The 67,098-nt window shown below is 44.9% G+C and overlaps 50 non-coding genes across 50 annotated transcripts; all 50 read right to left on the reverse strand.

Annotated features, from left to right (window-relative positions):
• Positions 1-11,700: 11,700 nt before the first annotated feature.
• TRNAE-CUC (transfer RNA glutamic acid (anticodon CUC)) lies at positions 11,701-11,772 on the reverse strand. Its single transcript has one exon. It is a non-coding gene; the product is annotated as a tRNA-Glu (tRNA).
• Positions 11,773-19,487: 7,715 nt separating this feature from the next.
• Positions 19,488-19,559, reverse strand: TRNAE-CUC (transfer RNA glutamic acid (anticodon CUC)). The gene has a single exon. It is a non-coding gene; the product is annotated as a tRNA-Glu (tRNA).
• A 94-nt stretch (positions 19,560-19,653) lies between these two features.
• Positions 19,654-19,725, reverse strand: TRNAE-CUC (transfer RNA glutamic acid (anticodon CUC)). The gene has a single exon. It is a non-coding gene; the product is annotated as a tRNA-Glu (tRNA).
• A 94-nt stretch (positions 19,726-19,819) lies between these two features.
• Positions 19,820-19,891, reverse strand: TRNAE-CUC (transfer RNA glutamic acid (anticodon CUC)). The gene has a single exon. It is a non-coding gene; the product is annotated as a tRNA-Glu (tRNA).
• Positions 19,892-20,152: 261 nt separating this feature from the next.
• On the reverse strand, positions 20,153-20,224 carry TRNAE-CUC (transfer RNA glutamic acid (anticodon CUC)). Its single transcript has one exon. It is a non-coding gene; the product is annotated as a tRNA-Glu (tRNA).
• Positions 20,225-20,318: 94 nt separating this feature from the next.
• On the reverse strand, positions 20,319-20,390 carry TRNAE-CUC (transfer RNA glutamic acid (anticodon CUC)). Its single transcript has one exon. It is a non-coding gene; the product is annotated as a tRNA-Glu (tRNA).
• Positions 20,391-20,485: 95 nt separating this feature from the next.
• Positions 20,486-20,557, reverse strand: TRNAE-CUC (transfer RNA glutamic acid (anticodon CUC)). The gene has a single exon. It is a non-coding gene; the product is annotated as a tRNA-Glu (tRNA).
• A 1,817-nt stretch (positions 20,558-22,374) lies between these two features.
• On the reverse strand, positions 22,375-22,446 carry TRNAE-CUC (transfer RNA glutamic acid (anticodon CUC)). Its single transcript has one exon. It is a non-coding gene; the product is annotated as a tRNA-Glu (tRNA).
• A 94-nt stretch (positions 22,447-22,540) lies between these two features.
• On the reverse strand, positions 22,541-22,612 carry TRNAE-CUC (transfer RNA glutamic acid (anticodon CUC)). Its single transcript has one exon. It is a non-coding gene; the product is annotated as a tRNA-Glu (tRNA).
• A 94-nt stretch (positions 22,613-22,706) lies between these two features.
• On the reverse strand, positions 22,707-22,778 carry TRNAE-CUC (transfer RNA glutamic acid (anticodon CUC)). Its single transcript has one exon. It is a non-coding gene; the product is annotated as a tRNA-Glu (tRNA).
• A 95-nt stretch (positions 22,779-22,873) lies between these two features.
• TRNAE-CUC (transfer RNA glutamic acid (anticodon CUC)) lies at positions 22,874-22,945 on the reverse strand. The gene has a single exon. It is a non-coding gene; the product is annotated as a tRNA-Glu (tRNA).
• A 95-nt stretch (positions 22,946-23,040) lies between these two features.
• TRNAE-UUC (transfer RNA glutamic acid (anticodon UUC)) lies at positions 23,041-23,112 on the reverse strand. The gene has a single exon. It is a non-coding gene; the product is annotated as a tRNA-Glu (tRNA).
• A 95-nt stretch (positions 23,113-23,207) lies between these two features.
• On the reverse strand, positions 23,208-23,279 carry TRNAE-CUC (transfer RNA glutamic acid (anticodon CUC)). The gene has a single exon. It is a non-coding gene; the product is annotated as a tRNA-Glu (tRNA).
• A 94-nt stretch (positions 23,280-23,373) lies between these two features.
• TRNAE-CUC (transfer RNA glutamic acid (anticodon CUC)) lies at positions 23,374-23,445 on the reverse strand. Its single transcript has one exon. It is a non-coding gene; the product is annotated as a tRNA-Glu (tRNA).
• Positions 23,446-23,539: 94 nt separating this feature from the next.
• Positions 23,540-23,611, reverse strand: TRNAE-CUC (transfer RNA glutamic acid (anticodon CUC)). Its single transcript has one exon. It is a non-coding gene; the product is annotated as a tRNA-Glu (tRNA).
• A 94-nt stretch (positions 23,612-23,705) lies between these two features.
• TRNAE-CUC (transfer RNA glutamine (anticodon CUG)) lies at positions 23,706-23,777 on the reverse strand. Its single transcript has one exon. It is a non-coding gene; the product is annotated as a tRNA-Glu (tRNA).
• A 95-nt stretch (positions 23,778-23,872) lies between these two features.
• TRNAE-CUC (transfer RNA glutamic acid (anticodon CUC)) lies at positions 23,873-23,944 on the reverse strand. The gene has a single exon. It is a non-coding gene; the product is annotated as a tRNA-Glu (tRNA).
• Positions 23,945-24,038: 94 nt separating this feature from the next.
• TRNAE-CUC (transfer RNA glutamic acid (anticodon CUC)) lies at positions 24,039-24,110 on the reverse strand. Its single transcript has one exon. It is a non-coding gene; the product is annotated as a tRNA-Glu (tRNA).
• A 2,930-nt stretch (positions 24,111-27,040) lies between these two features.
• TRNAQ-CUG (transfer RNA glutamic acid (anticodon CUC)) lies at positions 27,041-27,111 on the reverse strand. The gene has a single exon. It is a non-coding gene; the product is annotated as a tRNA-Gln (tRNA).
• A 93-nt stretch (positions 27,112-27,204) lies between these two features.
• On the reverse strand, positions 27,205-27,276 carry TRNAE-CUC (transfer RNA glutamic acid (anticodon CUC)). Its single transcript has one exon. It is a non-coding gene; the product is annotated as a tRNA-Glu (tRNA).
• Positions 27,277-27,369: 93 nt separating this feature from the next.
• On the reverse strand, positions 27,370-27,441 carry TRNAE-CUC (transfer RNA glutamic acid (anticodon CUC)). The gene has a single exon. It is a non-coding gene; the product is annotated as a tRNA-Glu (tRNA).
• Positions 27,442-27,536: 95 nt separating this feature from the next.
• On the reverse strand, positions 27,537-27,608 carry TRNAE-CUC (transfer RNA glutamic acid (anticodon CUC)). Its single transcript has one exon. It is a non-coding gene; the product is annotated as a tRNA-Glu (tRNA).
• A 262-nt stretch (positions 27,609-27,870) lies between these two features.
• Positions 27,871-27,942, reverse strand: TRNAE-CUC (transfer RNA glutamic acid (anticodon CUC)). Its single transcript has one exon. It is a non-coding gene; the product is annotated as a tRNA-Glu (tRNA).
• Positions 27,943-28,036: 94 nt separating this feature from the next.
• On the reverse strand, positions 28,037-28,108 carry TRNAE-CUC (transfer RNA glutamic acid (anticodon CUC)). Its single transcript has one exon. It is a non-coding gene; the product is annotated as a tRNA-Glu (tRNA).
• Positions 28,109-28,202: 94 nt separating this feature from the next.
• On the reverse strand, positions 28,203-28,274 carry TRNAE-CUC (transfer RNA glutamic acid (anticodon CUC)). Its single transcript has one exon. It is a non-coding gene; the product is annotated as a tRNA-Glu (tRNA).
• A 94-nt stretch (positions 28,275-28,368) lies between these two features.
• On the reverse strand, positions 28,369-28,440 carry TRNAE-CUC (transfer RNA glutamic acid (anticodon CUC)). Its single transcript has one exon. It is a non-coding gene; the product is annotated as a tRNA-Glu (tRNA).
• Positions 28,441-28,536: 96 nt separating this feature from the next.
• Positions 28,537-28,608, reverse strand: TRNAE-CUC (transfer RNA glutamic acid (anticodon CUC)). Its single transcript has one exon. It is a non-coding gene; the product is annotated as a tRNA-Glu (tRNA).
• A 97-nt stretch (positions 28,609-28,705) lies between these two features.
• TRNAE-CUC (transfer RNA glutamic acid (anticodon CUC)) lies at positions 28,706-28,777 on the reverse strand. The gene has a single exon. It is a non-coding gene; the product is annotated as a tRNA-Glu (tRNA).
• Positions 28,778-28,873: 96 nt separating this feature from the next.
• TRNAE-CUC (transfer RNA glutamic acid (anticodon CUC)) lies at positions 28,874-28,945 on the reverse strand. The gene has a single exon. It is a non-coding gene; the product is annotated as a tRNA-Glu (tRNA).
• Positions 28,946-29,039: 94 nt separating this feature from the next.
• Positions 29,040-29,111, reverse strand: TRNAE-CUC (transfer RNA glutamic acid (anticodon CUC)). The gene has a single exon. It is a non-coding gene; the product is annotated as a tRNA-Glu (tRNA).
• Positions 29,112-29,205: 94 nt separating this feature from the next.
• On the reverse strand, positions 29,206-29,277 carry TRNAE-CUC (transfer RNA glutamic acid (anticodon CUC)). Its single transcript has one exon. It is a non-coding gene; the product is annotated as a tRNA-Glu (tRNA).
• A 94-nt stretch (positions 29,278-29,371) lies between these two features.
• Positions 29,372-29,443, reverse strand: TRNAE-CUC (transfer RNA glutamic acid (anticodon CUC)). Its single transcript has one exon. It is a non-coding gene; the product is annotated as a tRNA-Glu (tRNA).
• Positions 29,444-29,537: 94 nt separating this feature from the next.
• TRNAE-CUC (transfer RNA glutamic acid (anticodon CUC)) lies at positions 29,538-29,609 on the reverse strand. Its single transcript has one exon. It is a non-coding gene; the product is annotated as a tRNA-Glu (tRNA).
• A 95-nt stretch (positions 29,610-29,704) lies between these two features.
• TRNAE-CUC (transfer RNA glutamic acid (anticodon CUC)) lies at positions 29,705-29,776 on the reverse strand. Its single transcript has one exon. It is a non-coding gene; the product is annotated as a tRNA-Glu (tRNA).
• Positions 29,777-29,871: 95 nt separating this feature from the next.
• Positions 29,872-29,943, reverse strand: TRNAE-CUC (transfer RNA glutamic acid (anticodon CUC)). Its single transcript has one exon. It is a non-coding gene; the product is annotated as a tRNA-Glu (tRNA).
• A 94-nt stretch (positions 29,944-30,037) lies between these two features.
• TRNAE-CUC (transfer RNA glutamic acid (anticodon CUC)) lies at positions 30,038-30,109 on the reverse strand. The gene has a single exon. It is a non-coding gene; the product is annotated as a tRNA-Glu (tRNA).
• Positions 30,110-30,204: 95 nt separating this feature from the next.
• On the reverse strand, positions 30,205-30,276 carry TRNAE-CUC (transfer RNA glutamic acid (anticodon CUC)). Its single transcript has one exon. It is a non-coding gene; the product is annotated as a tRNA-Glu (tRNA).
• Positions 30,277-30,372: 96 nt separating this feature from the next.
• On the reverse strand, positions 30,373-30,444 carry TRNAE-CUC (transfer RNA glutamic acid (anticodon CUC)). The gene has a single exon. It is a non-coding gene; the product is annotated as a tRNA-Glu (tRNA).
• Positions 30,445-30,540: 96 nt separating this feature from the next.
• TRNAE-CUC (transfer RNA glutamic acid (anticodon CUC)) lies at positions 30,541-30,612 on the reverse strand. The gene has a single exon. It is a non-coding gene; the product is annotated as a tRNA-Glu (tRNA).
• Positions 30,613-30,707: 95 nt separating this feature from the next.
• TRNAE-CUC (transfer RNA glutamic acid (anticodon CUC)) lies at positions 30,708-30,779 on the reverse strand. The gene has a single exon. It is a non-coding gene; the product is annotated as a tRNA-Glu (tRNA).
• A 95-nt stretch (positions 30,780-30,874) lies between these two features.
• On the reverse strand, positions 30,875-30,946 carry TRNAE-CUC (transfer RNA glutamic acid (anticodon CUC)). The gene has a single exon. It is a non-coding gene; the product is annotated as a tRNA-Glu (tRNA).
• Positions 30,947-31,040: 94 nt separating this feature from the next.
• Positions 31,041-31,112, reverse strand: TRNAE-CUC (transfer RNA glutamic acid (anticodon CUC)). The gene has a single exon. It is a non-coding gene; the product is annotated as a tRNA-Glu (tRNA).
• A 94-nt stretch (positions 31,113-31,206) lies between these two features.
• Positions 31,207-31,278, reverse strand: TRNAE-CUC (transfer RNA glutamic acid (anticodon CUC)). Its single transcript has one exon. It is a non-coding gene; the product is annotated as a tRNA-Glu (tRNA).
• Positions 31,279-31,373: 95 nt separating this feature from the next.
• On the reverse strand, positions 31,374-31,445 carry TRNAE-CUC (transfer RNA glutamic acid (anticodon CUC)). The gene has a single exon. It is a non-coding gene; the product is annotated as a tRNA-Glu (tRNA).
• A 95-nt stretch (positions 31,446-31,540) lies between these two features.
• TRNAE-CUC (transfer RNA glutamic acid (anticodon CUC)) lies at positions 31,541-31,612 on the reverse strand. The gene has a single exon. It is a non-coding gene; the product is annotated as a tRNA-Glu (tRNA).
• Positions 31,613-31,707: 95 nt separating this feature from the next.
• Positions 31,708-31,779, reverse strand: TRNAE-CUC (transfer RNA glutamic acid (anticodon CUC)). The gene has a single exon. It is a non-coding gene; the product is annotated as a tRNA-Glu (tRNA).
• Positions 31,780-31,874: 95 nt separating this feature from the next.
• Positions 31,875-31,946, reverse strand: TRNAE-CUC (transfer RNA glutamic acid (anticodon CUC)). Its single transcript has one exon. It is a non-coding gene; the product is annotated as a tRNA-Glu (tRNA).
• A 94-nt stretch (positions 31,947-32,040) lies between these two features.
• On the reverse strand, positions 32,041-32,112 carry TRNAE-CUC (transfer RNA glutamic acid (anticodon CUC)). Its single transcript has one exon. It is a non-coding gene; the product is annotated as a tRNA-Glu (tRNA).
• Positions 32,113-32,206: 94 nt separating this feature from the next.
• On the reverse strand, positions 32,207-32,278 carry TRNAE-CUC (transfer RNA glutamic acid (anticodon CUC)). Its single transcript has one exon. It is a non-coding gene; the product is annotated as a tRNA-Glu (tRNA).
• A 96-nt stretch (positions 32,279-32,374) lies between these two features.
• Positions 32,375-32,446, reverse strand: TRNAE-CUC (transfer RNA glutamic acid (anticodon CUC)). The gene has a single exon. It is a non-coding gene; the product is annotated as a tRNA-Glu (tRNA).
• Positions 32,447-67,098: the final 34,652 nt, after the last annotated feature.

Genomic DNA, 67,098 nt, shown 5'->3' on the forward strand with positions numbered 1-67,098 from the left:
CTCTGCCACCCCCGGTGAACTGGAGCCTCTGGTAGCGTCGTCCAAAATGGGAGAAAGGCACCCGCTCTGCTGGCCAACATTCCTTCTCGAAAGACAGCACCTGTGTCCACCACGCGAGAAACACAACCGCCAAGCAGGCAAGCGCCCATACTCTCTTCCTGAGACCCACCAGGCTTTTACTTCATCCAAAACGACCTGTTCTTCATTACAATAGCAGCAGCACTTCCAACAACCCAACCTGAAATAGGCTGCTCATATTCACAAACAAGTGTCGTGATAAAGCACACATACAAAAAAAGCAATTGTAAACCTGTCACACACAAAAAAATGGAACCTAAATACTCAAGCCAGATTACCTGACGCCATCAATATCCCTAAAAACAACGACTTAAGCCGTCAGCGTTGCCATTCAATTTGCCTCTCTTGTAACGAATTTCGAAAGAGTATTGTTGCAATAGCAAGCTCCAGCGAAGTAGCCGGCCGTTCTTAGGCGACATCGTTTGCAACCACGTGAGGGGACAGTGGTCCGTCTCGATAATAAACTCTGATCCCGCGAGATAGCATACGAGCTTCTGAACCGCCCATACAACACAGGCGCATTCTTTCTCTGAAGCGCTATAGGCTTCCTCCCTTACAGTTAGTTTGCGGCTTGCATATAGCACGGGATGTTCCTCTCCTGCGTCGTTTCTCTGACACAATACTACGCCCATGTCGCGGTCACTTGCAACGCACTGAACCACGAAGGGTCTAGCGTAGTCGGGGGCTTGAAGTACAGGTTGGCTCATGAGCGCATTTTTCAGCGCCTCTAAACACCGCAATACCTTGTCCATGAGAGCCGAGAAACAGTAGGGGGCATTCTTTAAGCCGAAGCTCAACACCTTAGGGCGGTATGTTCCTGTGGGAGAAATAAACGCCGCATATCTGCTGGCCCTTTCGGTCAAAGGCACCTGCCAATAACCCCGAACGAGGTCGAAGGTAGAGATGTACTTAGCACTGCTTACTGCCTCAATTCTTTCCTCTATATTTGGTATGGGGTAGGTCTGATCCTTCGTTATGCGATTTAACCTCCAGTAATCAACGCATGGTCGCAGATCTTTCCCAGGAACCTCCACTAATATAAGCGGAGAGGTATAATCGCTTTCACAAGCTTCAATCATATCGAGCTCGAGCATTCTTTTAATCTCGGTCTCAATAATGGCACGCTGACGCGGCGACACTCGATACGCCTTTGACCGCAGGGGCTGAGTGGCCGTAAGCTCTATGTCATGCACTATCAAATTTGTTCGGCCCGGTTTCTCCGAGAACATGTCCTCATATTCTATCAGGAGGCTTTCTAGGCCACGCTTCTCGTTAGCTGTGAGCTCAGCTACCTCAACCATGGCCTTGAGCGTTTGACCAGCGTTATCCTCCTTTCTTTCCGCTCCCGAAAAGGGGAAATCTAGTGGTGGCTCTTCAGGCACGTTTACCGCCATGTTTACGACAACCTCTCTCTCTCGATACGGTTTGAGCAGATTGCTGTGGTAGATCTGCTGCGTCTTACGTATACCTGGCATCCTTACCAGATAGTTTGTGTCGGACAGCCTTTGAACGACTTCCGCCGGACCTTCCCATTGGACATCTACCTTATTCATTGGTGAAGGTTTCAGCCGCATTACTTGATCTCCAGCTTCAAACCGGTGTCATCTTGCCGACCTGTCGTTGTAGCGTTTGGCCCGAGCCTGTGCCTTGCTCATCTCATCCCCTGCCAGATCCTGTGCTCTATGCAACCTTTCTAGCAGAGTTAGCACATATTCAACCACCGTAGGGTCCTTTGCTCGCCCTTCGCATGACTCCCGAAGAATACGGAGTGGGGATCGCAGAGAGCGACAGTAGACCAATTCTGCCGGGGTAAATCCAGTAGCTTCATGAGGTGCAGTCCTGAGCGCAAACATGGTTGCTGGCAAGCACACATCCCAGTCGACTTTGCGCTCGAAATAGAGTGCTCGAAGGACGCGTTTCATTACCGAGTGTAACTTTTCTACTGGGTTTGACTGGGGGTGATACACCGAGCTGTGGATTATTCGGATTTCACATTTCTCTAAGAAAGTTGTAGTCAGTGAACTCGTAAAAACGGTCCCTTGATCGGACTGTATCTCAGCGGAAAACCAACGCGTGCGAAAATAGACAACAGCGCGTTTACCACTTCTACCGAGCTCAGTTCCTTTAAAAGCACTGCCTCAGGAAACTTGGTCGCGGGACAAATTACTGTTAAGACATGACGGTAACCGGATGTTGTTGTTGGAAGAGGCCCTACTGTGTCGATCACGAGTCGTCGAAAAGGCTCAGTGATCACTGACACGAGCTTCATTGGGGCACGAACCTTATCCCCTGGTTTTCCTACACGCTGACAGGTGTCGCAGGTTCCGACAAAATTCTCTATTTCCCGGAAACAACCCGGCCAATATTATTCCTGCAGCAGGCGATCGTTCGTTTTTTTTGACCCCCAAGTGACCCGACCATGAGCTACCGTGAGCTAAGTGTAAAAGATCACGGCGGTAACATTCCGGTACCACTAACTGATCAAACTGCACCCGTCTGCGATCTAGATACTTACGATAAAGTATCCCGGCCCTGTTCTGATACATCACGTTTTTCTTTGAAATACCCTCATTACTCTGACTCCTTATATTTTGAAGAGTGGGGTCTGCCCTTTGCTGCGCTATAAGAGACGATCGATCCACTCCCAGCAAAGTCTGCAGGCTACTAGATGCATGAGTAATCATTTCCTCACACACACTTCCAGATTCAAGAGGGTCTTCCTCGTTTTCATCCGCGCCTTCATCGCTCACTTGATCAGTGCTTGGTGTGATCGTGTCTACCGTGTTCGTGGGCTCTCCATCTCCGGCTTTCTCGGTGATTCTCGAGGGAACATCGAGCGGTGCGGCTCTAGTTGCGAGTTCTCGCTCCTTTGAGCGAGCGAGCGCGCACACAACCCCATCCCCGTACGCTAGGCTCTTCTGTCCTAGTAACCAATCGGATCTGTTTGAAAACAAGTATGCATACTGCTTTGGCAAATAAGCAGATACTGCAGCCTCTGTGTGCAATGCGCCAAAGGGGCCCTCGATGCATACCTTAGCAATCGGAAGGCATACGCTTGATGGTTCCGCTGCTTGTTTAATCCAAGCGCACTCTCCTGTGAAATGTTCAGCTTCAACATACGAGGGATGGACCACGTCCATTGTCGCTGCCGAATCCCGCAGCACGCGACACTCTTTTCCATTTACTATCAGCTCTCTGATATATGGCACCAGCAGTCGCATGTTTACACCCTCGCTGTCGACTGAGAAGCAAACAACTTTTGGACTCTTGCAGACGGCCGCAATGTGACCTGGCTTGTGGCATTTATAGCACACAAGTGGTCGCCTCTTTTTAAACGCGCTGTTTTGGTGCCTTTCCTCAACCGTGGTCTCATTAATTACCTCCCGTTGCTTTTCGGGATCAGTGTTGCGCTCTCGATTCTCTTGGACTGAATGTCCTCTCCACCCAGTTGCCTTTTTGATCTGGCCCTCCCGCTGGGGAATTTCTCTTCTATCAAGCGCGCGGCGCGAAACAAAATCCTCCGCTAGCTCCGCGGCCCTCGACACAGTGGTTACGTCCACTGTCTCGCCTCCCTGTCTCCTCCCTGTCTCCTCCCTGTCTCCTCCCTGTCTTGCACCCAGAGCCTAACGTCCTGGGGCAAACGACGATAAAACTGCTCGAGCCCGAAACACTCCACAATTTTCTCTTTATGCTCGAACGCCTTAGCCTCTTTGAGCCACTCCCTCATATTAGACATTAATTTTTATGCGAAATCAGCATACGACTCGTCTTTCTGCTTTACGGCGTTCCGGAACTTCTGCCTGAATGCTTCTGCTGACAATCTATATTTCTTTAGCAGGCTCGACTTAACTTGGTCGTAATCATCTGCTTCCTCTTTTGTCAAGCGGGCAATTACCTCGGCAGCCTCACAGGGTAGTAGGGTAAGCAAGCAATGTGGCCTCATCGTTTTGGTAACACGCGACTTCTCGCATGTGCGCTCGAAATTTACCCAGAACAGACCCATGTCCTCTCCGGAGCGGTAAGGTTGCATTAGGTCTTTCATCCTGAACGACTTCCGTTCTACTCCGCTAGACACTTCGCTACCTTCACTACTACCTCGAGCCTTGAGCAGCTCGATTTCAAGGCGCTTCATCTCAAGATCCCTTTCTTCTGCTTCGCGTATGAGCTTCTCATTTCTCTCTTCAGCTTTGCGCCTTTCATGTTCGTCTATCAGCTCTAGACACTCTGAGAGCTCGTCGTCGTCTGCGTTAAGGTTCTCAATAGCCTCGATAATCTCTGGCTTTCTCATTTGTTCACGAACATCCTAACCTAAACTTTTAGCTAACTCTAGCAAAAGCGGTTTTTTCAGTGCCTTCAGATTCATGGTTGCTACAAGTGCTGCTAACTTCACTACTACTAGGACGCTACGTTCCCATGCACAGATCAACGTAGAGTAGTTATCCAAATTTACCACCTTTCCTACAAAACTCTAGATAAAGCCTGGTAAAATCTCAGTGAAGAAAAGTCAAGCACTCACCGCCCCCTGCAGCCATGATCTCAGCGGAGACGATCCCGATGCTGGCCCGAGCTTGTTGCGACTTGGCGTGAGCAGAATCCCGTCACTGCCATCCAGTTGTTACGAGCCGCGTCGGTGGCCGCAGCGGACCCAGTAGGTAGCATGGAGCTGGGCGGTGGTCGTCATTCCGCAGGCCACGGGGACGTTCAGAACTCTAGAGAGCTGAGGCAGAGGGACAGGCGTAAAGGAAAACTTAACAAGACGTTTATTTGCAACATGTTGGACAGTAACGTCCGAACGACGACTCTTCTCGCGACACTCTCCTGTTTCCTTCTGGCGGGCTGCTCGCGCTGCCTCGCCGTGCAGTTCCGAAGATAGGGGTGGAATGTCACTTCGGGGAACCAACCACTCATGGAGAGCACAACACAAGACAAGTATCTTTTCACGCACGTGGCAGACGCACGTGGCAGACGGACGTGTCACAGGTGCGGGGACCTGGAGGCGACCACGCTGGAGAAATTCACGGCAGTCGCTCCTGTAGCACACAACCGGCCTTCCGCACATTCCAGAGGGGCCCGCCCGTAGCCACTGCCCCGCAGGCGAAGCGCACAGCCGAGACAAATACAGCCGGTGCAGGTGACAACCCGCACCCCACAAAAGAATGCCCGAGATGACGGGAAGGCACGCTTGGGGGCAGCTGGCCCAAGGACTTCGTTACTGCTTTGTAACACACCCTGCATCGAGTGAAGCAGCGTTTTTACTGGCCCCGAATGCGAGATTTTACGAAACAATACGTCTCGAGCTGCGAGAATTGCCAGCGCTACAAACGACCTACCAGTGCACCGAAAGGCCTTCTTCATCCCGTAGAACCGCCTACTACGCCTCTCGAGCAAATGGGCATCGAACTACTGGGCCCGTTTCCGCGATCTTCGAACAACAACCGCTGGATAATAGTGTACGTCGACCACCTTACCAGATACGCCGAAACCGCTGCGATGCCATCTTCTACAGCTGATGGCGTCACTGCCTTTTTGTTACGTTCCGTTGTTCTTCGCCATGGTCGACCTCAAGTAATCATCAGTGACCGTGGTCGCCAATTCATCGCGGATGCTGTGGAAGAATTGCTTCGCTCTGCACTTCACAGTTCAGACATTCGACACCATATTATCCCCAGACAAATGGTCTTGTAGAACGTACCAATCGAACTCTTACTAACATGCTCGCAATGTACGTCGCGTCCAATCACAAAAACTGGGATGAGATCTTACGATTTCTTACTTATACATAAAATACAGCGAAGCACGAGACCACGGACTTCACGCCCTTCTACCTGCTCTACGCTCGATCACCACGCAGCTCCATTGATACAATCCTCCCATTTAAGCTCTATACCGATGAGTCCGTGGCCGAAACATTGTGCCGGGCTGAAGAAGCCCGCCAAATTGCTCGCTGGCGAACACTGGCATCACAAGATCGCTCCAACCAACGATACGATCAACGCCATGACGCCATTTCATTCCGCAAAGGTGAATTCGTGTGGTTGTAGACCCCCCAACGAAAACCTAGTTTATGTCAGAAGTTTTTACCGCAGTACACAGGCCCCTACGTCATTGTAGATTGCTTGACTGACTTGACGTACGTTGTTCGCCTCACACTGTGAAGAAGCAATACTATGAACATATCTTAGGGCACACCGCCTCCGTTTATGACAGGCAGAAAACGGATGCCATAAAGTGTAACTGGCAGGTCTTTCTTCAAAGTCTTTTGAAGGATGTCCCAGAGAAAGACTGCATCAGTACAGTCTAGAAATATGTGGTCAACTGTCTCACGTTTTCTGCAGATAATGCGATCCACTGAGGGGACGAACGTTCCTTTTTCTCGGAGCCAAGGATTTGTAGGGAGTGTGCCGCTGTGAAGTTTGAAAAAGAATGTCTTCATTGATGGCCTAATTGGCATCTTCTTCACTCTCTTCAAGGAGTTAACCCCGGGCACGTTAGGGTACAATGTTCTATACAGAAGCTCTGGCAACATGGTTTCTACAAGGTCCCTGTACAGTCTCTTTCGCGAAACCCCAGAGATATACTCCATCGAAAATCACACTCTCAATATTTCCAAAGCAGCAATCACTTCTTTCATGTACCCCTCAGGTCTTCTTGTGACCCCATTGACTGTGGTTGCAATAAAATCAGGCAAAAAATGGGACAGCCGCGCATGTATCAACGTTCTCAAAAAACGATAATCTTGATCTCGTAAAAAACAAACCTAGCTACTATCTACCTCGAGGAATAAGTGTACAAGACCAAGCCCCCACCTTTCCCAGAACGGAACAGATTTGTTCGGCTTGTCCTTTCCCACGTGGACGCCCAGATAAACACTGCGATCACTCTGTGTATATAGCTTGTGCACAGCCACACGCGACATGAATAGCACTTGTAAATCATACCATAGTCGTGAAAAAAGAAATATGTTGCTTACTGTTGACCTCGTGAACACTGAAAAATCACGCCCACATCCCTTTTCTTTTGTTTTGTCTCTTAGTTGCTCCGTTTCTTCTTTGCAATACTCTGTCATGTCCCTGTAGTGTTGGAGAGGTACCCCTAAGTACTTGTCAGGTATAACCTTCCATGTAACGCTTTCAAATGTTGATTGTGTGTTTTGCGAGTTTTCGTGCCATATTACAAGACATTTACTGCAGTTGACTCTACTATCGGTGCAATCCACAGAAGAACTTCACATCATTTAGTGCTTCTTTGATACTCTCCCTGTCTTGGCAGAACACACCAATATCGTCGGCGTAACTAAGCATTTCGACCTCTGCAGACATCAAGTGAAACCCCCGCACCTGATCATTCTGTAGCACTTTCGGGCATAGAGGTTCTAAATAGATAGCAAAAAGCAGTGCTGATGCATGACATTCTTGTTTTGTATATGTATGTTACTTATGTATATGTATGTTTTGTATATGTATGTCACTTATTTGTATATGTATGTTACTGATGTGTGAATATGTGTAATATGGCACTGATGCAGACTGTATCAGGAGGTCAAGACCTCGTCAGGCTATTTAGCCTTTAGTCTTTGCCTCCCGCAGGGAAGTTTTTGTATTTTTTTTTCTTTCCTGCAAATAAACTTTGAAACTTTGAAACTTTGTTTTACGCTCGATAAGACTTGTATATTATCACTAAGCTGTTTGTTTATTACAATTCTCGTAGTGCATTCCGTGTACGCCATTCGGACCCCTTCCAACACCACAGACCTTATGTTGACATAGTCAAGAATGCTGATAAGTACATCATGGTTCACGCGGTCAAATGCCTTCTCGAGATCGATTTGTAGCATAGCTACTTTGCAGTCAAACTCATCGCAGTATTCTAACATATTTCGGGCAATATGAATGTTCGTCATAATTGTTCTGCCTTTTATGCCACAGGTTTGATGTCGTCCGACTATTTCTTTATTCACGGTTTGGATTCGCCTGGCCAAAACACCCATGGATATTTTGTAGTCAACATTCGCTAGGGTTATTGGTCTGAAGGATGTGACGGACAGCTGTTTCCTATGATCTTCAGTTTTCGGGATTAACACGATGTGTGTTCTTCGAAAAGATATTGGTAACTCTTTCTTTTCGTATGCCTCGTCTAACACATGCCACAAAGCTTCTGCCACAAGATTATTAAATTTATTATAGAATGCTACACCTAGTCCATCTGGACCAGGTGTTTTACCGTTCTTCATTTTTTCAATCGTAATTTCGATTTCTCTGACCGATATGGGTGCTTCTAATCTCGCTTTTAGGTCATCTTCAAGCTTCCGCATAAGTGACAAGGAATGCCGACTATACGTACTTGTGTCCCATCTGACACCCCCCAACAGCTCTTGAAAATATTCCACAAACACGTGCTCAATCTCTGATTTATCTGTGGCGACTTCATTTTTGTATTCTATCGCCCTTATTTCGTTTCTTGTCGTGTAGCTCTTTTCATCTGTCACTGCACGTTTTGTAGGAACCTCGCTACATCAGTCTTTCTGCATATGCGCGTACCACCGCTCCTTCGTTGAATATAACTTCGTTGAATATACGCTTCATTGAATATAACTGTCAAAAGAGGACCGATTGCGTCTTTAAACTCTTTGTAAAATGCAGCAGTGAAGCCGTCTGGTCTTGGTGACTTTCCCGGATTTAATTTGTTTATAGCTTCCTCTACCTCGGCAACTGTTATTTTACTTTCCAAATTCTTTCTTCTGTCATCGTCAAGACGGGTAAGACAGGCAAAACTTTTTCCTTGAAGGTATCACAGTCGGTCGCGTGCAACGCGAACACCTTACGATAGTGTTCCGTAAAGGCTGTCGCGATACCGTCAGTGTCAGTTGCTACGGAACCACCCCACTCTATCTCCCGTATCTGGTTCTTTTCGGCGCGCGATTTTTCCAGTCCAAGTGCGCGTTTGGACGGTGTTTCGCCTGCCGTGGCATCTTCCGCCCTTGCTCTCACGAGCGCACCCCGATAACGCTGTTCGTCCATCAGTTCTAACTTTTGCTTTATTTTTCTGATGTCTTCATTCCATTTACCGGGGGCTCGGCATTCTTGCTTTATTAACTGCTGGAGAAGCGCTTTCAATTCTGTCTCTTTTCTTTTCTCGTCAAAGCGAATGCGCGTGGCCCAGTCAATGGCTTTCAATTTTAAAGTTGTTTTTCAGATTTCCCACTGCTGCCAGATATGCAGGCTTTTGCTGGCGTCTATATTACTAATTGCCTCCGTTACATAACAATTAAATTCTGCGTCTTTGATTAGTTTACTCTTTAATTTCCAGGCGTCCCACGAGAAAGAATTGGTTCGCTTAACAGTTCCAACAGAGCACTGGACTAAGCAGTGGTCCGAAAATGACACCGGTACTTCTTCATAACTGGAACAGTGTGGAAGTATGTCGATCGTTACGTAAATGCGATCGAGTCTCGCATAGCATGAGCCCTACAATCGCGTGTACTTCAGGGCACTTTTACATTTAACACATTCGGCAACGTCCTCAAGGTCCAAGTTCTCGACGACCCGCGACAACACAACCATGCTCTTGTCTCTGAAACTTCGAGTGCTCGTCTTGTCGTATTTGCTGAGAACACAGTTAAAATCACCCAGTAATATTAACTGCTTTCCTTCACTTAGCTGCTGTTCCAGGCCGTGAAAGAAGAAGGCCCTTTCTTCCACCTTGTTGGGTGCGTACACGCACACGACCCGCCCCTTGGAGTTGTTCAGAGAAAAGTCGAGCGAAGCACATCGGCCAGCCGAACAAGAAAAATGGGCATTCACCTGAAGCCCCAACAGCCTCTTAACAAAAAGTATGCAGCCAGCCGATGTGCCCACTGCGTGGCTAACAACTATAAAAAACCTAAACGCGAAACGTTGCACCATGCTGCCGGTTTCTTCATCGCCGTCAACTTTCGTTTCTTGCACCGCCAGAATGTCTATGTCTTTTTCCGTTACTTGTCTGTAAAGCTGGCTTTGCTTCCTTTTCGCTGCCAGACCCCTAACATTAATGGTAGCGACTTTGAATGGAAAGACAGGCGTCATTTTAACGAAAAGCAGAGAGACCTGCAGCATGGCGCTTACCTCTCGCGTGTAGCACAAGGTTAGACGGCGCCATCGCTGGCATTGCCATCCGGTGGAACTGCGGGTACTTGTCCCCCGTTCTCCACATTGCCGACTCGCTTGTCGGCGGTCAGGTTCGGGCGTGGCCGAAGAGAAGGTCGCCGTCCTTGGGCAGTTTTGGCGGGAGGTTCCTCGGCACCCGACACTGTCGTCTCAGCACCACCATCGCTCGCCTGGGGGTGGGGCCACTTCGGAGCGGCCACGCTGGTTGATGAAGGTGCGCCGCTCTTCTCGTGCTGTTGCTCGTTCAGACTTCTAAGCTCATCGACCTTGTGGGCTGCTGAGCTCTCCGTGGCCTCCCCCGTCACCTCGGGAGTCGCAGTGGAGTCGCCCGACGCTCTTACGGGTGTTCCTAGAGGCAACCTTCCTGGTGTCCCCTCCCTAAACTAAAGGTAGAGCTTGCTTTGCTGCCGGTCTTTTCCTTGTCCGGGACAATTCACTGTGAGCTGGACTGGCCCCCGGAACCCCCACACTCGAAGAGTCACGGCCGGCAAGCGATGACGACGCTGGTGATACCTCCTGTTCGGTCGTCTCGCCAGTTCCCTGAGCAGCCTCTTCAGCCTCGACGACGTCCATAAACTCGTCGTGCTCGTCTGCCCTAAGGAGCCCGGTAGCCGACGCGTAAGTGCGAACGCATTCCGCGTCCGCGTGTCCTTAACGCCTGCACTTCGAGCACCGGGGCACCCTGCAATCTCGACGTACATGGCCCGTGCCGTGGCAACGCAAACACTGCATCGCCCACCCGGGAACGACAACGAGGGCGAATTCGCCGGCGACACGCGCCTGGTGGGGCATGTCATCCACCTTTGTTCCCGGTTTTAGCTTTAGGAAGACGCTTCTCGTGGTCGAGCCCTTCTCCCTCATGACTAGAACACGCCAACGTTCTCGCGTGACTTCAATGATGTTGCCGAACGCGGCGAAGGCTGTCCTAATGTCTTCATCCTGGACGCCGTAGAGCATTCAATGCAGGCGGAGCTGGACTTATTGATCCTCGGGATCAAAAAATATGCACCGGCGGCCCTTTACCTTTTATTCTTTCAGCGCGGCCAGTTTCTTGGTCACTTATCCGCTGGTGAGAGTGACGGCCCAGACGTGATTTATCTAGTATGCCCCTAAGACGACGACGTTGGGTAGCACACCAACCGTCGCGAGGGCGTCTATGAAGTCCTCAACCCTGTAGGGACGTTCACGCACGTCACCGTGCAAAAACTTGTTCAATAAAACACGGCCAGTGGGCAACGTAGGCAGCACGATCTCGTTGTCTTTATCTTCAGTGCCATCAAACCTGTTTCCGCGGCCGGCACGGGCCGCTAACGCCGCTCCGTTGGAGCACATGATTCTGCGACCGTTCGCTGCGCTGCCAGAAGAAGAATCACTAGACCATGCCGAAGAGCTGGGAGCAGCAATGCACCACCCCAACTTATTTATTATATCACACGAGATACAGAAATAAAAATTATAAGTGAGAAAAATCAAAAAGTACTTCCGACACCGGGAATCGAACCCGGGCCTCCTGGGTGAGAGCCAGGTATCCTAGCCACTAGACCATGCCGGATTTTTTTTCTTTATTACCTGTTTTTCTGTACAGGTGTTCACACAGAAACCTGAATGATAAAATACACTTGGACCAATATTTGATCCAAAGTGCTCACATTAAAATTTTTTCAGGTTGCACAACTCCTCTAGCATTGTTAGCCAGCTGGGAGGTTCTTCTTCTTGTTTATACACCTGGGTGATATACCGCATATTTGCAACGAAGTTGTCCCGGACAGGACGTATGTTCTGGTCAAGATGTCTGTAAGCCATTGTTGTCTGCCAGATGCTGTGAAGGCTAATTAACATAACCATGTCGTATGGTATGCCGTCGTCCTCATCCACACAGAGAAAACGAATGTCATGGCTTGTAATGGAGAGATCTTTTTTCAATGTTCTTTGAAGGATGTCCCAATGAAAGACAGCGTCCCAGCAATGAATAAACACATGGTCTATTGTCTCAGGTGTTCTACAAAGTAAACAATTGGTTGTCCATGGTACATATATTCCCTTGTCCACTAGCCACTGCTTTACGGGGAGAGTCCCGTAATGCAATTTAAAAAAGAAAGTTTTTGCCCCTGCTTTTACTTTCATCCTTTTGACCCTTTACAAAACGTCCTGTCCGGGTCCTCTATTGAACATAGATCTGTACAAAGGTGTTGGGAACAAGACATAACGGAGATCCCTGTACAGATTTTTTCACTTAACAGTGGCAAGATATTCCAGCGAAAAGCGCACTTTCAAAAACTCAAAAGACTGTTTAACTTCTCTCAAAAAACCAGTCACATATCGGCACATATCACTGTTTGTAGACACAACAAAATCTGGGATGCGTGATGACAGCCTTACTTTTATCACTGTTTGCAAAATTTTGTTTCTCTGATCGCGAAGGAAAATAAACCGAGAGACATTTTGTCTATTAAATAAATGACATAAACCAAGTCCGCCATTGCTAACGGACTGGAATAAATTAGACCAGCTTGTACGTTCCCACGGCGATTTCCACACAAACACAGCAAAAATCCTGGAAAGCTTCTGTACACTGACGCGTGACATACACATAACTTGCATGACATACCAGATTTTCGATATCAAAAACATGCTGCATACAGTCGCACGTGCGAATATAGACAGATCCCGACCACCCCAGGCATTTGTTTTTTGCCTTAGGGTTTCTGCTTCACCTTTCCAGTAATCCGCGTTGTCGCGATAGCTGTCCAAGGGTACACCGAGGTAATTTAGGTGTTTGCTTTCCCACTTTACGTTAAGGTATACCTCGGGCCTCACATCCCAATTGCCGTATACCAAAAGGCAGTTGTTTTATGCCAGTTATTACACTGCCCGTCATGTCACAAAATTTATTTGGCATGTAAACGACTTCACATTTTTTTAGATTAAGATTTGCGATCCAAACCACCCTGATTGGGTTTGGGTTTATTTCCAACACAAAAAGTTGGGGGTTCCCCAGGCAAAAAAGCTGTTGGAAAACAGCTTGAAGGGACCTGGGGGACCGTACAGGCAGCAGCGAATAAAAACGTATAACTAACACGACATGATACAACTTATACAACTTGATAAGATATAATAGCATCGGTACATAGCAAAGTGAATATAAGGAGGTACAACAAAAATCCACAGATACAGCGAAATGAATGTAACAGGGAAATGCATAAGAAATTAAAATGCACCCATATAACTAGGACAACTGCACATATTGAAAATGCAAACGTTCGAACGTATAAAAAAATGCAAAGCAAGAACAGTGGTGCAGTGACAGTTAATGAGGTTATGCTGTAACGGCTGCACAGTCATTTAATAGGAAAAGTCTTATTTGTTTTTTAAATCTATGGAATGGGATATCAAAATTTATTTGTGAAGATACACGATTTATTAGCGCAGGTGTCTGATAAGTGAGGGCTGACTTTCCATAGTTCGTACGTGTTCTTGGTATTGGTATCTGTGTATTACGTAGTGGATAACGTCTTGATGTTGCATGTGCCATGTCTATTAGATCATGTTTCTGTATGTGCAGGAGGAGTTTATAATCGTATAATTTGGTTGCTTTAAGCAAATTATACTTAACATTAAAGGATTTGTGGGTAAGTCTTTTGGCTCACCAAAATAGTTCTCGAAAAGTGTGAGCACTTTCTTTTGCATTGTTTCCAGTTTGTAGTAATTAGTAGTTGTTGTGGTACCCCAAACAAGTGTGAAATAAGATAAACGGCAGTAGAAATGCGTGTAATATATCGCCTTTTTTAGATGTAAAGGAATTAAATGGGATAGTTTAAATATTATACCGACGGCTCTGCTTAGCTCTGAAGTGAGTTTCTTGATGTGTGTATTCCAGGACATGCTTTCTTCAAACCATACGCCTAAAAATTTCTGACATTTTACGCGCTCTAAGACGGTGCCCTGATACGTTAGCGTAAGCTCTGTGTCACAGGGCTTAATAACGGGCTTAAAGATGACGTAATTAGATTTCCTTTTATTTAGGGATAGTTTATCAGCGTGAAACCAACCATCCAACTGAACAAGACATTCGTTTATCACTTTCTGAAGCTTAGTAAGTGTGTGCGCTGAAAAAAAGAAATTGGTGATGTCAGCGTACCTTACTAACTTGGGAGAGTTAGGAATATTAAATAAGTCATTAACGTACAATATAAATAACAAGGGTTCCAGAATCAACCCCTGGGGCACTCCTTGTTTTATCGTGGTTGTAGGGGAGGTGACATTTACAATTTTGACACACTGCTTTCTGCAAGAAAGATAATTTAAAAGATCTAGGGCGATGCCGCGAATGCCATGGTCATTAGGTTTCAGTAGCAGAATGTCGTGATTAACGCAATCGAACACTTTTCTCAGATCAATGAAAAGACCTACACTGGAGAGTTTGTTTTCAATGTCATGTAGTATTTCATCCTTTACATGTAACAGAGCTAGCTCAGTGCTTTTCTTTTTCTGGAAACCGTATTGTGCATCGTTTATGATTTGGTGCTTATTTATGAAATTAACAAGACGCGTGTTGATGACATTTTCAAATACTTTAGATAACACAGGTAGCACCGAAATGGGTCTGTAATTACTTATATCACCAACAGCACCTCCCTTATGTATCGGGCATATGCGAGCAAGCTTCAGATCTGAGGGGAAGATTCCAGTTTCAAGCATTCTGTTAATAATATATGTTAATGGTAAAGATATAAGAGCCGCAACGTATTTAATGGGTAAGGCACTTAGCTCATCGATTCCTGCCTAAACATTGTTTTTAATGTTTCCTACTAATTTTTCTACCTCTTGTGGACTTGTAGGGAATAAACTAATTGAGTGTAGCAACCTTTTGCGTTTATGTGTAGTAACATGACAACTTTCAGAACTGAGATTTGTTTGAAATTCACCCACAATCGTAAAGTATTCATTCATTTCTGTGAGTGCTTCCAATTCCGTTTTGCCATGGGCAAAAGCTGCAATGTTAATACGACGTTTTACTTTCAAGTTGTTTGATAAATTATTTACTTCGTTCCACAGCTTTCTGGGTTCATTAAGTATAGTAGCAAAAAGCGTTTGATAGTAGCAGGTCCTAGCCTTTTTCAAATCGGCGTTTAACTTATTACGGTATCTTTTAAATTCGATAAAAGAGCAGCGTCACGTGCCTGTACAAATGCATGATACATTCTGTTTTTATGTTTTATTCTTTTGTACAAACATCGACTAACCCAAGGCTTGCGAATTTTTTTCTTCCTGCGGAACGGAACAAGTGGGAAATGTCGGTCATAGATAACCTTAAGTGCCTCATTGAAAAGACTGTATGCTTTATCAGGGTCTTTTTCTGCGTAAACGAAGTTCCGCTGTGTGGTTTCCAGCGCATGATAAAATTCGTTAAGCTGATCCAAGTTCATTCTACGATAACACGGCTTTTCGCTTGAGTCGCGCCTGTCACTATCAAGCGGCAAAAATGTGAAGATAGGCAGGTGATCGCTTACATCAAGTGATAATATACCACTGGTGCAAGTTTGACTGGGGGCGTCTGTGATATTTACATCGAGCAAAGTGGCCTTTTGGGTGGTAAGACGTGTAGGCTGTGTGATGACATTGTAACAGGAAAACGAGTCTAGAATAGCTTTTAGCTGCTCACATGATGCATCCCCACTGAGCATGTCAACGTTTACATCACCATGATAAGGAATGGACTACGCATCACATGGAGTTTGCGCAGAAGCTTTTCTATAAAAATAAAAAAATTCAGACTTATACCTAGTGGGAGGTCGGTAAACAGCTGCAACTATTACATTTTGCACACACATTGTAAGACACTCTATATGAGGCGTGATACAGGTCAAGTCGTCGATAACGTCATGAATGAGGGTATCTTTAACATACATACTGATCCCACCACCCCGATTCGAAGAACGAACAATGTCATTATGAACATAACTCGCGAACTGTGGTGGGCTATCTTTCGGAGTCCGCCAAGATTCCGTAAAACACAAAACAAGAAATTTACTCTCAAAACGGTTGAGGAACAGGCTGATGCCATCCGTTTTGTTTCTAATGCTGCGAGAATTTAGATGAAATGCAGCAAGCTGTTCAGACAACACTTTGAAGATGCACAAGAGAATATCTTGGTCATAATATTGACAATCTGAAACATTGGCCATCCTGGGGTAATTAAAAACAGCCCAAGTACTCAGAGTTCATTCACTAATGCATCTTATCTATATCTTCCCGACAACAGATTCCGAGTCTCTCCGATGTCTCCGATTTTCGCGCGAAGATTTTCCCTCCTTCCGTCCAGACGAATCGCCAACCAACTTCCCGTTTCTTTGCCACTGCAGCACCAAGCAACTGTTTACCTTGACCGGTTAAGTTTTCATCTACAAAGATTGGTGCTGTGATCTTGAGACCAATTTCTCTAGCCGAGGGCCTCACTTTGCTAGCTTTCATGAGAACAGCATTCCGCTTGTAGCGTCGCACAAAACGTACAACAATGCTCCTAGTTCCTTTTTTAGATATGCGCATCCTATGACAGGTGTCAATATTAGATTTCGTGACCGGTTTCTGGACTGCAGCACACAATTTTTTCACAATCTCAAATGGCTCTCCTTCATTTGGCGCACCTTTAATTTCAAGGTTGTTAGCACGGGTATATTGCTCAAGCTCTTCCACTTTTATTTGTAGCTGTCGATTTTCTGTCACTAGTTTCTCGTTAGCTTTCCGTGTTATTACTAGTTCCTCGCACAAAGCCTTAAGTTCTTGCGAGAGCAAATTGATATTATCACTACAGTGTATCACTACAGTGATACACGCTCTGTTTGAAACCACGGAGCTCGGCCCGAATTTCTCTCTTAAAATCCTCAAGCGCTTTGTTGATATCCTTCGTCATGTCAAGAAACACGAAACACAATAGTTTGGCAACAGTGCAAAAAGTTAAAACGCTTATAATTCTATCGCAAGTGGAACAACGTTCACCTGCATGGAAAAATATACAGTATCAAGCGATGTGAAGTCGATGCGCACTGCCGCCAAACTGAAGATCACCCGATGGATGTTCGGTTTATATGTGCAGGGTCAAGAAGCCACGTGACATGCGCAGGAGTAGTATGCCTTGCTTTCACCACCAACAGCTGATGTGGCCGGCAACCGACGGATCCGATTCTTTTTCCGCTTCTAAGGGCTGTTTCGCTGTACACACTTCAAACAGGATGCATGGAAAAATATACAGTATCAAGCGATGTGAAGTCGATGCGCACTGCCGCCAAACTTTGTCTATCTTGGCAGAGTACTGCCACATCGTCAGCATATGCGAGTAATTTTATCTCCGTGTTCTGTAACCGAAAGCCTTGCACACTTGAGTTTTGAAGGATTGATAAGCAAAATGGTTCTAGGTAGATGACGAATAACACTGCTGAGACCGGGCATCCCTGTCTGATAGAACTTAGTATTTCAAATTCTTCCCTGAGCTGCTTATTCACTATCAACTGCGTTACACACTGTGAATATGCCATCTTCAAACCATCAAAAATTACGTCACTAACTCCCACATGCTTCAACACACTGAACAATACTTCATGGGAGACACGGTCAAAAGCTTTCTGTAAATCTATCTGCATGATTGCTATTCGTTCTTCAAAGGCGTCACAAATCTCTAGTACACTTCTTACTATATGTGTGTTCGTTGTGATGCTGCGACCCTTTATGCCGCATGTCTGGTGTGTCCCTACAATCTTTTCAATGGTGTTCTGAATTCTCCTGGCTAAAACCTTCATGAATATTTTATAATCAGTGTAAAAAAGACTGATAGGTCGCTATGACCTATGATTGAAGTTTGCTGGTATCATCTGTCTTCAGAATCAAGGCAGTATGCGCCTGCGTGAAATAGCGTGGCAGTTTTTTCTTTTTGTATGGTTCTACTATAACTTCGTATAGCGCAACTGCCACGTCTCCTTTATAAACTTTATAAAACTCCGCCCCGATTCCATCTGGGCCGGGCGTCTTGCCTGTAGTTAGGCCATCAATAGCTTTTTTTTTTATTTCCTGTACGCTGATAGGAGCCCCTAATATTTCTCGTGTATCGGCTTCAAGCTTGGGCATCGTATCAAGAAAGACATCACTAAAACCCGTGGCCATCAGTACTCGTTTTCCGACCAGATTGCGGTAATGGTCCACAAACGCCTCCATTATCTGACCTTTTTCATTCGTCAGTCTGTCATTGCGTACTATTTCTCTGATTTCATTTCTTTGTGCGTATTTTTTTTCATCACCCAAGGCTCGTTTTGTGGGTGTCTCACCTATCCAAAGTTTTTCACTTCTAGCTCTTGTTATAGCGCCTTTGTTCTTCTCTTTATCTCAAATCTCCAGTTTGTTTTAGTATCTGTTATTTCATTGGTAAAGGAGCGGGGTTTCACAGTTTCTTCCTGCAAGAGCACTTGTAATTGCCTTCGCAGGTTCCTTTCCGCCTGTTTCTTCTCGAATTTATTTTTTGTAGGTCAATCTATCGCATTCATTTTAACCTCTTGTTTGAAAAATTCCAACTTTCCCAGTCATCTTTTTGATTACCGTAGAGTTTCGTGAGGGCTTCGGTTACATCTTTACCATAAGATTAATCTTTCAAGATATGGCTGTTTAGTTTCCACAAGTGCCAGTTAAATTTCGGATAGATAGATAGATATGTGGGGTTTAACGCCCCAAAACCACCATATGATTATGAGAGACGCCGTAGTGGAGGGCTCCGGAAATTTCGACCACCTGGGGTTCTTTAACGTGCACCCAAATCTGAGCACACGGGCCTACAACAGTTCCGCCTCCATCGGAAATTCAGCCGCCGCAGCCGGGATAGTTAAATTTCGGAGTCCTGTCTTTAGCGCCAAGTGTGAAACTAATCATACAGTGGTCGCTGAAAGACACTGGTGTAACAGCATATTCATCACAGCACATAATAAGGTCCAGTGGTATGTACGCTCTGTCTAAACGTGCTAGACCATGCCGGATAACTGGGAGCAGCACTGCACCGCCCCAACTTATTTAAAATATCACACAAAAAACAAAATATAAAAATTATAAGCGAGAAAATTGAAAAAAGCACTTCCGACACTAGGAATCGAACCCTGGCCTCCTGGGTGAGAGCCAGGTATCCTAGCCACTAGACCATGCCGAAGAGTTGGGGGGAGCAATGCACCACCCCAACCAATTCAAAATATCACACGAGAAACAAAAAAATAAAAATTAAAAATCAAAAAGGACTTCCGACACCGGGAATCGAACCCGGGCCTCCTGGGTGAGAGCCATGTATCCTAGCCACTAGACCATGCCGGAGAGTTGGGGGCAGCAATGCACCACCCCAACCTATTCAAAATATCACACGAGAAACAAAAAAAATAAAAATATAAGTGAAAAAATCAAAAAAGACTTCCGACACCGGGAATCGAACCCGGGCCTCCTGGGTGAGAGCCAGGTATCCTAGCCACTAGACCATGCCGGAGTGTTGGGGGCAGCAATGCACCACCCCAACCTATTCAAAATATCACACGAGAAACAAAAAATAGAAATTATAAGTGAGAAAAATCAAAGAGGATTTCCGACACCGGGAATCGAACCCGGGCCTCCTGGGTGAGACCCAAGTATCCTAGCCACTAGACCATGCCGGAGAGTGTGGGGCAGCAATGCACCAGCCCAACCTATTCAAAATATCACACGAGAAACAAAAAAATAAAAATTATAAGTGAGAAAAGTCAAAAAGGACTTCCGACACCGGGAATCGAACCCGGGCCTCCTGGGTTAGAGCCAGGTATCCTAGCCACTAGACCATGCCGGAGAGTGTGGGGCAGCAATGCACCAGCCCAACCTATTCAAAATATCACACGAGAAACAAAAAAATAAAAATATAAGTGAGAAAAATCAAAAAAGACTTCCGACACCGGGAATCGAACCCAGGCCTCCTGGGTGAGAGCGAGGTATCCTAGCCACTAGACCATGCCGGAGTGTTGGGGGCAGCAATGCACCACCCCAACCTATTCAAAATATCACACGAGAAACAAAAAATAAAAATTATAAGTGAGAAAAATCAAAGAGGATTTCCGGCACCGGGAATCGAACCCGGGCCACCTGGGTGAGACCCAAGTATCCTAGCCACTAGACCATGCCGGAGAGTGTGGGGCAGCAATGCACCAGCCCAACCTATTCAAAATATCACACGAGAAACAAAAAAATAAAAATTATAAGTGAGAAAAATCAAAAAGGACTTCCGACACCGGGAATCGAACCCGGGCCTCCTGGGTGAGAGCCAGGTATCCTAGCCACTAGACCATGCCGGATTTTTTTTTTTTCTTTATTACCTGTTTTTCTGTACAGGTGTTCACACATAAACATGAATGATAAAATACACTTGGACCAATATTTGATCCGAAGTGCTCACATTAAAATTTTTTCAGGTTGCACAATTCCTCTAACATTGTCAGCCAGCTGGGAGGTTCTTCTTCTTGTTTATACACCTCAGTGATATACCGCATATTTGCAATGAAGTTCTCCCGGACAGGACGTATGTTCTGGTCAAGATGTCGGTAAGCCATAGTGGTCTGCCAGATGCTGTGAAGGCTAATTAACATAACCATGTCGTATGGTATGCCGTCGTCCTCATCCACACAGAGAAAACGAATGCCATGGCTTGTAATGGGGAGATCTTTTTTCAATGTTCTTTGAAGGATGTCCCAATGAAAGACAGCGTCCCAGCAATGAATAAACACATGGTCTATTGTCTCAGGTGTTTTACAAAGTAAACAATTGGTTGTCCATGGTACATCGATTCCCTTGTCCGCTAGCCACTGCTTTACGGGGAGAGTCCCGGAATGCAATTTAAAAAAGAAAGTTTTTGCCCCTGCTTTTACTTTCATCTTTTTGACCCTTTTCAAAACATCCTGTCCGGGTCCTCCATTGAACATAGATCTGTACAAAGGTGTTGGTAACAAGACATCACGGAGATCTCTGTACAGTTTTTATCGCCTAACAGTGGCAAGATATTCCAGCGAAAAACGCACTTTCAAAAACTCAAAAGACTGTATAACTTCTCTCAAAAAACCAGACACATATCGGCACATACCACTGTCTGTAGACACAACAAAATCTGGGATTCGTGATGACAGCCTTACTTTTATCACTGTTTGCAGAAATTTGTTTCTTTGATCGCGAAGGAAAATAAACCGAGAGACAACTTGTCTAATAAATAAATGACATAAACCGAGTCCGCCATTACTAACGGACTGGAATAAATTAGACCGGCTTGTACGTTCCCACGGTGATTTCCACACAAACACAGCAAAAATCCTGTGAAACTTCTGTACATTGACGCGTGACATACAGATAACTTGCATGACATACCAGATTTTTGATATCAAAAACATGTTGCACACAGTTGCACGTGCGAATATAGACAGATCCCGACCACCCCAGGCATTTGTTTTTTGCCTGAGGGTTTCTGCTTCACCTTTCCAGTAATCCGCGTTGTCGCGATAGCTGTCCAAGGGTACACCGAGGTACTTTAGGGGTTTGCTTTCCCATTTTACGTTAAGGTATACCTCAGGCCTCACATCCCAGTTGCCGTACCAAAAGGCAGTTGTTTTATGCCAGTTAATTACACTGCCCATCATGTCACAAAATTTATTTGCCATGTAAACGACTTCACATATACTTTGTCTATCTTGGCAGAGTACTGCCACATCGTCAGCATATGCGAGTAATTTTATCTCCGTGTTCTGTAACCGAAAGCCTTGCACACTTGAGTTTTGAATGATTGATAAGCAAAAGGGTTCTAGGTAGATGGCGAATAACAATGCTGAGGCCGGGCATCCCTGTCTGATAGAACTTAGTATTTCAATTTCTTCACTGAGCTGCTTATTGACTATCAACTGCGTTACACACTGTGAATATGCCATCTTCAAACCATCAAAAATTACGTCACCAACTCCCACATGCTCCAACACACTGAACAATACTTCATGGGAGACACGGTCAAAAGCTTTCTGTAGACTAGACCATGCCGGAGAGTGTGGGGCAGCAATGCACCACCCCAACCTATTCAAAATATCACACGAGAAACAAAAAAATAAAAATATAAGTGAGAAAAATCAAAAAAGACTTCCGACACCGGGAATCGAACCCGGGCCTCCTGGGTGAGAGCCATGTATCCAAGCCACTAGACCATGCCGGAGAGTGTGGGGCAGCAATGCACCACCCCAACCTATTCAAAATATCACACGAGAAACAAAAAAATAAAAATATGGGTGAGAAAAATCAAAAAAGACTTCCGACACCGGGAATCGAACCCGGGCCTCCTGGGTGAGAGCCAGGTATCCTAGCCACTAGACCATGCCGGAGTGTTGGGGGCAGCAATGCACCACCCCAACCTATTCAAAATATCACACGAGAAAAAAAAAATAAAAATTATAAGTGAGAAAAATCAAAAAGGACTTCCGACACCGGGAATCGAACCCGGGCCTCCCGGGTGAGACCCAAGTATCCTAGCCACTAGACCATGCCGGAGAGTGTGGGGCAGCAATGCACCACCCCAACCTATTCAAAATATCACACGAGAAACAAACAAATAAAAATTATAAGTGAGAAAAATCAAAAAGGACTTCCGACACCGGGAATCGAACCCGGGCCTCCTGGGTGAGAGCCAGGTATCCTAGCCACAAGACCATGCCGGAGAGCTGGGGGCAGCAATGCACCACCCCAACCTATTCAAAATATCACACGAGAAACAAAAAAACAAAAATTATAAGTGAGAAAAATCAAAAAGGACTTCCGACACCGGGAATCGAACCCGGGCCTCCTGGGTGAAAGCCAGGTATCCTAGCCACTAGACCATGCCGGAGAGTGTGGGGCAGCAATGCACCACCCCAACCTATTCAAAATATCACACGAGAAACAAACAAATAAAAATTATAAGTGAGAAATATCAAAAAGGACTTCCGACACCGGGAATCGAACCCGGGCCTCCAGGGTGAGAGCCAGGTATCCTAGCCACAAGACCATGCCGGAGAGCTGGGGGCAGCAATGAACCACCCCAACCTACTTAAAATATCACACGATAAACAAAAAATAAAAATTATAAGTGAGAAAAATCAAAAAGGACTTCCGACACCGGGAATCGAACCCGGGCCTCCTGGGTGAGAGCCAGGTATCCTAGCCACTAGACCATGCCGGAGAGTGTGGGGCAGCAATGCACCAGCCCAACCTATTCAAAATATCACACGAGAAACAAAAAAATAAAAATATAAGTGAGAAAAATCAAAAAAGACTTCCGACACCGGGAATCGAACCCGGGCCTCCTGGGTGAGAGCCATGTATCCTAGCCACTAGACCATGCCGGAGAGTTGGGGGCAGCAATGCACCACCCCAACCTATTCAAAATATCACACGAGAAACAAAAAAATAAAAATATGGGTGAGAAAAATAAAAAAAGACTTCCGACACCGGGAATCGAACCCGGGCCTCCTGGGTGAGAGCCAGGTATCCTAGCCACTAGACCATGCCGGAGAGCTGGGGGCAGCAATGCACCACCTCAACCTATTTAAAATATCACACGATAAACAAAAAAACAAAAATTATAAGTGAGAAATATCAAAAAGGACTTCCGACACCGGGAATCGAACCCGGGCCTCCAGGGTGAGAGCCAGGTATCCTAGCCACAAGACCATGCCGGAGAGCTGGGGGCAGCAATGAACCACCCCAACCTACTTAAAATATCACACGATAAACAAAAAATAAAAATTATAAGTGAGAAAAATCAAAAAGGACTTCCGACACCGGGAATCGAACCCGGGCCTCCTGGGTGAGAGCCAGGTATCCTAGCCACTAGACCATGCCGGAGTGTTGGGGGCAGCAATGCACCACCCCAACCTATTCAAAATATCACACGAGAAACAAAAAATAAAAATTATAAGTGAGAAAAATCAAAAAGGACTTCCGACACCGGGAATCGAAGCCGGGCCTCCTGGGTGAGAGCAAGGTATCCTAGCCACTAGACCATGCCGTTCTTTTCTTTTTCTTTATTGCCTGTTTTCGGCTCACATAAACAATACACATATTAACTGATAATAACACAACACAATCCAAAATATTGTAAAAACCATGGCTCAAACGATGTGGCCACGCATCAGTTAAAATGTTTTTATCGTCGATAGTAATTCGACGCGCGGCAACCATTCTGGGGGGGAATTCCTGCAACTTTTGTTCATCCACAAAATTTCTTATATACTCTTTGAAGTACTGGGTGGGTGCTCGTGCATCTACATCAAAGTGCATGGCTGCCATCCTGGATTTCCAAATGCTATGAAGATCCATAAGCATTATCATATCATATGGGGTACCATCGTCACTTTGTATTTGCAAATAGCGGATGCCATATGCATTTATGGGGAAGTCTTTTTTGATCGTGCACTGGAGCACGTCCCAAAGAAAGATAGCATCCCAGCAGCCAATGAATACATGCTCAATTGTCTCCTCCTTTCTGCATATTATGCAATGCGTGCCCCAAGGAACGTAGAACCCCTTTGCAGCCATCCAGGTTTTGACGGTCAGCGTACCGGTATGTAATTTAAAAAAGAAATTCTTAGAACCTGGCGATATTTTCATCGCCTTGACGCGCTTTAGTACAGTGTGGCCATGGCATACATTGTAAAGGGACCGATACAAAGGCACTGGTAAAAACACATCACATAGGTCCTTGTACAACTTTCTTCGTCGGACTTGACTCAAGTATTCAAGTGAAAACTGCACTGACAGAAACCTACAAGAAAGTACAACTTCGCGGAGAAAGCCATAAACACCACCAGGTACGCTGCAGGTTGATACAACCATGTTAGGCAAGTGTTGCCCAAGGCGAAGTTGACAGACAGTGCGAAGGAATGGGTTGTCGACGTCTCTAAAGAAACAAAATCCATTGACTACCTGTCTTAAAAACAAATGCGACAAGCCCAGTCCTCCATTTCGCACTCGAAGAAATAAATTGGTCCGACTCGATCTTTCCCAAGACGATTCCCACACAAAGACAGCAAACACACGGTGAAATTTTTGGATGTTTACCCTTGAACAATGTAAGACTTGTAAGATATACCAAATTTTACTCACTAAGAATATGTTGCAAATTGTGGCTTTAGAAAACATAGACCAATTGCAGCCATTCCACGCTTTCACTCTTTCCCGCAGGTTGTCCACTTTGCTCCTCCAGTACGAGTTGCTGTCTTTGTAGCATTCGAGAGGGGCACCCAAGTATTTCACCGATGTCGTAACGAACCTTATGCTGGCAAAACTGTCTAGGGTTTCAGCCCAGTCACCGTGCCAAAAGCCAAGGCATTTTCACCTGTTTACAGCGCTGCCACTTGCAGCACAGATGTTAGTAATGCATTTGACAGCATCTGCAATGCTGTCAGAGTCCGCGCAAAAAATGGAAATATCGTCCGCATAAGCCAACAGCCGGACTTCAACCTCGTGCAGCTTAAACCGACGGACACAGTCATTCTCTATGACAGACAAACAAAAAGACTCTATGTACAAACAAAACAATAGTGGTGAGAGAGGACAACTCTGACGGACCGAACGCTTGACTGGAATGCGCTTCCCCACCACCTTGTTAACGATTAGCCGCGTTGAGCAGTCTCGGTACGCCATGGCAACCTCCTCTTTGATTATTTTCCCTAAATTCACATAATCTAGGAGGCACAGCAGAATTTCACGAGGCACCCTGTCAAAAGCCTTCTCGAGGTCGATTTGCAGCATTGCGACTCGCGCGCCAATAGCGTCGCAACATTCGAGGATGCTTCGGGCTGCGTGTATGTTAGTTAGGATAGTTCGACCTTTAATGCCACACGTCTGATGCGGCCCCACGAGCTCCGTAATGACTGTTTGCAACTTTTTAGCTAGGATTTTCATGAATATCTTGTAATCTCCATTAGTGAGGCAGATTGGGCGGTAAGAATTTATTCTGCACAGTGCAACGGGGTCTTCCGATTTTGGCATGAGAACAGTGTGAGATGATGAAAAGGACGGGGGTAATATTTTCAGCTCGAACTCCTCATTATAAACGTCGCCTAAGACTGGTGTTATTTCTAACTTGGAACACTTATAAAAGGCGGAAGTCAGACCATCAGGGCCAGGCGATTTCCCCGGACGCATTCTTTCAATAGCACTGTTAACTTCCTCTTTCGAAATGGGTTCCTCCAATATTTCTTTTGTATTGTTGTCAAGCTTTGCCATCAGCGGCAAAAAATCTTTTTTAAAGCGATCGACATCAACTGAGCTGGCGGCGAATAAACCATTGAAGTGCTCAAAGAAAGCATGCTCGATAACATCTGCGACATCGCTGACTTCACCCTCGTGTTCGATTTCTGTTATCTGATTACGTCGCGCATGCAACTTTTCTGAGCCCAACGCCCTTTTTGACGGTGCTTCTGCCATTATCAGTCGCTCGGCTCTTGCCCGAACCGTAGCACCGCGGTATCTTTCGACATCGAGCCGCTCAATTTTACTTTTCAATGCGCGAATATTTTCAAGAAACATGCCGGGCATTCTACATTCTTCGAGGAGCAATTTTTCCAGGTTTCTGCACATGAGCTTTTCTTCTGCTCCTTTTTCTCTGCTTATAGCGCTCCAGCGTTCCAAAGCCTTCAATTTAACGACCTGCTTGAAGTTCAGACCATGCCGTAGAGCTGGGGGCAGCAATGCACCACCCCATCCTATTTAAAGTATCACACGAGAAACAAAAAAAATAAAAATTATAAGTGAGAAAAATCAAAAAGGACTTCCGACACCGGGAATCGAACCCGGGCCTCCTGGGTCAGAGCCAGGTATCCTAGCCACTAGACCATGCGGAGAGCTGGGGGCAGCAATGCACACCTCAACCTATTTAAAATATCACACGATAAACAAAAAATAAAAATTATAAGTGAGAAAAATCAAAAAGGACTTTCGACACCGGGAATCGAACCCGGGCCTCCTGGGTGAGAGCCAGGTATCCTAGCCACTAGACCATGCCGGAGAGCTGGGGGCAGCAATGCACAGCTCAACCTATTTAAAATATCACACGATAAACAAAAAATAAAAATTATAAGTGAGAAAAATCAAAAAGGACTTTCGACACCGGGAATCGAACCCGGGCCTCCTGGGTGAGAGCCAGGTATCCTAGCCACTAGACCATGCCGGAGAGCTCGGGGCAGCAATGCACCACCCCAACCTACTCAAAATATCACACGATAAACAAAAAAATAAAAATTATAAGTGAGAAAAATCAAAATGGACTTCCGACACCGGGAATCAAACCCGGGCCTCCTGGGTGAGAGCCAGGTATCCTAGCCACTAGACCATGCCGGAGAGCTGGGGGCAGCAATGCACCACCCCAACCTACTTAAAATATCACACGATAAACAAAAAAAATAAAATTATAAGTGAGAAAAATCAAAAAGGACTTCCGACACCGGGAATCGAACCGGGCCTCCTGGGTGAGAGCCATGTATCCTAGCCACTAGACCATGCCGGAGAGTTGGGGGGCAGCAGCGCACCACCCCAACCTACTTAAAATATCACACGATAAACAAAAAAATAAAAATTATAAGTGAGAAAAATCAAAAAGGACTTCCGACACCGGGAATCGAACCCGGGCCTCCTGGGTGAGAGCCAGGTATCCTAGCCACTAGACCATGCCGGAGAGCTGGGGGCAGCAATGCACCACCTCAACCTATTTAAAATATCAATCGATAAACAAAAAATAAAAATTATAAGTGAGAAAAATCAAAAAGGACTTCCGACACCGGGAATCGAACCCAGGCCTCCTGGGTGAGATCCAGGTATCCTAGCCACTAGACCATGCCGGAGAGCTGGGGGCAGCAATGCACCACCCCAACCTATTTAAAATATCACACGATAAACAAAAAATAAAAATTATAAGTGAGAAAAATCAAAAAGGACTTCCGACACCGGGAATCGAACCCGGGCCTCCTGGGTGAGAGCCAGGTATCCTAGCCACTAGACCATGCCGGAGAGCTGGGGGCAGCAATGCACCACCTCAACCTATTTAAAATATCACACGATAAACAAAAAATAAAAATTATAAGTGAGAAAAATCAAAAAGGACTTCCGACACCGGGAATCGAACCCGGGCCTCCTGGGTGAGAGCCAGGTATCCTAGCCGCTAGACCATGCCGGAGAGCTGGGGGCAGCAATGCACCACCCCAACCTATTTAAAATATCACACGATAAACAAAAAAAATAAAAATTATAAGTGAGAAAAATCAAAAAGGACTTCCGACACCGGGAATCAAACCCGGGCCTCCTGGGTGAGAGCCAGGTATCCTAGCCACTAGACCATGCCGGAGAGCTGGGGGCAGCAATGCACCACCCCAACCTACTTAAAATATCACACGATAAACAAAAAAAAATAAAAATTATAAGTGAGAAAAATCAAAAAGGACTTCGGACACCGGGAATCGAACCCGGGCCTCCTGGGTGAGAGCCAGGTATCCTAGCCACTAGACCATGCCCGAGAGCTGGGGGCAGCAATGCCCCACCCCAACCTACTTAAAATATCACACGATAAACAAAAAAAATAAAAAGTATAAGTGAGAAAAATTAAAAAGGACTTCCGACACCGGGAATCGAACCCGGGCCTCCTGGGTGAGAGCCAGGTATCCTAGCCACTAGACCATGCCGGAGAGCTCGGGGCAGCAATGCACCACCCCAACCTACTTAAAATATCACACGATAAACAAAAAAATAAAATTATAAGTGAGAAAAATCAAAAAGGACTTTCGACACCGGGAATCGAACCCGGGCCTCCTGGGTGAGAGCCAGGTATCCTAGCCACTAGACCATGCCGGAGAGCTGGGGGCAGCAATGCACCACCCCAACCTACTTAAAATATCACACGATAAACAAAAAAATAAAATTATAAGTGAGAAAAATCAAAAAGGACTTCCGACACCGGGAATTGAACCCGGGCCTCCTGGGTGAGAGCCAGGTATCCTAGCCACTAGACCATGCCGGAGAGCTGGGGGCAGCAATGCACCACCCCAACCTACTTAAAATATCACACGATAAACAAAAAAATAAAATTATAAGTGAGAAAAATCAAAAAGGACTTCCGACACCGGGAATTGAACCCGGGCCTCCTGGGTGAGAGCCAGGTATCCTAGCCACTAGACCATGCCGGAGAGCTGGGGGCAGCAATGCACCACCCCAACCTACTTAAAATATCACACGATAAACAAAAAAATAAAATTATAAGTGAGAAAAATCAAAAAGGACTTCCGACACCGGGAATTGAACCCGGGCCTCCTGGGTGAGAGCCAGGTATCCTAGCCACTAGACCATGCCGGAGAGCTGGGGGCAGCAATGCACCACCCCAACCTACTTAAAATATCACACGATAAACAAAAAAATAAAAATTATAAGTGAGAAAAATCAAAAAGGACTTCCGACACCGGGAATCAAACCCGGGCCTCCTGGGTGAGAGCCAGGTATCCTAGCCACTAGACCATGCCGGAGAGCTGGGGGCAGCAATGCACCACCCCAACCTACTTAAAATATCACACGATAAACAAAAAAATAAAAATTATAAGTGAGAAAAATTAAAAAGGACTTCCGACACCGGGAATCGAACCCGGGCCTCCTGAGTGAGAGCCAGGTATCCTAGCCACTAGACCATGCCGGAGAGCTGGGGGCAGCAATGCACCACCTCAACCTATTTAAAATATCACACGATAAACAAAAAATAAAAATTATAAGTGAGAAAAATCAAAAAGGACTTCCGACACCGGGAATCGAACCCGGGCCTCCTGGGTGAGAGCCAGGTATCCTAGCCGCTAGACCATGCCGGAGAGCTGGGGGCAGCAATGCACCACCCCAACCTATTTAAAATATCACACGATAAACAAAAAAATAAAAATTATAAGTGAGAAAAATCAAAAAGGACTTCCGACACCGGGAATCAAACCCGGGCCTCCTGGGTGAGAGCCAGGTATCCTAGCCACTAGACCATGCCGGAGAGCTGGGGGCAGCAATGCACCACCCCAACCTACTTAAAATATCACACGATAAACAAAAAAAATAAAAATTATAAGTGAGAAAAATCAAAAAGGACTTCGGACACCGGGAATCGAACCCGGGCCTCCTGGGTGAGAGCCAGGTATCCTAGCCACTAGACCATGCCCGAGAGCTGGGGGCAGCAATGCCCCACCCCAACCTACTTAAAATATCACACGATAAACAAAAAAAATAAAAAGTATAAGTGAGAAAAATTAAAAAGGACTTCCGACACCGGGAATCGAACCCGGGCCTCCTGGGTGAGAGCCAGGTATCCTAGCCACTAGACCATGCCGGAGAGCTGGGGGCAGCAATGCACCACCCCAACCTACTTAAAATATCACACGATAAACAAAAAAATAAAAATTATAAGTGAGAAAAATCAAAAAGGACTTTCGACACCGGGAATCGAACCCGGGCCTCCTGGGTGAGAGCCAGGTATCCTAGCCACTAGACCATGCCGGAGAGCTCGGGGCAGCAATGCACCACCCCAACCTACTCAAAATATCACACGATAAACAAAAAAATAAAAATTATAAGTGAGAAAAATCAAAAAGGACTTCCGACACCGGGAATCAAACCCGGGCCTCCTGGGTGAGAGCCAGGTATCCTAGCCACTAGACCATGCCGGAGAGCTGGGGGCAGCAATGCACCACCCCAACCTACTTAAAATATCACACGATAAACAAAAAAATAAAATTATAAGTGAGAAAAATCAAAAAGGACTTCCGACACCGGGAATTGAACCCGGGCCTCCTGGGTGAGAGCCAGGTATCCTAGCCACTAGACCATGCCGGAGAGCTGGGGGCAGCAATGCACCACCCCAACCTACTTAAAATATCACACGATAAACAAAAAAATAAAATTATAAGTGAGAAAAATCAAAAAGGACTTCCGACACCGGGAATTGAACCCGGGCCTCCTGGGTGAGAGCCAGGTATCCTAGCCACTAGACCATGCCGGAGAGCTGGGGGCAGCAATGCACCACCCCAACCTACTTAAAATATCACACGATAAACAAAAAAATAAAAATTATAAGTGAGAAAAATCAAAAAGGACTTCCGACACCGGGAATCAAACCCGGGCCTCCTGGGTGAGAGCCAGGTATCCTAGCCACTAGACCATGCCGGAGAGCTGGGGGCAGCAATGCACCACCCTAACCTACTTAAAATATCACACGATAAACAAAAAAATAAAAATTATAAGTGAGAAAAATTAAAAAGGACTTCCGACACCGGGAATCGAACCCGGGCCTCCTGAGTGAGAGCCAGGTATCCTAGCCACTAGACCATGCCGGAGAGCTGGGGGCAGCAATGCACCACCCCAACCTACTTAAAATATCACACGATAAACAAAAAAATAAAAATTATAAGTGAGAAAAATCAAAAAGGACTTCCGACACCGGGAATCGAACCCGGGCCTCCTGGGTGAGAGCCAGGTATCCTAGCCACTAGACCATGCCGGAGAGCTGGGGGCAGCAATGCACCACCCCAACCTACTTAAAATATCACACGATAAACAAAAAAATAAAAATTATAAGTGAGAAAAATCAGAAAGGACTTCCGACACCGGGAATCGAACCCGGGCCTCCTGGGTGAGAGCCAGGTATCCTAGCCACTAGACCATGCCGGAGAGCTGGGGGCAGCAATGCACCACCCCAACCTATTTAAAATATCACACGATAAACAAAAAATAAAAATTATAAGTGAGAAAAATCAAAATGGACTTCCGACACCGGGAATCGAACCCGGGCCTCCTGGGTGAGAGCCAGGTATCCTAGCCACTAGACCATGCCGGAGAGCTGGGGGCAGCAATGCACCACCTCAACCTATTCAAAATATCACACGATAAACAAAAAAATAAAATTATAAGTGAGAAAAATCAAAAAAGACTTCCGACACCGGGAATCGAACCCGGGCCTCCTGGGTGAGAGCCAGGTATCCTAGCCACTAGACCATGCCGGAGAGCTGGGGGCAGCAATGCACCACCCCAACCTACTTAAAATATCACACGATAAACAAAAAAAATAAAAATTATAAGTGAGAAAAATCAAAAAGGACTTCCGACACCGGGAATCGAACCCGGGCCTCCTGGGTGAGAGCCAGGTATCCTAGCCACTAGACCATGCCGGAGAGCTGGGGGCAGCAATGCACCACCCCAACCTATTTAAAATATCACACGATAAACAAAAAAATAAAAATTATAAGTGAGAAAAATCAAAAAGGACTTCCGACACCGGGAATCGAACCCGGGCCTCCTGGGTGAGAGCCAGGTATCTTAGCCACTAGGGCATGCCTGACACCGGGAAGAGCAAAGCACCATCCCAACAAAAATGAAAAGTGAGAAAAAGCAAAAGGTTGTGGAACTTGACTGGACGAACAGGCACGATAAAATAGGTGGCGGACAAGATGGCGCCCAGCTGCTTGCTTGCTTGATCTTTTCTTTTGCGGCTCTCACCCATTAAGTGGGATTGGCCAAGAAGCCAGTGGTTAATGCAAGTCAATAATACCTTTAGGTTTTTCAGGCTAGTGGAATAGGGTTACTTTGTTTTGACTGTGAAATAAATTTGGCACAATTTAAAAAAGGTGGAAGGAGAAGAGAAATATTAGAATTTGTTGAATATATGAGGTGTAATCGTTATATAAAGTTCTTAAATCATTACAGCGTAACAGCTAAATAATAAATGGTAGATTGGCTAGTAAAAACGAGAGATGATCAATGGCTCAGCAAGGTAATCTTCTTGTGTTACATAGGAATTCGCAGAAAGCCCCGCAGATGTTCTTGTCGCAGTGACCTGATGAAGTGGCCCCAAAAGGCAAAATATTAGGAGTGGTAAGTGATATTCCCAGTTTTTTAAATAAAATTTAGACGCGATTCTTCCTTTGATTTTTGAAACCATGGCATGTGAGAAGAAAATGGTCGATATGTTCAGGTTCATTACAGCTTGAGCACAGAGGGGATGGCACCAGACCAGACCTGTTTAAGTAGAAATTAAGACGTGGTACACGGCAACGTACTTTTGTTATAGAGACAATTTACGCGTGGGACGCCATTTATTATTCCATGCGAAGCGCAGGTGTGAGAAATCTGGATTCGGTATCGTAGTTTTTGATGAGTCTTCAAGAATGGAAAGTTTTCTGAACCTCGCTGCTGTTACATAAGCTGTAAGAGGCATGACTGGCACAATCGGAAGATCAAGGGATGTTCGCGTGAGTGTGTCAGCCATCTCATTTATGAATATACTACGATGGCTTGGCACCCATAACATTCGCGCTAGACGAATGTGTTCTGGGATCAATGATTTAAAAGTTTCTAGTACTGCTGATGCCGATGACGATAAACACACGGAATACGAGTCAGTCACTATCACAGCTGTCGAATGAGTCGCAGGAAGTTTACGAAGAGCTAGTATAACGGCCGTTAATTCCGCTTCAAATATTGGTGTATAATCTGGGAGGCGTAATGAAAATGACCAAAATAATGAGAGAGGAAAAATACGCACGCCTGCCTTCTCGCCACTCATAGATGCATTCATTGCGATTACTAAATTAGTACCTAATTGAGACAGGTGTTGTTCTAATAAGCCAATCAAATATTTAGAGGGCAAGTGTTTAGCATTCATTGGGAAGATATCGTCAAATTCTATTTGCACTTGGCGAATGGGTTTGTCAGATGGTGTGATCGCGAATATATTAGCATTTAAAGCATCTAGAAGTGTTTAAACAAATAGCACTTCGGGTTTATATACACGGAACCTATGCTCATTGCAAAAGATACCGGGGTGAGCAAAGAATACAAGCTGTCACCTTCTTAAAGTGGATTCAGAAAATTTTAAATAAGTTTTAACTGTTAACATACGGAATCTGCATGGAAGAGTTGGTGTTGGTATCCGAGCTTCTTGATACAAACCATTGTTAGCTGTGAATTTTGGCCCACCTAAACAACTTCGAAGAGCTTCCCGCTCTAAGATAGTCAAGGGGTTTATTTTGTATGCTGGTCCACCTGAGAATAGTGCACATCCGAATTCAAGAATCGGACGAACGTACATGCGATAAATAATGATCAGCGTGTCTCTGCGAAGACCGAAATGGTGGCATCCAAGCCTGCCTATCATCCAAACAGCGCGTGTAGCCTTAATTTCAATGTGTTTAATGTGATCACGTCATCTCAGTTTTTGATCGTACAATACACCCAGATATTTAATACAGTTACCATGGGGAATTATTTCTTGATGGTAGTGAAAAGAAATAGTTACTGGTACGTCCAATAAAAAATAGTATAGCACTTTTAGTTACGTTCAGATTCATATAAATTTTCTGAAACCAGGTTTCCAATGTTGCCAAATAAAACTGTAAAGTCGAATGTAGTAAATGAAGATCACAGTCAGATGCAAAAAACACAATATCATCTGCATATATATATATATATATATATATATATATATATATATATATATATATATATATATATATATATATATATATATATATATATATATATATACTTGTACCTTGTCACTCAGTAGTATTGAACTTAAGAAAATGTTAAATAGCACTGGCGATAGAACAGAGCCTTGAGGAACATTTCTCGTTTGGCTATACTTTGGTGTGAAAACACCTCGTTGGCGGCAATAGAATTTTCTGTTTTTTTTTATAAATTTCTAATACCAATTTGTTATGTACTGCGGGAACTTTAGGTCTTTTAGGGCATTTATAAGAATAGCATGTTCAGCACTATCATATGCCTTGGCTAAATCAAGGGTTACTAGGGCCGCATATTGTCGTCTGTGGCGAGCAAGCTTTATACGAGCCTATAAATCAACATGCGCCCACTATATAGAGTAACCTGGTCTAAATACAATCTGGCACGCACTGAGTATTGTATTATCAGTTATGGACTTCATAATTCTAATGTAAAGTATTCTTTCAATTAACTTAACTACATGTGATGTTAAAGCGATTGGCCTAATGTTATCTATCTCCATTCCTAGTCCCTGTTTTTTAAGAAGCGGTATTATTTTTGCAAGTCTCCAGTCAGGAGATATCCAACTATCTCCAAGTGAATGGTTGACAACATTAAGGAGGTCTTCAGGAGTAATGTCGAATAACATTTTTAACATTCCTGAAGTGACGCCATCTGGTCAAGGATCTGTGTTTGGCAGAATACGAACGACGTGCGCAAATTCATCCCTATATACTTCAATAAAATCATTTCCGAATGAAAGTTTTACAAACTTTATTTGAATTTGTGATGTAAATCTCTTCTCTAATCCTAATGCAATTACAGGTAATGTATCTTCCAACTCCTTTAGAGAAAAAATAACTTAGTCAATATTTACGGGTGCTGTAATAGCTTTACGATTACGGAGAAATCTTAATAGAACTTTTTTGTTGCCGCTCTTGGATAGATAGCTATACCGTTTTTCTTCATAATCGTCTTTCGCTAATGAAACTGTTCCCTTAAACGTAGCTTAAGTAAATAAATAATCTCCCCAATTAGTAGGACATTGGTTGGTAAGAAGTTTTTTTATGCAGCTTTGCGGCGTCTATTATCTCTAGCACAATCCAGACTCCGCCAGGCAGATATGAATTTTTCTTTTGTTAATGATATAGTGAACTTTGATTTTTCAATTGTATGCTTTAGAGTGGTACAAAGGCTCATAGCATTCATATTTGATTCCATACGGGGCAAGGAAGACAACGTTGACTGTAAATTATTTTTTAAATTTCGAGTAGTTTAAACAACTTTGCACCTGGCGATCTACCGTCACTAAAGAAATGCTGCCTTCAAATACCAGGAGGAAGTGATCACTACTTCTGGCGGTATCAAGAACAGTCCAAAACGATATTGTCACATTTGAGCTAGCAAATGTCAAATCTAAGACGGACCTCGAATTACATCGAACGAATGTGGGAACTCTGGAATTCTAACAAATAAGGTTATTCCGATTACTCCAGTCCCACAACCGTTTTCCAGATGAATCAGTGCGGAATCCCCACGACACGTGATGGGAATTGAAGTCTCCCGCAAATATATACTGTTTCTGCAAAACCTCACAGTCACCTCAAGGGGTCTTTCTTCTTGTATTCCAGCTGGAAGGTAATTGTTGACTAAAGATGGTGGCACGCATCCGGAAAAGTGAATTTCTAGAACCACTACTTCATAATCATGTGATATTCGTTTGTAAACTAAGTGTGCTTTATGACAAATTTTGGATGAAACCAAAAAAAGTAATCCTCCACCACGTGAGTCATCAAAAGCACTGATAGTTTTTTAGATGGAAGTTTTGATCAGGAGACAGCCAAGTTTGTTGTAAAATTATGACGTCTGGAGATTGTTGAGAAATTAGGTATAATAAGTCTGTAGTTGCCGAGAGAATTGAACGGCAGTTCCACTGAAGTACTCTAAGGCACCCTATGATGATAAGCAAGCAGTATCAACTGCTTGATCTAAGATACTGTCTTTTAAGAAGTCCGCTTTAGTCCTAGGTTCCTTCACACTCTTTTTGTTTTTGGATGAAAAGAATTAATAAATTTGCTAGTAGGTGATCTGGTGCGTTTCAAAAGGTGAGCATTCATATCTACATCCCGACTACGTATTGATTCTGAATCATATATACCTTCCTGTTCAGTTGTGTTAGATCGGAAAGGTCTTGCTTCATTATCAATAGAGGTATCTGCCTGATGTTCGGCAGGCTTGTTGATTGAAGCACTAAGAGGTTGGATACGCTTAGTTATTCGATCAGATACGCCCGACATCTGTGAATCCATAATATTATTGAGTGACTCGGACACATTGAGTAAAAGTTTTTCTAATACTTTTTCAATGGCCTTTTCTACCATCGCTGAAATGGACTAAGAAAATGATGCATTCATAGCAAGAGGTGGACGAGCTGCTATGCCGGCATAACCCTGATTTCTGCTTTGAATTTCTGCCATTGCTTCTTTACGAGAGCATCGCCTTTTTTTAATGATTTCAATCACCTGAAGTTCCTTTGATCTGGCAGGGCAGTTACGATCGCCTGCAGCGTGATTTACCTTGCACAAACAGCATGTCTTATTGTCTGATTGGCACTCATCAGTACTATGACCGGCACCATATATGGCCCCGCATATGCGGCATCAAGTATCCGATCTATCCTTTAGTACTGTGTCTACAGCGCCAGCATTTAGCCCATTGAAACGGACGGGGAGCTAAAGTTTGACCCTATAGATAAGCGGCCATGCCTTGATCTCCGAAGGGCGATCCGTTCGATCGAATGCGGCAATTACCGTTTCAGTGAGAACTTTCTGTTTGTTTTCCTGTTTGGTACAGCGGAAACATAAATAACACCTGCTGGGGAAAAGATGTCCAAGACTTCTGCTGGGCTTAGACTTGCGTCTACCCCCGAACCAATCCTTTGCAGCAAGCTAGATGAGGTGGGATAAAAGAGCTCACCAGATGTGATGCAGAAGTAGTGCACTTCAGAAAGTCTTGGATACAAGGCTTGTCTGGTGAGCAGCATAGTATTCCCCCGCATCCAAACTGACGAACCTCTGTTATTAGGGAGTGGGGAGTGATCGCATGAAGTTACGTTTGGATTGTCTTGGAATTCTTCGTAGGATGATACCACCAGTGCTCGGCACCAAATAGACAGAAACTCTACGGGTTCCTTTGCGGAAAAACAACTCCAAAGGCAGATCTTGAGGGGGATTAGAGGCTAACCAGAGGGTAGGCCTCTGGCCCGGAGAAGAAGCAGACATAAAATAAGATGAAGTTACACTTAGCAATGCACTCAAAACAGTTGCTGAAGACAGTTGCGGTAGATCTAATAAAATAAATGTATCCGCCGGCTACTTGACCAAAACCCAGAAGATGGAACAAAGAACGTTGGGACCTGCGAAGCAGTAGCACGCTTCTGCTCCTTCTCCTTCTCTGCGAAACGCCCAGCTGCCTCGCAGTTTGTTTGTTTGTTTCCCTGGACTCATAGCTCCCACCCCCTCAGTGAGATTGGCCAAGAAAGCGTAGTGCATTTTTACTGTGAGCATTATAACTACGTGTAATGAATTTGTATTATAATATGAATGTAAGGAAAACGACATAAAAAGAGAGCAAACGAAAAAAATGAAAAAAATGGAAAAGTGAAGTTGAGAAATTTTGAGATTTCGGGTTTTGTGATCACCACTCAGCTGCGTTTACTTGACCTCGCCAATTACAACTTTTTGTAATAAATATTGATTATTTGATTGAAGATCGCACAGGTGTGCGTTTGGATGCCTGAATATAATCGCAAACGGCATTAAAGGTATCCCTGTGGCGATGTCCCAAAACTGAGGCACTAAAGCTTAGTGCAGTTTCCGCCGTCAATCTAACGCCTATTTTCAGAAATAGAATAACTAGAAGCCTTCTTCTAAGTATATCGTATCGGCGACAATACAAAAAATAATGTTCCATTGATTACATTTCTCCACAGAATGCGCAGAGGTGATATTGTCTGACCAGCTCTGTGTAGATACAGGTTTAGGGGGGGGGGGGGGAACACGACATCGAAATTTAGTAATTAAGACTTCGAGCTTTCTGGACTGGCTCCAATGGGGTTGCCATGGAAACATGAGGTGGTTATATTCTGTCCATGTAGTTATTTTTTCTATCGTATCAGTGGGGATAGCTGATTTTCGATATCTTATTGCCGTGATATATTCAACATCTGGCAGTATGGAAAAAACTGGCCCATCAAGTACGGCTCGTGCTAAGGAATCGGCCAATTCATTTAATCTTAATCCACAGTGTCCCGGAACCCATAGTAACCTCAGGAGTCTCAACTGCGGGGGTACTTGTGTTTTGAATGTGCTTAGAATTCGAGAGTTCTCTGAAGCTGTCAGAGCTGCACAAATTGAAAGAGAATCTGTCATTATAACTGCGTTGTTTTGATTTGGTGGAAGTTTTCGAAGAGCTAAAATAATCGCCACGAGCTCCGCTTCAAAAACTGGAGTAAAATCAGGCTGTCTCACTAAGAAGGACCAGTCAAGCGAATCAGGGGCAATGCCTACACCTGCTTTTTGATTATTTACTGAAGCATCTGTGGCTATTATGTATTTAGTTTCTGCATGCTCCAAGTAATCTAATAATATGTTATTTAAAATTTTGAGAGATTGTAACTTGGCGTTTTGGGGGAATATATCATCATACTCAATTATAACATGACAATTCGAGTCATTAGTTTCAATTACACTTCTAATGTTCACATTTATATTTTGTAGATTCTTTTGTACAAACATTATCTGAGGTGTGTGAAACCGCGGCCAATGAGCAAGAAAGAAGGCGTCTGGGTTTGCAATAAAAGCATATTGAGATCTTCTTGCCGGTAAGCAATAACATTTTGAAAATGCTTGTACGGTCAAAATGCGAAATCGACAAAATAGTGTAGGCAGGCTTGCTTCCTGGTACAGTACGTTGATAGCCACAAATCTAGAGAATCCCAGACACATTCACAGTGCTTCTCACTCTAAGACAACTAGTGGTTTCGTTTTATAAGCAGGGCCACCCGAGAATAATATGCAGCCGAATTCCATGATGGGGCGCATATAAATCTTGTACAACGTTATCAAGGTGTGCCTCCGTAACCCATATTTCCAGTTACTTAGCTTGTGCAGTAAGCCTGATGCCCGCTGTGCCTTGGTAGTTATATACTCTATGTGTGGACCCCAGTTAAGTTTGTCATTATAAAGGGTTCCCAAGTATTTTATAGAGTCTACTTGCTGGATGGGTTCCTGTTTATATAGAATTGAAATGGAAATTGGGTCTGCAAGCGGAAACACCAAGAGCGCATTTTTGTTGACATTTACCGATAAAGAAATCGACTGCAACCAAATTTCTAACATGTTAATATATCTTTGTAATTTAAATTGTAGTGAGTAAATATCACAGTCAGCAGCAAAGAATGCAATGTCATCAGCATAAATGTAGACAGTAACTTCTTGATCTGTTGGAATTGTGCTCATTAAAGCATTAAATAACACTGGAGATAAGACTGCTCCTTGGGAAACTCCGCGCGTTTGTTTAAATCTAGATGAGGAACATCCATCCTTGAAGCAGTAGAATTCTCTTGATTTTGAAAACTCTGCCACCCACTCAATAAAATATTGTTGGAAATTCAATCTCTTTAGCGTATTTAACAAAATGAAGTGCTCTACACTGTCATACGCCTTGGCTATGTCAAGCGTTACTAAAGCAGCGTATTGCCTTCTTTTTCGCGCGAGCTGTATTCGGCTCTCTAAATCAGCATGGGCACACCAAATAGAGAAATCACCAAGAAAGCCAATTTGGTTCGGTTTTATTACTAAATTGTCTGCCATCCAGATACTTACTCGGCTATGTAGGACCCTCTCTACTAGTTTGAACATGTTAGGTGTTAGAGAGATTGGTCTGATATTATCGACTGTTAATCCTACAGCCGGATTTTTTAGTACCGGAATGACTTTTGCTATCCTCCAATCCTGCGGCACCCATGAGTTTTTTAAGGAGTAGTTAATAACATTGGCGACGTTTCGAGGTGATAAATTGAACCGAATTTCAATCATGGGTGTGATTCCATCTGGGCCAGGAGACGCACAGGGTAAATGTTTAATCACGTTGGATACTTCCGTCTGTGTCACTTCGTCAAAGTCAGAATTTGTCGTAGACTTGTGCCAATTGTTTGGCACTACTGAATTGAATCTGCTTTCCAGACCTTTACCGATTGTCTCTAAGATAGTGGTCATTTCTTGCGCCGACAGATTATCACAAGCTGCATTAACTGGTGACGGCAAGATTTTCCGAGCTCTCATATGTCGGAACAGTGCATTCATATGTTTAGGCTTTGAGACGTATTCATAATGTATTCTGTCATATTCTTGTTTAGCTTGAGCTACCGTTCTCTTAAAGCCCGCTGCAATGAATTTATAATCGGCCCAGTTTTGGGGGGATTGATTATGTAAGAGCTGCTTCCAAGCTGCCTGACGTCGTCGGTGCTCTCTTGTACATTCATCATTCCACCAACGGCTATATACCCTTTTTGTGGATTCAATAGTAAATTCGGCTCTTTTGTAGGATCTTTTAATGAGTGCGTTTATCTTCAGTGCTTTTGTATCATCGCTCTCTTTCGCGTGAAAAGCCAATGCTGACTTCAGATCATTCTTAATTTTAGTGTAATTGACAGTTACTCTTACATTTGAATAAGATGGAATAATCGGGCAAGAAATATCAAAACTTATCTGTAAGTGTCAGTGTTGGTGCCACAGTATAACGCTTTCCAAGAAGTAGTAATAATGGCCAAACTGACAAAACTTAAATTTAAGGCCGACCTGGAGTGATTACGAACAAATGTGGGGGTTCTGACGTTGAGGCACGTCAGGTCATTAGCCATTGTCCACTCCCACAAGCGTTTTCCACTCAGATCAGTTCTAAAACCCCAACTCGTGTGGTGGGAATTAGTCTCCAACTAAAACTTTGTCCTTGCACCACGACGTTGTCAGCTAGATCCAAACTTCATGCGTCTTGAGCTCCATCCGGAAAATACATATTAACTAGGGTGGAAGGACTGCACTTGGGTAATGTAGTGTCTGCTGACAAAATTTCGCATTCTGGCGACATATGTTTGTATGAACATTTGGGTTTCATACTAATTCTATTATTAATAAAGACAGCTAGACCCACACCTCTCGATGGATGGTCTAGTCGAAAAGACCGGAAGTTATTTAAGTGGAACAAACTATGTACAGATAGCCATGTATCTTGTAATGCTATAATATCAAGAGCGAATTTAGAAGTCAAGTGTACCAAATCCGTAGAAGCAGAATAAATTTATCGGCAATTCCAATGGAGAATCTTAAGCGACCCTATGGTTACGAAAGAGCTGCTTCCGCTACAGCTTTATCTACAATGCTTTCTTTCAAGAAACCTCTCTTTGAAAAGCTCTCCTTTTCCTTCAGATACTTTTTGTTCTTTATCTGTTTTGGTGAGTTGGTTTTTCTTGACAGAGGGATCGAGACCGCTTCATGGACCTAGGGTACAAATCCGTGTCATCTGAATCTATTGAATCTGCATCTTTGTCCTCACTTTGACTCTGGATATCTACTGCAGAGGGTGCTGCAGACGGAGAATACGATGGTGCAGTTTCAAATTCCTCATTTTGGCTGTGGACGCCTATTGCAGAGGCCCCTGCAGATGAATAATACGATGGCGCAGTTTCAGATTCACCGTCAATTATCGGTCGTGAACTCTCAACATGTTGGGATACTAGGCCTGACTCTCCCGTTGCACCAAATATGCGACTCATCTGGTTAGCCAAATTTTAGATAGAGAATCACAAAGGTTAGAAGCCAGTCGCTCCATGGATTTTTCTAGAGCCTTTTCTGTGACCTCCGCGATATTCAGGGAAATCGACCCATTCATTTCCGAGATATGTCGTGCTGCAACACTGGTGAGTTCTCGCCTGTATTTCCTCTATGGCTTCTCGTCGAGAACAGCGCCTACGCCCTATAATTTCAAGAATTTGTATTTCTCGGGCCTCAGCTGAGCAATCAGGACTATCTGCACAGTGTTGTTCGTTGCAGAGACAACATTTCTCTTCTTTAGCATTGCATCATTTGTTTTGTGGTTGTCATCACACCCGGCATCTGAGTACTGACCCGCATCCTTTAATAGTGTGACCGTATTGCCAGCACTTCGTACACTGGAGTGGTCGCGGTGATAGCACTTCCACTCTGTATATTAGTGGCCATGCCTTGATTTCGCTTGGGAGATTCGCTCCAGCAAAGGCTACAATTACCGACTCAGTCGGGATCTTCTGCTTCTCTACCAGTCGTGCACACCTATAAACGGAGATAGCACCAGTCACGGCAAACATCTCTAATACCTCAGACGGGGTCAAGTTAACATCGACCCCGCGAACAATACCTTTCATACATGCCAGATGCGGGGGAATAAAGGCGCTCACCGGATTGGTCGCGAAACTTGAGCACTTCAGTAGGTCTTGGACACAGAGCTGATCAGACGAAAAACATAGAATACCACCTCTGCCGAACTGGCGGACCTCTGTGATGCTGTGGAAGTGAGACGCCACAGCTCTAAGCTCCGCCTGGACCACTTTCGGATTCTTCATCTGAATGAAGCCGTCATTGCTAGGGACGAGGGCGACAGGAACTGCGGGAATGCCGTTGCGCAGAAACTGATCCAGTGGTAACTCCTGTGGCGGAAGTGAAGCAGACCAGAGGAAGCCCCTGGTCCAGGTGAAAAAAAAAAAAAAAACGGCATCTGAGTGCTCTTTCTAGCGCTAAGTTTTTTTTTTTTTGTTTCCCTGGGGTGGTGGCTCATACCCACTCAGGGGGATTGGCCAAGAAAGTGTAGTGCCGTTTTTATGTGATCATTTTAACTATGTGTAATGAATTGGTATTATAATAAGAAAAATGTAAAAAACAACATAAAAAGAGCAAACGAAAAAAAAATCAAGTTGAGCAATTTTGAGATTTGAGGTGTTATGATTACCACTCAGCTGCGTTTACTTCCCTCTGCCCTGGGGAGTAATAAATAATAATTTTTTGATTGAAGATCACAAAGGTATACGCTTGGTTGCCTGAATATAATCGCAAACGGCATTGAAAGCATCCCTGTGGAAATGTCCCAAAACTGAGGCACTAAAGCTTAGTGCAGTTTCCGCCGTCAATCTAACGCCTATTTTCAGAAATGGCATAACTAGTAACCTTTTTCGAAGTATATCGTAGCGCCGACAATACAATAAATAGTGATCTAGTGATTCCATTTCTCCGCAGAATGCGCAGAGGGGTGATGTTGTCTGACCAGCTCTGTGTAGATACAGGTTTAGGGGGGGGGGGGGGGGGGGGGGGGGAACACGACATCGAAATTTAGTAATTAAGACTTCGAGCTTTCTGGACTGGCTCCAATGGGGTTGCCATGGAAACATGAGGTGGTTATATTCTGCCGATGTAGTTATTTTTTCTATCGTATCAGTGGGGATAGCTGATTTTCGATATCTTATTGCCGTGATATATTCAACATCTGGCAGTATGGAAAAAACTGGCCCATCAAGTGCGGCTCGTGCTAAGGAATCGGCCAATTCATTTAATCTTAATCCACAGTGTCCCGGAACCCATAGTAACCTCAGGAGTCTCAACTGCGGGGGTACTTGTGTTTTGAATGTGCTTAGAATTCGAGAGTTCTCTGAAGCTGTCAGAGCTGCACAAATTGAAAGAGAATCTGTCATTATAACTGCGTTGTTTTGATTTGGTGGAAGTTTTCGAAGAGCTAAAATAATCGCCACGAGCTCAACTTCAAAAACTGGAGTAAAATCAGGCTGTCTCACTAAGAAGGACCAGTCAAGCGAATCAGAGGCAATGCCTACACCTGCGTTTTGATTATTTACGGAAGCATCTGTGGCTATTATATTTTTAGTTTCTGCATGCTCCACGTAATCTAATAATATGTTATTTAAAAATTTGAGAGATTGTAATTTGGCGTTTTGGGGGAATATATCATGATACTCAATATTAACATGACAATTCGAGTCATTAGTCTCAATCACATTTCTAATGTTCACATTTATACTTTGTAGATTCTTTTGTACAAACATTATCTGAGGTGTGTGAAACCGTGGCCAATGAGCAAGAAAGAAGGCGTCTGGGTTTGCAATAAAAGCATATTGAGATCGTCTTGCCGGTAAGCTATAAAATTTTAAAAATGCTTGTACGGTCAAAATTCGAAATCGACAAAGTAGTGTAGGCAGGCGCGCTTCCTGGTACAATACGTTGATAGCCACAAATCTAGAGTCCCAGACACATTCACAGTGCTTCTCGCTCTAAGACAACTAGAGGTTTCGTTTTATAAGCAGGGCCACCCGAGAATAATATGCAGCCGAATTCCATGATGGGGCGCATATAAATCTTGTACAACGTTATCAAGGTGTGCCTCCGTAACCCATATTTCCGGTTACTTAGCTTGTGTAGTAAGCCTGAAGCCCGCTGTGCTTTGGTTGTTATATACTCTATGTGTGGACTCCAGTTGAGTTTGTCATTATAAATCTTTCCCAAATATTTTATAGAGTCTACTTGCTGAATGGGTTCCTGTTTATATATAATTGACACTGAAATTGGTTCTGCAAGCGGAAACGCCATGAGCGAACTTTTGTTGACATTTAACGATAACGAAATCGGCTGCAACCTAATTTCTAACATGTTAATATATCTTTGTAATTTAAGTTGTAGTGAGTAAATACCACAGTCAGCAGCAAAGAGTGCCATGTCATCAGCATAAATGTAGACAGTAACTTCTTGATCATTTGGAATTGTGCTCATTAAAGCATTAAATAATACTGGAGATAAGACTGCTCCTTGGGGAACTCCGCGCGTTTGTTTAAATCTAGATGAGGAACATCCATCCTTGACGCAGTAGAATTCCCTTGATTTTAAGAATTCTGCCACCCACTCAATAAAATATTGTGGGAAGTTCAATCTTTCTAGCGTATTTAACAATATGAAGTGCTCAACACTGTCATACGCCTTGGCTATGTCAAGCGTTACTAAAGCAGCGTATTGCCTTCTTTTACGCGCGAGCTGTATTCGGCTCTCCAAAGTCAGCATGGGCACACCAAATGGAGAAACCACTACGAAAGCCAATTTGGTTCGGTTTTATTACTAAATTGTCTGCCATCCAGATACTTACTCGGCTATGTAGGACCCTCTCTACTAGTTTGAACATGTTAGGTGTTGGAGAGATATGTCTCATATTATCGACTGTTAATCCTAGAGCCGGATTTTTTAGTTCAGGAATGACCTTTGCTATCCTCCAATCCTGCGGCACCCATGAGTTTTTTAAGGAATAGTTAATAACATTGGTGACGTCTCGAGGTGATAAATTGAACCGAATTTTAATCATGGGTGTGATTCCATCTGGGCCAGGAGACGCACAGGGTAAATGTTTAATCACGTTGGATACTTCCGTCTGTGTCACTTCGTCAAAGTCAGAATTTGTCGTAGACTTGTGCCAATTGTTTGGCACTACTGAATTGAATCTGCTTTCCAGACCTTTACCGATTGTCTCTAAGATAGTGGTCATTTCTTGCGCCGACAGATTATCACAAGCTGCATTGACTGGTGATGGCAAGATTTTTCGAGCTCTCATATGTCGGAACAGTGCATTCATATGTTTAGGCTTCGACACGTATTCATAATGTATTCTGTCATATTCTTGTTTAGCTTGAGCTACCGTTCTCCTAAAGCCCGCTGCAATGAATTTATAATCGGCCCAGTTTTGGGGGGATTGATTATGTAAGAGCTGCTTCCAAGCTGCCTGACGTCGTCGGTGCTCTCTTGTACATTCATCATTCCACCAACGGCTATGTACCCTTTTTGTGGATTCAACAGTAAATTCGGCTCTTTTGTAGGATCTTTTAATGATTGCGTTTATGTCCAGTGCTTTTGTATCATCGCTCTTTTCCGAGTGAAAAGCCAATGCTGACTTCAGATCATTCTTAAATTTAGTGTTGTTTACAAATAATCTTACATTTGAACAAGATGGCATTATCGGGCAAGAAATTTCGAAACTTATCGGTAAGTGGTCACTGTTGGTGCACAGTCCAGCGCTTTCCAGGAAGAAGTAGTAATGGCTGAACTGACAAAACTTGAATCTAAGGCCGACCTGGAGTGATTACGAATAAATGTGGGGGTTCTGACGTTGAGGCACGTCAGGTCATTAGCCATTGTCCACTCCCACAAGCGTTTTCCACTCAGATCAGTTCTAAAACCCCAACTCGTGTGGTGGGAATTAAAGTCTCCAACTAAAACTTTGTCATTGCACCACGACTTTGTAGCTAGATCCAAACTTCGTGTGTCTTGAACTCCACCCGGAAAATACGTAATAACTAAAGTGAAAGGAGTGCAGTTGGGGAGTGTAATGTCTACTGCCAAAATTTCTTATTCCGGCGACATATGTTTGTATGAGCATATGACTTTCATACTAATTCTATTATTAATAAAGAAAGCTAGACCCCCCACCTCTCGATAGACGGTCTAGTCGAAAAGATCGGAAGTTATTTAAATGGAACAAATTTTGTACAGATAGCCATGTCTCTTGTAATGCTATAATATCAGGAGCGAATTTAGAAGTCTAGTATACCAAAGAGTCTGTCCACTTCGTCTTCCTCTCTGTCTTTGTCGTTCTCGTCCGCCCATTATAGTATGCAGTCATCATATATTGTATACTTTCAATGAAGTGCACTCGAGCAGGCCTGGGATTCACGTCTACGTTTCGTACTGCCATCCGTGTTCTCCACACACTGTGTAGAACTAATGCCATGAGCATATGGTAGGGCACACCGCCTACTTTTATGACAGGAAATACATGCCATACTGTGTGGCTGGCAGTTCAAAGATCAAAGATCACGTGAAATCATCGAATCATTCCTCATCAAGAAAAACCAAGATAATTGCATATCCGTCCCATCCATCTTTCTACATGATTGTGAAATCAGTTTACTTGAAAAGCCATGACAATTACGTGTAGTTTTGAGGATGCGCACGCAGCTGTACTGATTGTATTTATTCTCCTCTTTTGTAACAAGGATGCCAGTCGCTAGTTCAGCGCTTGTCCTGTGTCCTCCTTCCTTTGTGTGTCGTCTTTACGCCCTGCTTTTAAATGCGAAGCGTTTCTTAGCGAACGTCAGCGACTCTGAGCGTATCTATCTATCTATCTATCTATCTATCTATCTATCTATCTATCTATCTATCTATCTATCTATCTATCTATCTATCTATCTATCTATCTATCTTATGTAGCCGCCTACGACTTTCAGCTCTCCTGGCCGTTTCGATAATGCTATCGATACCAAATTTGGTATGGCATAACCCGACTGTATGAAGAACATACTTGACTAGCTAGAACATGAAAATCATGATATGTATGTCATGGATGTCACAATTTACATTTCATGGTCCTGCAGCTCTTGCGTTGGTTTCGTTCACATGACACGTTGCAAAACTGGTATGCTATGACATGATCACATGACGAACACAAGCGACAGACCCTAACATGAAAATCATGATATGCGTGTCATGTAACAACATGACTACATGCCACATTCATGATGCGCCTGCGGCCGTTTCGCTAGCGCCACATATACCAGATTCGGTATTACGGTACGTGAATAGATTATAACGGTATATGACTGGTGCAAACATGATAATCATGAGATTTGTGTCATGTAACAACATGACTACATGCCACGCTCATGATGCACTGGCTGCCGTTTCGTTATCTTCTTTTATAACAAACTTCGTATTGCGGAACATGAATGGATACGAAGGTATAATACTGGTGCACACATGATAAACATGATATACGTGTCATGTAACAACATGACTACATGCTACGCTAATGATGTGCTCGCGGCCGTTTCGCTAGCTTCACATGTACCAAACTCGATAATACACCTCGCGAACGAACGACATATGTAAATGACACATCGAAACATGATAATCACAACATGTGTGTCATGTAACAAGACAACTATATGCGACACTTATCATGCGCTCGCGGCCGTTTCGCTAGCTTCACATATGCCAAATTTTGTATTACGTGACGTCAATAGATGACGAAGGTAGGTGACTGGCGCGAACATGATAATCATGAGATGCATGTCATGTGAAACGTGACCAGATGCCAAATTCAAGGCGCCAATACAATTCGACGTGGCGCGGTGCGCGCTCAGTGGCATTCTTTTCGTCGCGTCACGCCGGCGTTGCTACGCCACGCGCCGATCTTGCCATATACTCGGAGGCGCGCACCGCGCTGCATTGCTTTGACGCATGCGTGTTTCAGCGCGCCCGGCATCCCTCCTTCACGAAAAGAGGGAGACGCAGTGTTGTCTGGGTAACGCATCGGCGCTGAATGCAGCAAGTCCCATTTCGCGCTGGTTGCCGTTGGGCCGCGCCGACGGACGCTGATCTCGCCGGTCGCGCCTGGCGTCACACTATAGAGTGCTCTCGTTTTGCTAACGTAGCGTCGCTGTGCCCAGCGTGCGCGCACGTCAGCGCTACAATAGAGTATATTCGGCCTTTCATGATGCACTCGCGGCCGTTTTGCTAGCTGCATATATACCAAATTTGGTATCACGTGACGTAAATAGGCGACTAAGGTAAACGACACATCTAAGCATGATAATCCTGACACGCGCGTCATGTAAGAACATGACAACATACCCCGCTCATAGCGTGCTCACGGCCGTTTCGGTAGCTCCACATATTCCAACTTTTGTATCACTTGATGTGAATAGATGATGACGGCGGTAAACGACACATCTAAACATGATAATCATGATACAGAAGTGATGTACGGCATCATTTACCTCCACCTCATAACGTTGCGGTGATTTTATAGTGACATATCATCATTTCTCGTTCGTGCTTCACATATCATCGATTCCCACTGTACGTAGGATCTGCCATTTTTTTTTTACACCTTGATTCCACAAAGAAGCTTCAACATGCTTCCTACAAGGTATTTGCACAGTATCTTACGCGACACCCCAGTAAGATACTTTGTCGAAAACAGCGCTCGCAAAATTTCCAAAGCAGCAATTACTTCTTTCATGTAGCCCTTAATTACGGCATCTTTTTGCCCCGTTGTCTATGGTAAAAATAAAATCAGGGAAAAAAATTAGACAGTCGCACATGTATCACCGTCCGCAAAAAAAAAAAAAAAAACATCTTGCTCTCGTAAAAACACTAACCTAGTCACTGTCTGCCTCAGGAACAAGTGTACAAGATCACGCTCCTCACTTTTCACAGAACGGAACAGATTTGTTGGACTTGTCCCAAGTCGAAGGCCAGATAAACACTGCCAACATTCTGAGCAGCTTTCGTACAGCAACACGTTACATAAATAGCACGTGTAAAACATAGCACACTCGTGAAATAACAAAGATGTTGTTCACTGTTGACCTCGTCAAAATTGACAAAATACGCCTTCCTGCTTTTTTGTCTTGTCGCTCAGTTGGACTGTCCCTTCTCTGCAGTAGTCTGTTGTGTCTCTGTAGTGTTTCGGAGGTACAACAAATTACTTGTCAAGTGTGACCTTCTATGAACTGTTTTGAAATATTGATGGTGTGCTGTACCAGTTTCCGTGTCAAATTGCCTGACACTTAGACCAGTTTACTTTATTATCCGTGCAATCACAGAAGGACTTCACATTGTTTAGGGCTTCAATAGTACATCATAGTTCCCGCGATCAATTGCTTTTTCTAGATCAATTTGTAGTATAGCTACTCTAAACTTAAAGTCATCGCAGCATTCTAAAGTATTTTTTGCCTTGTGAATGTTCGTCGTTAAGGGTAGCTTGCGGAAATCTGCAAGGCGGCTTTACTGTAAGGTTTGTTTTCCAACGAAAAACTCTCATTCACAGACTGCTTCTTTCGTTCATTGTGCAGTCACCTCTCCGAATTCCAGTGAAGGTAGTCGAGTACAGCAAAACGTCTTTTTCTCCAACAACTTCCATTGGGTTGTACCGCTTGTTAACTCAGCCATCGCATGGTGGACGACACAGAATCTGTCGTTTACGAGGAAAATAGGAAAGGCAAAAACACAATGAGCGAGAAAATCTTTGAACGAAGTCTTTGAACGATAGTTTTTTGTTAGAAAACAAACATTACAGGAAAGCCGTCTTACAGATTTTTCCAAACTGTCCATTGCTCTACCTTTCATGCCACAGGTCTGATGTGGTCCGACCCTTTCTTGATCCACGGTTTGGGTATACGTTTGGCGTAAACACTCATGAATATTTCGAAGTCAAGGTTTGCGGAAGGTTTTGCTCCGCAGAATGAGACAGACAGCTGTCTCACAAGGTCGTACGTGAGTTCTCGGGATTAACACTATGGTTGTTTTTAGAAAAGATGCTGGTTATTACTTCCTTTCATATGCCTCATCTAGCACATTCCACAAAGCTTTTACCACAAGACCTCAATTTCTTGCAAAATTAGATGCCTAGTCGACCAAGATTTGGCTTTTTCTGGTTGTTACATTTTGAAATGGTTATATCGCTTTCTCTGACAGAGATGGGTGCTTTTAATCTTGCTTTTGTGTCGTCATCAGGCTTCGGCATAAGTGACAAGAAATGCCGACTGTACCACCTGTTTCACACTTACAGGGGCACTCTCGTAGCACTTGGAGGAAGGAAGGAAAAAAAATAGGGGGAAAAGAATGGCAGGGAGGTTAACCAGCCTATAGGCAGCCTGTTTGCTACCCTGAGCATGGGAGAGGGATGGGGAGATGAAAGATAGTGAGCAGAGAGGGAAGAGAGAAATACAGCACACTCGGCAGCACACGCGCGCGCACTCAGTCATAGTCCAGTCTTGTCTTTCGCAGTGCGTGACATTGCTGTTACAGCAGCTTGTTCAAGTACGTGTCGCGTAGGAATTTCAACAGAGCTTTCGTCGCCTTCTGTTGCAGTGTCTTCTCTCGGGCACTTGACTATAGAATAGTGTCCACAGACATTTGGCTGTTGTCGATGCGCGCAAAAGCGGACGCCAGTGACTGTCTCTGGATTTCATAGAACGGACAGTCACACAGGATGTGGTGTAGCGTCTCTTCGCAATGACAGGCATCGCTGAGAGCGTTGTCGGCCATTCCTATGACAAAGGAATACGATTTTGTAAATGCCACTCCTAGCCATAAGCGATGAAGAAGGGGGACTTCTCTTCGGTCGAGTCCAGTGGGCATGCGGAGAGCCGTCAAAGAGGACAGGTGGTGTTGACGATTCGCATCGATGCTTGGTGGGCACCAAAGTGAAAACGTGATTTCACGCGCAATTCGTCGATGATTACTGGCAGCATCGGTCTGCGAAAGTGGAATGGCTTCTTATCGTGTTCCTTCAAGGGCTGCCCGCGCGGCAGTATCGGCATGTTCAATCGTAGCGCTTGAAATCGCGGCGATGCGGCCAGTGCGGCAGTCGCGTGCCGCCAGCTATAGAGTTAACAATCAGAGAGTATATACACTCTGTGCCGGCAGCAGCTCGCGCATGCGCAGACGCTTGAGTGGCGTGTGCTGAACGGTTGGACCGCGTCGACGGCTACGGCGGCGCGCGCTCGCCACATTGTCCGGGCAGTGAGTGAATTCCTTCTTTATTGCGCGAACTGGGTGGACTTTGTTCATCGCGTCACCGTACGCCTCGTTATACCGTCCAAAATGAGTGCCGTCGTCGCTGTTGCTGGGGACATGACGGGGTAGTAAGCTATAAGCTGGAAGTTTCACGTGGCAAGTAAGGGTTGCCTCAGGTAGTCAATCCCACTGAGAAAAAGAACGCTCTGGTCGTTATCTTGACCTACAGCATTTCTGAACTCGTTCTAGTTTTATTTTTATTTTATTGTGTTGAACCCGCTTAGCTGCACAGCAGTCACTGTAGACCACTTCATTTTTCTTTAGCTTGAAATGAACACCACGCACTGCACGTGCTCAGTATGGTGTTCCCTGTCGCAGCGTACTGCGGTGCACACTCGAAGAAGTATACGTGAACGCACTGCGGGCACAGCCAAATGAAATTTTCGATGTCGCCGATGTCACCACAAACGGCGCAAAGCGCAGGAGCACCTTTCCCAGCCTTGAATAACCAAGCTGGCGTGTATGCGGAGTCAGTTCTTATCCGGTAAAGCAGCATCGCTTGTTCTTCACAAAGTCCGTGGATTACGCATGACTGATGCGGAAACATGTGGATCGCCCAGAAGTGATTAGTGATCACGTATTACATTCTTGTTGTTCTAGTAAGTTATAGGAGCTCTTATTTGTGGAACGCAAGTTCACGCTTCGCGTGCAAGGGCATCAGCTTTTTCATTGCCTTCAATTCCAACGTGAGATGGGATACATTCTCCGCGTCTTTGTCAGTTGGTAGCCTTTTGTATCTTCACGTTTCCATGTACTGTATCTTCATGTTTCCATGCTTGTTTGCAGTGACTGCACATGGAATCCACTATGTCCGGGTAACACGGGAGGCTCGTTGCCCTGGCCGCCCAACCGTCTTGTCATAGGCGCAGGCGGAGGTTCGTAATCATGTCCCGGTAGCTATTGAGTCTCGCTACATAACAATTTTATATTGCGACGGACCACAAAAAAATGTTTTCTCGATTGTACCAACTTCCTGGTTCAGCGAAATAATTATAGCGTCATCATTACTTCGGTTGGATAGAGTTAAAACTGTAACGAACAGCGCATTCGGGATTAATCATCCAAGGTAATTTTCATCAGAAGAAAAAAAAACAATGGCAACAGATTCACTTAGTGGGCCATTCACGAATTCCGTCGAGAATGAGCGTGTACAAGACTCCTCCACGCGCACCTATTTAGTCTTCCGAGGGCATTGCTCCGTGGGCTTCCCCACATCTCAGTGGCAAATGGTCTATGAGTGCTTAGGAAACACACGCCACATAATGCGGTGGTATGTTTCTCAAGCTGTGACGTCTACTGTTCATTGATCAGTACTATAGTTTAATGTATAGCATCGGCCCCTGAAGGAGCCACACACAGTGACTCTGACCCGCAATATGCGCTTCGCTGCAGACGAGGAAAACCAGGCTGAGAAGCCTCACTTAGAGCCACTCGCCAGCCGAAACGATGGTCATGCCGGAATGCTGTAGACAAGAAAGACACCGCGTGCCACTAATGAAGAGGGGGGCCCGAACGTCACGCTAAGGAATCTTACACACAGGATGCGAGTGCATCAAAAAGCTTGTCACTTCACATTCACAAAAAACGAACGCTACGCAAGAGCTTAAGGATATGTAAGCAACGCAATTGGCTGCCCCTTTGATTTACTTAGCGACTTTTGTTACGCATTCACCAACGCGATTGAGAGAACAAGAAACGTTTCTTTGAATCTGTCAACCATTAGACAATTTGACATTACTAATATTCAAGACGCAACTTTAATCAAACAATAAACGGTAAGAATATTTATTTACAGAAAGCCATTGCAATTATGAGCACATCACACAGATGCTGACCATTTCTCCCTTCGCCTCTATAAAGGTTGGCAGATTGTGTCGGGTCTTCTGGCACAAAAATCACCATGGCTGTATTGCTTTAAGCGCAAGGTGTTTCAAGATGTAGAAAGAAAGTTACAAGCATTCTGAAAATTTTTGAGATGCTATAGTAAATGGAGCGCGCTCAGTGCCTCTAAAAAGCTACATAATAAAATGCGGTAGATCCCACGTACCATGCGAAACGATATCATGCGAAGCGTAAACCTTGGTTTGGGTATGTCACTCACAGGTTTGGGCATTTCTCACCGTAAGGATGGCAATTCTCAGGGCTGGGAGCCTAACAGCAGGTATAATAAGGCTAGGCATTGGAGAACGACAGAACGCTCTATATTATATGTGCGAAAACGTTATTTCAAGGGTGCATTCTATTCATTTCCTGGGTTTGGTGATAGAAGCCAATGTCTCTAATAATCAAGCAGCTCAGCCTATTGCCAATAAAGTGCACGACGCCATCAGGCTCATCAAAACAGTAAATAATCGCTGACAAGGTTTTGGAGATGACAACGTCGTAAGGCTTCTTCACTCTTTTGTGCTGTGTCACTTCACCAACGTAGCAACCTTGAACGAGTGGCGGAGATGCGGAAGGGATAAACTCAATGCATTGCTGAGGAACGTAATCAGGGTAGCTCTTGCGCAACCTATGTACACCGAGAGTGAAAGACTCATGGAGCTAGGGATGCACAGTACAGTGGGAAATAGCCGGGGCACAAGAAGACTCAGCCATCCGATCAGGAAGGCACATCATCAAACGGATTGGTACACCGATTACAGCAATAGATAATAACCACAAAGAAAGTCCCAATAACCTGAGGGACAATATGACAGTAATGCCTATTCCAAAAAATGTTCACCTTATTCATATTGTGAGCAAAAAGCAATATAGCGCAGAACCCCTCCTAGAAAAAGCTGAAAATCAGCATGAAGAATGCTCGTTTGTCGGCGGGGATTTCCTGTCCGATAAACGATCCTTCGCAACAGTAGTTGTGAACGGCAAAGGTGAATCAGTCAACTCTACTTTCACCTACACCACAGAATCAGAAATCACCGAGCAAGTAAGCATCACATTAGATCTTTTAGACCCCACAGGATTGAGGATACACAGCAATTCTAAGGTAGCCGTCCGAGCATATGCCAAAGGAGTAATTTCCGGACAAGCCCTAGCAATGCTAAAAAGAATAATCAAACCACACACGATCGTTTAGTTTCCTGCTCACATGGGAGAAATCGATGGTGCGGCCGCGAACCTCTACGAATCCCCCCGCAATGCTGCATAAGGACGTGTCAACCATGCAGTCGCAAGACAAGAAGGTTTCTAACTGCAGGGATCACATTCTCTCGTAAACAACGAGCTAACCAAACACTTTTACCTAGAACTCCCCCTCCACACAATAAACTAAACAGAGCTCAGGTCATTACGCTAAGGCCTTTACAAACAAGAACTTACACGCACCAACTCTTCATTATAACAAGATTTAAACAGTGTTCTCTATTCCTACAACATGCCATAAACGCCACGACATCGCATACATCTCAGTCATACGCTCTGGCATTGCTCCGCGTTACACAGCGACAAGGAAAACACTGAAACACGGTTGGACGCAGCTCTACGCAGTTCGACATTAGAGGGGCAATTATGGGCAGTCAAATGGGCCCGCGAAGCGGCTGAATGGTCAAATCGTTTCGGCGCAAACGTGGGAGCGGGCCGCTTCAGGCTAGGACACTTGCACGACCTACTGGACTTATTAAAGGTCTTTCATCCATCCATCCATATGAACAATTGAGAAATTCGAAAATAGGGGGTGGGTGCTGCAGCCAATGTTTCGACAAGCAGACTTGTCCTTTTTAAGACTGCAAAAGGCAAGCCCACTTTTCGAAACACCGGCTCCACCCCCTGCTTTCACGGGATAGCGTTAGAGATCTCGTGTCGCAGACATTCCGCCGTCGGCGTCGGTACCGTTGGTTGTGAGGGAAAAATCGTCCGTAAGCGAAAAATCGAGAGAGATTCAAATAAAATAAAAAATAAAATTTTCCATCCCATTGACGATCGAACTCGGGCCGGTTGCGTCGCAAGCAGGTGTCCTCCCACAAAACTACGATGTTACTTGCAGCTGCTTCTAAAAAAAAAAAACTACATAAATGTCATGTAGTGGAAGGAGCCTCCTTAACGCATTTTGTTCGGCATGTGACATGACGAAAACAATTCTATTCGGCGATTTGTAGGCGCATTTGGGAGGCCATGAAACTACGTCGAAAAAGGCCGAGATATCGCAGCCATCGCCGCTAAAAACACACATACTTTGAAACAGCTCCAAAAATGGGCAACTGTGTCCATCTAGCGGAAATCATATCATACCTTTCCAGAGCCGTTGATCAAGCAAACAGCAAACACTAGATAATGTGTTGCCATCTGTGAAGCATTGTGAGACTCTTTATGGCCTCCGATATGGCAAGCGCGCGGCGTGTATCTTGGAGGCGAATATTGCTTTAGATCAAAAACCTGTATAGGTACCATTCGCGCACCCGTGTGTGTGTGTGTGTGTGTGTGTGTGTGTGTGTGTGTGTGTGTGTGTGTGTGTGTGTGTGTGTGTGTGTGTGTGTGTGTGTGTGTGTGTGTGTGTGTGTGTGTGTGTGTAACAAAACACATTAATAAGTATGCAATTAGCAGTTGAAAGGCACACTATGGGCCAGATTTCACTGTCGCGTTTAGCTCTTAAAGGCGAAGCTTAAGGGTCCCCCAAGTTTTAGAATTTCTCATCGCAAGCTTCTATCTTACACTTCTTGCCTTTTTTTTTTTGAACCCGTGCAAGTGTTATACGCACAGACAGGTATGTTGAACATAGCATTTGTTTTATATGTAGCCAACTTGTTGCAGATGCGTAATGGTGCCAAGAGCAAAATGGGTATTACCAACACCAGAAGGGTTAAGCTGAAATGCAGCGCTTGTGCTTGCGAGGATAGTAGCCCTAGATGGTGCTACTTAGGCCACCTTCAGTGGATGGCACTTCAGTGAATGGCAAACTGAGAGTCGGGTTTGTGCCATCCACTGAAGGTGGATGGCACAAACCCGACTAGACGCCTGTTTTATTGTAATACATACGTAAGGTTCACAAAATAGATGGGCAGCACTGCCACCACTATTTATGTTTCACAAGCATTACACATCCATGGGTATTTTTCAAAAGCAGTTCTGAGACCTGACGTGGCTACGTGGTAGAACACTTAATTGCCACCAGAATGCTTAGGCTCAATTTCTGCAAGGAACACAACATATATTCTTTGCATCAATTGGGCCAGCGCTGCCGATGCCAGTTTCTGAAAGGTTTCGTATTTACACTAACAATGTCTATTCTCGCCGTTCTTCAGAAGATATCAAGTGCCAAGCATCTGTTGCTCATAGCCGCAAACCACGACTAGTGGTATACGGATATGTGCCAGATGAGTGCGGAGGGAAGAACTTGACGTATGCGACGGCATTTTCAGATTCATGTCATGACTAGACAGTCATAATCTTCAAACCCTCTTAACCCTTCAATACGAATTTTCGTCTACCCCACGTTAGATACTCCAAGACAGACAGACAGACAGACAGACAGACAGACAGACAGACAGACAGACAGACAGACAGACAGACAGACAGACAGACAGACAGACAGACAGACAGACAGACAGACAGACAGACAGACAGACAGACAGACAGACAGACAGACAGACAGACAGACAGATAGATAGATAGATAGATAGATAGATAGATAGATAGATAGATAGATAGATAGATAGATAGATAGATAGATAGATAGATAGATAGATAGATAGATAGATAGATAGATAGATAGATAGATAGATAGATAGATAGATAGATAGATAGATAGATAGATAGATAGATAGATAGATAGATAGATAGATAGATAGATAGGAAAACTCAAGGCATCTGCAGTACACAAAAAATGCTTCGCATTTAATACACCAGATGATCCAATCATGTTCAAAACTATCAAGCGCTCACAAAACATAACGATGGTATCAACAGCTCCTTATTTCACATTTGCATTGACGAGCCTTCAATTTTGGAGAGTATACGTATTTCCAGCCAAAACTAAAATCACGGGAGACGGTGAAGAAGACATGAATGCGGCTGGTTTCCGGAGCCAGTTGCTTTCCTGTCGTCGTCTTGATTTCTTTTGATCCTGCGTTCTAACTGGATATATACTTCCTTATGCAATGTACCAACTAATCCAACAAGGCATTGTACTACAGCCTTTAATTTCGCGTCGACACAGTGGCGCTCTAGTCTTGCTATGCCTCCCATTCTTCTTCCGCACAGTTCAATCGAGTGCATTGCGAGCAGGGCACTGTGTCGTGGCGCATTTCAATGCACGCGCGTTGCGACAGCTGGCGTGGGTGCCCTGGCATTCGCCCGCAATCGGAAGGAATCCGTGCACAGGTGCGCGCTGTAGGACAGCGCGACGCGGTACGTGGCTTCTTCCCTTCCCCGCAGTGTGAACCAAGTGGAAGAAGGCAGGCCTGAGCAGGTTCGTTGACCTCTTGCCGGCCGCGTCTCCCGGGGAGAAAAAGCACCGCAGCGTCGGCACGTACGGCGAAGCGCGCGCCGGCCCACAAGTGGAACGAGGCTCGCCGAGGAAGGCCGGGATTTCCTGGCCACCGGAAGGGGTGCCGCCGCCGCTACTCCTTTGGAGCCATGACCCACTCCCGGCCTCCGCGGCAGGGGTCGACGACCGCCGAGCACATCACCTGGCCGAAGCTGTAGAAACGCTGTTGCTGTTTCCCCCGAGGCACTGAATCGCCCTCCTGCTGCGCGCCCTTCTCTCCTGCCCTCGGGAGCGGAGCGGTGCTTCTCTGGGCAGTGCAAATGGAGCGGACGTCGTCCGTTTTCACAAGAAACCAGATAAAGAATTTTACTTTTCACATGCATATTTTTTATATAAAAAAACAGACCACCCTCCAAAAATTAAGAGGACATTTTTGCAGAACAAACATTTACCAATACTCCTTTTTTTCCACACACACTCTCCCAGTGGAATCGGCTTCCACAGGAGATGGCAGACTGCCACACTGAAGCATCTTTCAGTGACATACTGCTACACACAGCTACATTTTTGTTATGATCTGTTTTTGTTTTCATCTTGTTTTTGAATAGTTCTTTTTATGTAAGAATATGTTACGCTTTGTATTTCCCCCTTGCAATAATGCCCTCGGGCGCTGCAGGTATTTCTTTTTAATAAATAAAGCATCGTACCCTGGAGTGTTCAGCGCATGGAATTTGCAATAAAGACGACTTTTAGTACTGAAAAATTCTTCAAGGTGGTTCTGATCACACTATCAATGTTTTCCAACGATGCAGACAACATTAAAAATCATACCTTTCACGTGGTTCTTCGAGATGCTGGGTGACGTTTGTTTTTTCAAACGAACTGCATACTGTCTTTTTTGAAGACCATCTGTTCATAGCATATGATCAACAAAGCAATAGTGTATATGAAATGTGGCATAGTTGGTAAATACTACCCACCGCTAAAGATGTTCAGGCGGACCTGAGACAAGAGGACAACACAACAACTGTACCTGTGTTTGCACGCTGTAACTTTTTTTTATGACCAATAGCTCATCTTGCAAACATTGTTTCGATGTAATCTAAGCCATTCGGCTTATAGATAGTATGTTATCAGCGACTCGTGACGAGTCGCTGATACCGTACTATCTATAAGCCGTTCTTTTGTAGCTCTTTTGTAGCTTCTTTTTTGTCGTTCAGTGTACAAATGAATGCAGTGCACTACAGTATCAACCGTACCGTTAATGAGTGCCGTTAAATGTTATAAAATATTTTTTTTGTTCGCATTAGCGGATTCCGCAATAGTGGCGTCATGAGCGTAGTTGTAATTGCACCTGAAGTTATTAAGCATAATTATTAATCTTCCGCGCAAACGTTTAGTGATTCTGAAGTTTCAACTTAGCCGCAGCATAAGCGTATTTCAGAATGTTTCCAATAGATGCGTATTCTTTCAGCGGAAGGGACAAGAAAATAAATAAACAGAACTTGCGCTGTCAATTATAATCTAGAGATATTCACCAGGTGGTATGCGAACATCATGTATTCAACATTGAAGTGAGCAAAGTCGAATAATGAAAACCAAATGTTTTCGAATATTCCGGAACATTTCCGCAACGTCATGCCCTGCACAACGGTTCACCTTCGCGAGAAATCTCCCCATCGACGCGAAGAGGTAAGTTTGTTCTACATAAAAAATGATATACAGAAAGCTTATGCATTGTGGAACACTACATATTGCTTGACAAAAACCTCATATGGCGCCATTTAATGTTGCAATGAAGAATAAATAGCTGCTTGGCATGTTAAGGATTTAGAGACGACGTCGCGAATGTCACCACTCCTCCATACAACAAAAAGATTCGCTCAAAAGACACACTAGTATTGATGCGTCAAACTTGTCGTCATATATAGTTGAAACCCCTAAGCATGCTTTCTAAATTAGATGTTCATCGCAATATTTCGTCTAAAGAATATTGATGTGTTTCCACATACCCTTAGGCATATCTTTATATCTTTGCTTCTTGGCCCGTTTATTCAGGGATTTTTCATTCAATATAAGTTGGACCCTCTATTGCCACAACATGCTCGACTTCATGTACAATGTCATGCTCTGACCACAACAATTGCGCAGCATTCGTAAAAGCGCAATACGGAGAATGTGGCAACTAAAACTACTTTGTCTATATAAGCATCAAATGTGGGAAAGTTTGGCAGAGATATAAAATTGTTTGTGTTGACTACAATACTTATATTGTGAAGTTTTATAATTCTGAACAAAAGTGTCTCGCAAACCGAATCGAATGTCAAACCATTAGAATCACATATATAAGGTTCCCAATACTCGAACACCCCTATCATTCACTTTTCCCGTCTATATAGTTGAAATCATTTATGGCAAAAACGTAACTGCACTTTATTCTCCGTCTTTGCAGTACACGTATAAGTTGACGTTAGAAAGCCTACCAAGATGCGAAAGAACTATGCACAAAAAATGTTGCAGAAACTCCACTGAATCGAACTGTCCAACCATTGAACCCCTTGTTTATTTCCGTCGTCTTAGATATGTACATGCTAGGAGAGAGGTTCAGGGCTATAGTTTCCATGTACTTCAGAGGTTGAGGGTTCAGTAACGTACGCACTTGAAATGTTTGGAGTATCTCAAATAGGTTTTGATACCCTAGAGCCTTGAATGGTTCGGCGATTGGGTTGCTGTGTAGTTTGGAAGTCAAAAGTCCGTTAGCATCAATGCTTAGAGTGTCGAGGGTTTGGGCTCCGACAGACTTAGAGGTACAAATCATGGGTTAGAGTGACCAGTACACCATTGAGCCACTTACTATCTACCGTCGTTTTTGAAGGTTCGGGGCCTAGTCCCCAGATACTTCGGAGGATGAGGGCTCGATAACCTGTACATACGGATGGTTCGGAGTTGGGTTGAAGGTTCCTCAATCTATACACTATAATTTCGCTGTTCGAGTTCCCGTACGCCTCAGGGTAAACCTCAAGATTTAGGGAGCGGTTGTGTTTATAAATTCGAGGGTCCGACGGTGATGATGATGTATTGTGTCTTGTGGTGCAAGGGCCAGTGATGGCGAAGCCCTTACGCATATAGTAAGGCCTAGCTGCGAATCTGTATTCACTACGTAACCATGTACACTGCCCATGTATCTCACAAAGAACACTGCATATTCCTATGCGAAACGCATTACGTTATGGGTGAAATGATAGAAGGATGAACGGACTGATTTGCTGGCGAAGTATCCATATACATTATTGACAAGTCACCGTTTCCTGCAGAAGAGTTGCACAGTAAAAAATGTGAACGCGAAGGAATCCACTCCGACTGTGCAGTCACGCACCCGTCCTCCGGGGCTGCTCTGCATGGAGGGACGGTATCTCTCGTTATCGCTTGCTACCGTTACCCCGCGACCGCAGTGCCCCCGCCCGGCATCAGTAACCTTCCTCGACATACCTCCTCGTATGCCCCTCCCCGGCTCTACCGCTTTGCAGCGCACTGAGCAACGTGTATTGATCCGCACACGCTTCTGATGCGACATTCTCCCAATGCAATGCGGTTGCGAGGCTGATACCCCCATATTTATACAATTAACATATGCTCGTAATTTGTAAATATACATTAACATGCGTGCACTGTTCATGTTTGATTACTTTGATATTCGTTAGATTTACTTTATCTCCTCTTAATTTTTTTGAACAGTGAGTGTTGAACATAAGAATAGTCGGTTACTCTATTACTTCAACTCCATCCCCTTCCTACTGATACCGACGGTAATGAATGAAGTTGAAAAACCACGGACCTCGAATGCATACAATCGTTCAGATGTGAATGGAGCCAACATGATCATTGAAACTAGCAAAGGCACCCCGTATTCTGATACGTCGTCGTCAGTTAAATTCTTTGCTGGACCACTGCTGATCAGGATGAAAAGAAAAAAAAAAGCCGCCTGGCCTCTTCCTACGGGGGGAACTCGAGCACATGCGTCACAGAATAGTGGGGTGGCTTTGGTAGGGGTATCAAGAGAATGTTGCATAATTGGGTATGGTTTGGGAATGCCTAGTTATTTCAACTTTGTTATTCTTATTTATTGAATGAAGGAGATGCGTTGCCTTCAACAAGTGGTGGGACGCTGGTGTGCAATCTAGTGCCTGCATATACGGGGTGGCCATTTACAAGCAGACGCTGCCGGCAGCGGCCTTGCGAGAGGAGATGGTTTGGGAATGCTCAATTGTTATTTCATCTTTATTATTTTTATTTATTGAATGAAGAAGTTTTGCCTTCAACAGGTGATGGGACGCTGATGTTGGGTTGTGTTCCACTACTGGTTGAAGGCACTGTTGCTTTCATCGCATCTACTCGAGTCCTTCACTGTTGTGAAGCTGCAGGAAGATGAAGAACGAATGCGAAACCGTCGAGTGCTGTCATGAGAGTGCAGGTAAAAAAAAAAAATTTGGAAGTGAAGTTGGCTTTTCATTTGTTTGTCATTTACTTCTTAGAGGGCGCTTCTCCAGACCACGTGAGAAATTTTAGTCAGACAGTGGAAGTTGTTGCGGGCCCAAATGAAAAGCTTTGTATCACAAGCATTTTAGGGGCGAAGCTCGTAAAACCGTGGTTCTGTCCCTCCTAGCTCGTCGTGGTTTGTGACCACTTATAGTTTGACGAATCACTCAGCAGGTGCGCACAGACGGACAGACGGACAGGCGTACGCACGGACGGATAAAATGCACGGACGCACGAACGGACTCTTCGCCCCACTCGTATCATTCACTCTGTGGATACGCTGTCAATTTTTAATTGCTTCATTACGAGCCGTGAACGCACAATGGGAGGAGGTGAGCTCGAAACATTTGCCACTCGCCCTGAGTAGACTTCGCAAGACCAATTCCTTCCCTGCACTCTTCGGTATCGGCGGAAGACGACACAAACGCACCAGCATGTCACCCAAACGCAAGGTTAAATATGCTCTCCCACCGCGGAGGTCTAGTGGCTAAGGTACTCGGCTGCTGACCCGCAGGTCGCGGGATCAAATCCCGGCTGTGGCGGCTGCGTTTCCGGTGGAGGCGGAAACGTTGTAGGCCCGTGTGCTCATATTTGGCCACACGTTAAAGAACCCCAGGTGGTCGAAATTTAAGGATACTTCCACTACAGCGTCTCTCATAATCATGTGGTGGTTTTAGGACGTTAAACCCCACATATCAATCATCAATGAATCAATCAAATCAAAGTTACATATGCATGCCATGCCCAAGCTATACTCGGCGACATCTTTTCTTGGCTCTGAAGGGAAACCTATGGAGGCGGAGCTTCTGCACATGTAGCACTATAGGCGTATAGTTCGTTTTGGCGCGCGTCTCGTAATGCTGTGGAAAGTGACGGGGGCGCACTCAGCGTTTCATGTAGACGCAGACGCCGCCTAGCGTTTGAGGTGCAAGTAAAAATGCGGGACTTTCTGACGCGCTCATAAACGCGAAGGCACAACAGATAAATTAAAAGAAATACGGATATCTTACTGGTGTGAGCTACGTCCCCTCTCAAATAGCTTCACGTAGAAAATGAAGGAGGATCATTTATATTTCACGTTGAAAATATGGGCGCTACTTTGGAACTACCTTCAATGGCGGCAGAATGCACGCGATTTGGCTCCGTAGCTTTTGTTGCAGAGCCAAGAAAAGATGTCGCCCAGTATTAGCTCTTTCCAGATCAGCTAGGGCCACCGCTGATTGATTGATTGATTGATTGATTGATTTGTGGGGTTTAACGTCCCAAAACCACCATATGATTATGAGAGACGCCGTAGTGGAGGGCTCCGGAAATTTTGACCACCTGGGGTTCTTTAACGTGCACCCAAAGCTGAGCACACGGGCCTCGACATTTCCGCCTCCATCGGAAATGCAGCCGCCGCAGCCGGGATTTGAACCCGCGACCTGCGGGTCAGCAGCCGAGTACCTTAGCCACTAGACCACCACGGCGGGGCCTAGTGCCACCGCGCGGAATTTTTCGGAAGCCGGTGATGGTAGGTTGGTGCGGGCCACGGAGGAAGGAAAGGTAGGAGATGGCATGCCCAGCCGACGCGCTACGTGAAAAGTGTGGAGGAAATGATATCATGGCGGCCGTATTCACTGGGCACAATGGCAGCGTTGTTATTATGGTTGCGTGTTACGCAGTGGAGCTGGTGTAGCAGTGAGCGGCCGCGGCTGGCGGCGGCATGTGTGCAGGTCTCGTGCTGAGCCGTGGCGGACAACATCCGTGCTCTGCGCTGCGTTGTTGGTTACGCAGTGTTCTCTTGGAAGTTACTGTACTCTTAGCAACGTTTACAAATCCTTTTGTTCATTACGGTGTTTCACCAGTCCATAGAACGAGTGCATATCCATGTGTCGTGCAGCGGATGACGTGGATGAAGCAATTAGTGTTCAGCGAAATTGCGTTGGGCACCATGACGAAGCTGAATGACGACGAACGCCTTGCAGGTCAGTGACGGTTGAGCAGTGTTCCTGCTTGTGACAACGGACGACGCTGTTGAGCCCAGCAAGACGCAATGAGGACCATGTGCACATACGTAGTTTCGTGTTTTGTGTGTACAGTAACAACTTGCATGTGCGCATTAAAACACTTTTTCTGTTCCGCTTCGTACACTCTCCACCAGCATTGCATGTAATCTCATCGTAACAGCAACCGCGTTCAAGTGTCACTTGCACCGTGCTCAAAGTCACCACGGTCGCAGAATGCTGACGCCGGTGAGTTTCACGCGGAACACGGACACAGTGGCCGGACGCTGCGTCGGCTGCGTGGCGGAATGCAACCGAAGAAGGCGCACGACCGACCGTGTTGTCTGTACAGTCACTGAATTCATGACATGAAAACACTCGCCGTTGTCAGTGCATCTAGCACGCGTTCTCTTGTACTTGCTGCGTTGTAGGTGAGCTGTTACGCGCTGTTAATACTCGGACGAAATGATTTCCCCGAAGGTGTCGCGCTGGCCCAGCCCCGTTCCATTAGTTTCGGAACGTCACGACACGCGCGCTGCGCAGCTCACGTGTTTTCCGAGCCGGAGAGAGAGTCGTGCCTTCGCTTCACATTCGGATGTAAACAAGAGAGGAGAATTTGCCCAGTCAATATGGCCGACTTCCGGCTTCATCGCGGCGTCACAACGTGTGACGTCAGGGCCTCTCCTACCTTTCCTTCCTCCGTGCGGGCCAATGAGGTTTAAAAAATTGCTGGAGTGGAAATTGTTGCCCAGTAGTGAAGCCGTGCCTATGGCACGATGGCGGCTGCATCGGCCATCTTAGTAAGGGCACAATAAAGCGTCACTGTTCAGCGATTAAGAACGGAGCATTTCCCACGCACGCCCAACCATAGATGTTTCTCTATGGCCCAAGGAGTTCAGTTTGAAAACTTGTTCGGGTCACAGTGCGCCAAGTGCGTCTCAGTGTTACTAGTTTTTCTTAATAAGCCTCTGATTGAAGGCAGAGTTCATAGGAGATTCTGTCACTCATACTCGTTTGTGTCTGTTATTTCGTCGGGAACAACTATATTTTAGTATAGAATTAACGTTGCATTCACACTACCACATCAAAGGCACTTGATCTCCAAGCGGCCACTACCAGAAAAGAGCATGTTTCCGACATCTTGGCAGGGCAAAAGCTGGCTTCACTTTTCCTGGCATGGCATTGCGGGGGCTTCCGGTCCATTTTCTTCGTTCAGCGAACTAGGAGCGCAGAGAAAACACAAAGGACGAAGCGAGGAACCACACAACACGCTTCGTCCTTTGTGTTTTCTCTGCGCTCCTAGTTCGCTGAACGAAGAAAATGAATTACCAACTGGCCCACATTTTGATCCTTTTGCTTCCGGTCCAGCAATCTTTTTTTAAACCTCATTGGTGCGGGCGCGTCGTAGTCGTGCTGCGCCATGGTAAAAAACGGGCTACGAGCTAAAAGCAATCGCAGGTGTAGCGTTCCTATCTCCTCAATCACCCCTGTTCGTGTCACTCGACTACTTTGAACGATCGTTTCGCAGCTAACCCGGCGCGAGGAACTATATGCATTTCACCATAAACGCACGTGTGGCACTTTGTTTACACCAGCGCTACCGCTGTTCGCTCTGAAGTCTCGCATATCGTACAGTTTGCAAAACGTGACCAGCGATAAACGCT

The sequence above is a fragment of the Rhipicephalus microplus genome, chromosome 3 (genome assembly GCF_043290135.1).
Source record: "Rhipicephalus microplus isolate Deutch F79 chromosome 3, USDA_Rmic, whole genome shotgun sequence".
Lineage (NCBI taxonomy): Eukaryota > Metazoa > Arthropoda > Arachnida > Ixodida > Ixodidae > Rhipicephalus > Rhipicephalus microplus.